The sequence below is a fragment of the Quercus suber genome, unplaced genomic scaffold (genome assembly GCF_002906115.3).
Source record: "Quercus suber isolate HL8 unplaced genomic scaffold, Cork oak 2.0 scaffold_486, whole genome shotgun sequence".
In the NCBI taxonomy this organism is placed as follows: domain Eukaryota; kingdom Viridiplantae; phylum Streptophyta; class Magnoliopsida; order Fagales; family Fagaceae; genus Quercus; species Quercus suber.
The window spans coordinates 164,632-236,720 of NW_027069936.1; the positions used below are offsets into that span (position 1 = coordinate 164,632).

The 72,089-nt window shown below is 33.0% G+C and overlaps 3 protein-coding genes, 2 long non-coding RNA genes and 2 pseudogenes across 8 annotated transcripts; 3 read left to right on the forward strand and 4 right to left on the reverse strand.

Moving 5' to 3' along the window:
• The first annotated feature begins 11,213 nt into the window (after positions 1–11,213).
• LOC112002901 (UDP-glycosyltransferase 92A1) lies at positions 11,214–13,517 on the forward strand. The gene has a single exon (XM_024035056.2). It carries the CDS (start codon positions 11,417–11,419, stop codon positions 12,899–12,901), a length of 1,485 nt encoding a protein of 494 aa, XP_023890824.1. The 5' UTR covers positions 11,214–11,416; the 3' UTR covers positions 12,902–13,517.
• A 3,539-nt stretch (positions 13,518–17,056) lies between these two features.
• LOC136063104 (uncharacterized) lies at positions 17,057–18,171 on the forward strand. Of its 3 annotated transcripts, none has more exons than XR_010624815.1 (2): positions 17,057–17,346; positions 17,631–18,171. It is a non-coding gene; the product is annotated as an uncharacterized LOC136063104 (long non-coding RNA). The 3 variants fall into 3 exon arrangements; XR_010624814.1 differs by lacking the exon at positions 17,057–17,346 and adding an exon at positions 17,363–17,451; XR_010624816.1 differs by lacking the exon at positions 17,057–17,346 and adding an exon at positions 17,363–17,451 and having other exon boundaries at positions 17,634–18,171.
• On the reverse strand, positions 17,357–18,030 carry LOC136063105 (uncharacterized). The gene is made up of 2 exons (XR_010624817.1): positions 17,816–18,030; positions 17,357–17,720 (listed from the first exon to the last, which is right to left on the reverse strand). It is a non-coding gene; the product is annotated as an uncharacterized LOC136063105 (long non-coding RNA).
• A 4,662-nt stretch (positions 18,172–22,833) lies between the features above and the next one.
• LOC112002897 (UDP-glycosyltransferase 92A1-like) lies at positions 22,834–24,865 on the forward strand. Its single transcript, XM_065763013.1, has one exon. It carries the CDS (start codon positions 23,151–23,153, stop codon positions 24,633–24,635), a length of 1,485 nt encoding a protein of 494 aa, XP_065619085.1. The 5' UTR covers positions 22,834–23,150; the 3' UTR covers positions 24,636–24,865.
• A 26,879-nt stretch (positions 24,866–51,744) lies between these two features.
• LOC112002882 (UDP-glycosyltransferase 92A1-like) lies at positions 51,745–54,714 on the reverse strand (annotated as a pseudogene).
• Positions 54,610–56,340, reverse strand: LOC112002881 (UDP-glycosyltransferase 92A1-like; annotated as a pseudogene).
• A 3,050-nt stretch (positions 56,341–59,390) lies between these two features.
• On the reverse strand, positions 59,391–66,821 carry LOC112002893 (lysine-specific demethylase JMJ30). 2 transcript variants are annotated; one of them, XM_065763016.1, is made up of 7 exons: positions 66,248–66,821; positions 63,731–63,940; positions 63,172–63,303; positions 62,923–63,066; positions 61,644–61,736; positions 60,951–61,029; positions 59,391–59,705 (listed from the first exon to the last, which is right to left on the reverse strand). In XM_065763016.1, the coding sequence occupies exons 1-7, from the start codon at positions 66,680–66,682 to the stop codon at positions 59,665–59,667; spliced, it is 1,134 nt and encodes a 377-aa protein (XP_065619088.1). In that variant the 5' UTR covers positions 66,683–66,821; the 3' UTR covers positions 59,391–59,664. The 2 variants fall into 2 exon arrangements, with proteins under 2 accessions (XP_065619088.1, XP_023890817.1); XM_024035049.2 differs by lacking the exon at positions 59,391–59,705 and having other exon boundaries at positions 60,648–61,029; positions 66,248–66,819.
• Between the last annotated feature and the right edge of the window lie 5,268 nt (positions 66,822–72,089).

A 72,089-nucleotide genomic window follows, 5' to 3' on the forward strand; every position in this document is an offset into this window, starting at 1 on the left:
ATAGCAAGAAAAATAGATATTCTTATTCAAGTTGTTCCTCGGGTTGGTCGAGGAGCAAACAATTCTTAGAATATACACTTCTTAGTTACACAGTTCTCAATTTCACTCTCTTTTTCTATTTCTTCCTCCTTTGATTCTCTTGATCCCCCTTCTAGGAGGATCTTCCTTCCTATATATAGCTGCTTGAATTGCATCCAAGCCCTCCACTTGGATGGTTGTTGATTCCTCCTTGGATACTTGTCCCATCGCTGCTTTATTGGTGGTGGTAGAGTAGGCTACAGGCTATGGAGGCACTGTTTAGGGGTCATTCTGCCATTAATGCGATAAGCTGAGTTAATATAGTGCATCAAATGGGGAGGTGATGGATGCTTTATCTAGAAGCTTCCTCCTTCCCTTGTTTGCATGCCACTACTTCCTCGACCTTCAACCTTATGGCCTTGGTGGTTTATCTCCAGTTTCTCGAGGAGTATCTATTCCTCAGGCTCCTTAGGTGGGTTGCCTTCTTTGGTTTCACTAATTGGACTATTCGGATAATGCTAGGCCTGACTTGATGAATAGTTGGGCTTGGCTATTTCTTGGTTTGAACCCATTTGACGATCTTCCTTCTTTGGACTTCCCCTCCCACAATATTAAATATTATGTATGTTAACTTTCTTAGGCCTCAGGAGTGCTCTCAAATTTTAATTTTTTTTAAAGGTTTTTATTAACCTATATTCTTACGCATACATTAATAAACAATTTGATAAAAAAAAATTATAAAAAAAGAAAAAGAAAAAATGAATAACTTTTTTACCATTTTTTCTAAAAAATTTCCAAAAATAAATAATTAAAAGGCATACATTTACTGACCATTTTTTTAACCCAAGAATATATACCATGCGCACATATTTTTCATAAATATATATATATATATATATTTTAAAAGTCATACAATACAAGCCTATATAAAGTAAATAATCCAAGCCAACTTTAATAAATTAATAAGATAAAGATAAGATGTAAATTTATAATAGCTTTAACTCGTCAAATCTATTATAACTTGTAAGGAGTAGATTAGCAACGTTACTTCAAAAAGCTTAGAAAACATTAGCTGCATTTGATTCAATGTAAATCGAATTCCGAGTGTAAAATAAATGCAGGGGAAAGTGAATTCCTGTAAGGAAAATGAAATTCAGGTGTTTGGTTATGCAATGGAAAATAGTCTAGAAAACAATTTCCAGTGTTTGGTAACATTCTGAAAATGTTATTTTCCTACAAATTTTACACATTTTCTCAACTCCCAAACAAATTTTATAATAGAAAAATTCAAAATATACAATTAACACAACCAAAAATCAAAACCAAAACATTTTTTATTCACAAACTCGGTGAGAGGAGGAAGAAACACCGACCAAAACATCTTTTATTCACAAAATCAAAATCAACGAGATCGGTCTTCAGTGGCGGCAATGAGATTCGTCTTGGGTGGATCAATTATTTTAGAGGGTGGGTTTGACAGAAGTGTTTCGCTGGCATGAGGGAGCAACGGATCGGAGAGGTTGGAGGTGAGATGGGCTTCGCCAGCGTGAGGGAGAGTTTTGCCTTGGTGGATCGGGTACATGCAGAGCTCAAAGTGGGCGGAGGTGAGGTTGAGTGGATCGGGTATAGTGGCGCTGCTCGTCAGAGTGTGGGGGACCTTGGACCGACGTTTGCTTGTCGAAGCTGTGTCTCTCTCTCGTTGGTGCGTGGGGTGGAGCTGAAGGGAGATGGGTTTCGGACCCTTATGCCCTTTCTTCTCAACTGAACCCTCTCTCTCTCTCTCTCTCTCTCTCTAAGTCCTAGAATTCATTTGAAGGTAAAATGAGAGAGAAATTTATTTTACAGCTGAAGTGGGTATATTTTACAGTCAACGAAAATGATTTTCCGTTTGACCAAAATTTTCATGCGCAACCAAACACACAGTTGGGTGTAAAATGATTTCCTGAAATGCATTTCAAGCGAAACAAACGCATCCTAAAAGAAAATATTTAATAAAAAAAGATATCAGGTGCCACCAACGTTTGAAAAACTAATTAATTAGCATTAATTTAGCCAGCTCATAAGATGTATCTTATGTATCTTTGAGATAGTATGCATATATGCATTTAAGATATTTGCAAATAAAGAATTAAAAATTTCACTTAAATAACTATTTGATCAATAATTAAAATAGATAATAATTTTACAAAAATAATCCAACAACTTTTAGAGCAGTGTTTATTACACAAGGTATGCAAACAAATACTACCCAAAGCAATTCAATTTTCTTATTGATTTATATATTTATATTGATATTTGTAATTCAATCTGTAAGAGTTTTTATCAAAATTAAATGTCCACATTCTCCTAAAATTTAATGGCAAGCCTTGAATCTTAACCCTTGGTATCGTTAACTAGTTAATTGTCTATATCAAAAGTAAATCCTCTCAAACGAAAAACTTTCATATACGCTGGGTGCATGAGACATGTGTCTCACTGACACATGGATCCCATAAAATACCATCTCCCTCCCAAACATGGAAACTTTTCATGAAAAATAATAAAATGTACATAAAATTTTAGCAAAATAAAATAGAATAATTTTTATGTACTCTGAAATTACGAAAAATTATGCTCCCTATATTTGTGATACCGAGACCTGTCTCTATTCAAACCTATTTACACGTACCGACCAAAGAAAATGGTCACTGTTTGACAATTTGAGAGTGATGATGAGGTCAGGACTCAAGCGCACAAAAAGTCCAAGACTAGGCTCCTTCTTTTCCTTCGATCCTTTTTCCATTTTTTTGACTCGGCAGATCGCCATCTAATGAACAAATATATGTAAAGCATTTGTAATGTTAATAGTGTCACAAATACAACAAAATAAATAGTGGTACAAAATGATTATAATGTATAATGTGAGTATGCCAAAACTCATTCAAAATGTTATTAGAGTATTCACAATAGCCTCAACAAATTTTTAGATAAATTAACTCAAAAAATTCACTTTTATAATTTTAATAAACAACTACTTACATTAGAATCAATATTTATTTCTCTATTTAATTTTAATAATATTTTTTCTCTCTCATTGAATAAATAATTATTTTATTGTTTTATGTCTTGCCTACCCCCAACTGTTCCTTCCACGTTATCTTCTTCACGTTTCTCAAAAAAAAAATAAAAGTAAAAAAAATAAAAATAAAATAAAAGCCCTTCTCTTTCACCTTCACATGTACCAGAAGACCTCCTTTAGCAACAAGCAGCCTCTAAGCTCTTAGAGTTTTATTTTTTTTTTTTTTGGTAAAGATTAATAATTTACATCTATTATAATTTAGAACTACTATATTTTTCAATCACAAAAATGCCTAAGGTGTTATGAAAAAAATTATTTTATCCACAAACACAAAACACTCATTACACCCCTAGGTATTTTTTGTAATTGAAAATATGGTAATTCAAAATTATAATAGATGCAAATTATTAACTTTTGCAAAAAAAAATAATAATAATAAAATAAAAATAGAACAACCTCAGAGAGCTCAGAGGCTAGTTTTCTTAATTAACTTGAACCAATGTTTTTTTTTTTTTTTTTTTGGTGCATTACTAAAATTAATATATAGCTTTAAGTCTTTAATCCATGCAATCTTGATACAATTCATTATCAATATTTATTTTGCATAGTTGTGCTGGACAATGAATATATACCATGCGCACATATTTTTCATAAATATATATATATATATATATATATTTTAAAAGTCATACAATACAAGCCTATATAAAGTAAATAATCCAAGCCAACTTTAATAAATTAATAAGATAAAGATAAGATGTAAATTTATAATAGCTTTAACTCGTCAAATCTATTGTAACTTGTAAGGAGTAGATTAGCAACGTTACTTCAAAAAGCTTAGAAAACATTAGCTGCATTTGATTCAATGTAAATCGAATTCCGAGTGTAAAATAAATGCAGGGGAAAGTGAATTCCTGTAAGGAAAATGAAATTCAGGTGTTTGGTTATGCAATGGAAAATAGTCTAGAAAACAATTTCCAGTGTTTGGTAACATTCTGAAAATGTTATTTTCCTACAAATTTTACACATTTTCTCAACTCCCAAACAAATTTTATAATAGAAAAATTCAAAATATACAATTAACACAACCAAAAATCAAAACCAAAACATTTTTTATTCACAAACTCGGTGAGAGGAGGAAGAAACACCGACCAAAACATCTTTTATTCACAAAATCAAAATCAACGAGATCGGTCTTCAGTGGCGGCAATGAGATTCGTCTTGGGTGGATCAATTATTTTAGAGGGTGGGTTTGACAGAAGTGTTTCGCTGGCATGAGGGAGCAACGGATCGGAGAGGTTGGAGGTGAGATGGGCTTCGCCAGCGTGAGGGAGAGTTTTGCCTTGGTGGATCGGGTACATGCAGAGCTCAAAGTGGGCGGAGGTGAGGTTGAGTGGATCGGGTATAGTGGCGCTGCTCGTCAGAGTGTGGGGGACCTTGGACCGACGTTTGCTTGTCGAAGCTGTGTCTCTCTCTCGTTGGTGCGTGGGGTGGAGCTGAAGGGAGATGGGTTTCGGACCCTTATGCCCTTTCTTCTCAACTGAACCCTCTCTCTCTCTCTCTCTCTCTCTCTAAGTCCTAGAATTCATTTGAAGGTAAAATGAGAGAGAAATTTATTTTACAGCTGAAGTGGGTATATTTTACAGTCAACGAAAATGATTTTCCGTTTGACCAAAATTTTCATGCGCAACCAAACACACAGTTGGGTGTAAAATGATTTCCTGAAATGCATTTCAAGCGAAACAAACGCATCCTAAAAGAAAATATTTAATAAAAAAAGATATCAGGTGCCACCAACGTTTGAAAAACTAATTAATTAGCATTAATTTAGCCAGCTCATAAGATGTATCTTATGTATCTTTGAGATAGTATGCATATATGCATTTAAGATATTTGCAAATAAAGAATTAAAAATTTCACTTAAATAACTATTTGATCAATAATTAAAATAGATAATAATTTTACAAAAATAATCCAACAACTTTTAGAGCAGTGTTTATTACACAAGGTATGCAAACAAATACTACCCAAAGCAATTCAATTTTCTTATTGATTTATATATTTATATTGATATTTGTAATTCAATCTGTAAGAGTTTTTATCAAAATTAAATGTCCACATTCTCCTAAAATTTAATGGCAAGCCTTGAATCTTAACCCTTGGTATCGTTAACTAGTTAATTGTCTATATCAAAAGTAAATCCTCTCAAACGAAAAACTTTCATATACACTGGGTGCATGAGACATGTGTCTCACTGACACATGGATCCCATAAAATACCATCTCCCTCCCAAACATGGAAACTTTTCATGAAAAATAATAAAATGTACATAAAATTTTAGCAAAATAAAATAGAATAATTTTTATGTACTCTCAAATTACGAAAAATTATGCTCCCTATATTTGTGATACCGAGACCTGTCTCTATTCAAACCTATTTACACGTACCGACCAAAGAAAATGGTCACTGTTTGACAATTTGAGAGTGATGATGAGGTCAGGACTCAAGCGCACAAAAAGTCCAAGACTAGGCTCCTTCTTTTCCATCGATCCTTTTTCCATTTTTTTGACTCGGCAGATCGCCATCTAATGAACAAATATATGTAAAGCATTTGTAATGTTAATAGTGTCACAAATACAACAAAATAAATAGTGGTACAAAATGATTATAATGTATAATGTGAGTATGCCAAAACTCATTCAAAATGTTATTAGAGTATTCACAATAGCCTCAACAAATTTTTAGATAAATTAACTCAAAAAATTCACTTTTATAATTTTAATAAACAACTACTTACATTAGAATCAATATTTATTTCTCTATTTAATTTTAATAATATTTTTTCTCTCTCATTGAATAAATAATTATTTTATTGTTTTATGTCTTGCCTACCCCCAACTGTTCCTTCCACGTTATCTTCTTCACGTTTCTCAAAAAAAAAATAAAAGTAAAAAAAATAAAAATAAAATAAAAGCCCTTCTCTTTCACCTTCACATGTACCAGAAGACCTCCTTTAGCAACAAGCAGCCTCTAAGCTCTTAGAGTTTTATTTTTTTTTTTTTTGGTAAAGATTAATAATTTACATCTATTATAATTTAGAACTACTATATTTTTCAATCACAAAAATGCCTAAGGTGTTATGAAAAAAATTATTTTATCCACAAACACAAAACACTCATTACACCCCTAGGTATTTTTTGTAATTGAAAATATGGTAATTCAAAATTATAATAGATGCAAATTATTAACTTTTGCAAAAAAAAATAATAATAATAAAATAAAAATAGAACAACCTCAGAGAGCTCAGAGGCTAGTTTTCTTAATTAACTTGAACCAATGTTTTTTTTTTTTTTTTTTGGTGCATTACTAAAATTAATATATAGCTTTAAGTCTTTAATCCATGCAATCTTGATACAATTCATTATCAATATTTATTTTGCATAGTTGTGCTGGACAAATTTCAATATTTCATTGATAAAATTTTATATTCAATACAATTTCGTTAATCAAAGTGTTGCGAAATACTATTACATCTCTTGACTTAGCTATTGAAATAATCTCCTCTCATACATAACATTGATATTTTTACCCCAAAAAAAAAATCACTTGGATCATTGCTTTAAAAATTAATTTGCTAGTTTTCAAATAAGTTATTTTTCCTTAATAATTAATCTGTTCCCAAATTTAGATATTATTTTAGGAAACAATGTTGTTCCAAATCAATTTGGAGGAATTTTTATTAAATTCACTGTGGCAATTGAAAAAATTATCCATGTCTAATTTTTGTTATATGACTATTTTAATGAATCGTGTGATTTGTTTAAATAATATGTATGGATAGGCTTTTCACTTATTTTAGTCCCTACCTCCCCAGTCCCAAGATGAGCTTGAAATTTCTACAAAGGGTAATTGAAGTTACTTTGATAGTTTGGAAGTAATCACAACTCAAAAGTGCTTAAATTACTTTGAAAACAATGCTAAAAAATGACATTTGTTCACTATTTTGATCATAACTTTTGATCCACAAATACATTTTGTGTGTTAGGTTTATTTTATCGGAAACTAGACATCCTGAGCTTCAATTTTAACATAAATTTTGCCTAATTTAGATTTATATTGAGTGAGTTATGGACGTTTGAAGTTAGGTCATTAGAACTGTCAAGAATTAAGGTTTTGAAAGTATGCGTACGCATGTATCAATGTGTGTATGCACCCTTGAAATATCCATACACACACCGGTTTTCTAGGTTTCAAAACTTCAATTTTAGGTCCCCAAAACTTCATCCTTTGATGTGGACTGGCCTCTAGACCCTTGGGAACATCTAAAACCCTTTAAATGAGTCTAAAAATCCTAGTTTAAGCATATAAATACAATCTTATGGCTCCAAACTCAAACCCTAGATAAAGAGAGACTCTTTTTCACTAAAACTCATCCAAGAACACTCTCATCTCTAAATCTTCTGCACGCATAGGCACTATGCACGTTTTTGGTTTTTCAAAACCTCTCTCTCTATTACTCATTAAGGTAGAAACTATCAATCTCATTCCAAAGAAACCTTTTTCAAACATTCTTTCTAAAGCTTTTCAAGAATATCTTTTTACTTTGAGTTGTGATTACTAATGGACTATTGATATATTTGATTCCCTTGATTATCATTCGATCTTGTTGTGTAGGCACTGAAGAGCCAATTAAATATCTACCAAGTTGTGTTCCATAGGCAAAGTGAGTCTCTCTCCATGGCTCCTCCTTAATTTGGATTTTTATAACTTGTGTTTTTTTAATTCTTAATTTGATTTATATGTTGTGCATACTTAGAAATATGATTTGTTTTGTTTTATTTTGATTTGTTGTGTCTCACTATGTTTTGAATGAAAAGTTGAATTAATATAATAGAAGTATGCTAGGTTTTGTTTGATTGTCATATTGTTGCTTGCTTTAAAATTGTGTTTCTAGGCGTGTATGCGTGCACAATCTTTATGCATGCGTACGTATACTCGAGGCCTAGAAATACAGATTTAGGGTTCTTCTTGATTTCATTTGTTTTGCTTTGTTGTATTACTCTATTTAGGTCTTGTTGAGTCTAGTTTTCACACGTTTAGGTCTAGGGTTAGTAGAATAACATGTTTCACATGCTTGGATTGATAGATTAATGATTAGGATTTATGCTTTGATGAATCACATGAAAATTCATGAAAACTTGAAAATGCATTAATGCACAGGCGCTGAGGTGTTATGGTGCAACGAAGTAAATGAAGGTAAGTCATGCATATGAATATGAAAATGCTTCTGAACATGATGATTGGCCTCTTTGATTGATGAATGCCATGACACTATGCTTGAATGATTGAATATGCTTGATTAAATGCCTTGTTGATGCTACTGCCATGGATATACTTGTTGCCCTTGGATATATATGTGTTAGATGAATGATAGGGTTTTATGCTGTGGATGAGTGTGGGACATATGTCATGTTTGGATTTTAGATGCATGATAATGTGTGCGAGTATAGAATAACATATTAGAAGACCATTTGATGGGATTAGGATTCGAAACACAATGAGTGGGGAACAACCTACGGGTCGGGTGAGGTTGGGTGCCTAACACCTTCCCATCCCCATACCTAAACTCCGAACACATGCTTTGGTAAAGATCACTCCTTCCACAAGAGTACTATACTTAAGGTTCCTAGACCTAATCTAGGTGGAGACTCCATTTACACTCTCCATTCGGTCCACCCTAGGCCGAAGCGTACTTCCTACGAGGAAACCATTCGTTGCAGATGCTTGCACCCACAATACCTGAAATAAATAATTCCCAAACAGGCACTATAAAATAATTTTTTTTTTTTTTTAAACTACTATACATTTCATGATTAACTTCCTAACTCTCTATACGTGAAGCCATATCCTGTGCAATAGTGCATTACCACCCAAATCCAAGTTTTCAACAATAATCCCCAATGAATAAAAAATAAATAAATAAATAAAACACTCAGTGTCGTAGTTCAGCTCATGATGTGGTGGATGACAACCCCAACGCTATTAATAGACTCAAACACAACTACTTTATTATTGCTAATATTGCATTTTCACAAGACATCAAAGCATATGCTTTAGTTGTGGTTCCTCCATAGTCCATGCTCCTTTTGTTTCTCTCTCTCTCTCTCTCTTATCGCTTTTCGCTGAAGTCCTCCCTTCATCCCTATTGCCACATCATTATTGCTAGACTGAAACAAATTTTCAATCTTAACTCACGGGTGAAAAAATAAAAGACAGAATGTGAGAGACTAAAAGCCAAAGCAAGATAGAACATAAAAGACATGAAGACTTGTCTAAAGCAAGATTAAATTTTGACCTTATTTTTAATTTGAAAAAATAAATCTGAAACTTTAAAGAGATCTGATAGTTGAGATCCCAACACAATCTGTAAGGCAAAAATCTTAACCAAGAAATTCATCTACACAAAAGATTAAAAATAAGTAAATAACAACATAATGCATTAGCGGTGAACCTAAAATCAGGAATATGACTTTCAAAACAACATTAATGATTAAACACATAAAAAAAAATTCACATTAAACCTCTTGGATTCAAGGCTTCCAACCTATAGAGATAGAATTATGAACAATGAAGGATTTGGTGTTGTTAATTTTTGTTGAGTGCGTGTGAATAAATAAGGATAAGTTTAAGAATTTAAGAGCAATTATATTTTTTAGAAAGAAGTTAAAAGTAGTTTAAATTGTAATCAAATGTATGTATATCTATTTTTTTTTTTTTTTAAAGGTGTTCTTTGAAAAAAATTTTATTGGAAAAAAAAAAAAGCAACGTGGGGTTGTTTAACCCTTTTTTTTTTTTTTACTTTTTTTTTTGTTAGGTGTTCTTTGAAAAAAATTTTATTGGAAAAAAAAAAAAGCAACGTGGGGTTGTTTAACCCTTTTTTTTTTTTTTACTTTTTTTTCTGTTTAAAAAATAATAATAAATAAACTTATAGTTGTTTTGAATAAGTGGGTTAGTGGGAGAGTGATCTTATTTTGTAGAAAATGTTTTAGGTGAGAGTTAGAAATGTATTTTTACAGTATCTATACTACTATTTAAGGGGTTTCTCCTATTTGGACCAAACATTTTTTTAGTTCCAAAATACCCCAACACTCCTAAGTTTAAGTAGAGACAAAATTAAAGGACAAATTAGTAAAAATGCATTTTCAACTCCCACTAAAACATTGCTTACAAAACATGACAACTTTCCTATTAGTTTTCAAATTTTTTTATTCACTTAAAGAAAAATTTGATAAATCAACCACAACTAAGCCTTAACCAAAAACACAACACTTATTACCCAACTTCCATATTATATTCATTTTTTATTTTGACAATTGTGGAAAACTTTGTAGTGTGGAAAACTTAGTGTAAAATTTAAATATTAGTTAAGTTCATTGAAAATACATACCTCCTATCCTGAGCAATACCCCTTTCCACACTTCAAAGTTTTCCACAATTGTCAAAATCAAAAATGAATTTAATATGGAAGTTGGGTAATAAGTGTTGTGTTTTTGGTTAATGCTTTGTTGTGGTTGATTTATCAAATTTTCTTTTAAGTGAATAAAGTAATTTGAAAATTAAAAGAAAAGTTGTCTTGTTTTGTAGGCAATGTTTTAGTGAGAGTTGGAAATGTATTTTTACTAATTTGTCCTTCAATTTTGTCTCTACTTAAACTTAGGAGTATTGGGGTATTTTGGAACCAAAAAAATGCCTGGTCCAAATAGGAGAAGCTTCTTAAATAATAGTATAGATATAGGGGGGAAAAAAAAAAAGCAATGTGGGTTTGTTTAACTTGTTTTTCTATTTTTAAAAAAAGAAACAATAAATGTATAGTTGTTTTGAATAAGTTAGTGGAAGAATGATCCTATTTTGTAGGAAATATTTTACGTGAGAGATAGAGGTAGTGGTATTTTTGAACTATTAAGAAGTCTTTTCCAAATAAAGAAAACCCTTAAATAGTAGTATAGGAGATAAAACAGCTGCAATGCAGGGTTGTGGTGAGGTAACGTTGAATGTTAAATATTTTTGGTAGATTGGTGAGACTAATGCGTGAATTTTTTTTTTGAATCCTATATATTTGCTGAATGCTCTAATTACCTTACCAAATTGCAAAAAATGTGAAAGAGTCCATCTCCATTGTACTAACATTACACCCTAGAAAAAGTGTCTACCACATACTATTCAATTTCAACCCTAGTCCCTTTCACCTTTGATGTCAAAAAACCTTTAGGACCCTTTGCAACGACTCCCATATTTTGGTTCAAAAGCACACAACTCCAAGCCAAATACACTGTTAGAGCAATGGCAGAGAGAGAGGAAAACATAGTGCTTTTTCCATTCATGGCACAAGGCCATATTATACCATTCCTGGCCTTAGCCCTCCACATAGAAGAAAGCAAAAACTACAAAGTAACTTTGGTCAATACCCCCTTAAACATCAAGACGCTAAGGCCCTCTCTCCCTCCAAACTCCTCCATTAACCTCGTAGAAATCCCTTTCTCAAGCTCTGACCATGGCCTCCCTCCCAACACTGAGAACACAGACACTCTTCCTTACCACCAAGTCATCCAACTTGTGGAAGCCGGCATTTCTCTCAAGCCATCATTCAAGAAGCTCATTGAAAACCTCACCGAACAACAAGGCAACCCTCCACTTTGTATCATTGCTGACATTTTCTTTGGATGGACTGCAAGTATTGCTGAAGAGCTCAATGTGTTTCATGCAATCTTTAGTGGTAATTGCGGGTTCGGCTTGGCTTGTTACTATTCTCTCTGGATACACCTGCCTCACAGGAATGTGGATTCTGGTGAGTTTTCTTTGCCTGATTTTGCTGAAGCTTCAAGCATTCATGTTTCACAGTTGGCAAAAAATATAAAAGAGGCTGATGGTACTGATCCTTGGTCTATCTTTCACCAAAAGAAGAATCTTCCAGAGTGGGTGAAATCTGATGGGATTTTGTTTAACACTGTGGAAGAGTTTGACCTTGTTGGATTATTGTACTTTAGGCGCAAACTTGGTCGGCCTGTCTGGCCTATTGGGCCGGTTCTTTTATCCACAGAAAGGCAAGCTCGTGCTGGCAAAGAAGGTGGTATTAGTTCTGAGCTTTGTCTTGAATGGCTTAACACAAAGCCTTTTAATTCTGTTCTTTATGTGTCTTTTGGCTCAATGAACACCATCTCTGCCTCACAGATGATGCAATTGGCTATGGGATTGGAGGCTAGTGGAAAGAATTTTATTTGGGTAGTTAGGCCACCAATTGGCTTTGACTTGAACTCAGAATTCAAATCAAATGAATGGTTGCCGGAAGGATTTGAAGAGAGAATAAAGGGATCAAAAAGAGGGTTACTAGTGCATAATTGGGCACCCCAGGTGGACATTTTGTCTCACAAGTCTGTTTCTACATTTTTGAGTCATTGTGGGTGGAATTCAGTGCTTGAATCGCTTAGTCATGGTGTGCCTATTATTGGGTGGCCTATGGCAGCAGAGCAATTTTTCAATGTGAAGTTGCTGGAGGAAGAGTTGGGAGTTTGTGTGGAGTTAGCTAGAGGGAAGAGCTGTGAGATTAGACATAAAGATATAGTTGAGAAGATTGAGTTGGTGATGAATGAGACAAAGAAAGGCAATGAAATGAGAAGTAGAACTTGTGAAGTGATGGAGATGATTAAGAATACCAAGATAGATGAAGAAGGTTTCAAAGGGTCTTCTGTCAAAGCCTTGGATGACTTTTTCAGTGCTGCATTGTCAATGAGGAAGAAGACGAAGAAGGAACAGGATATTGTGGCCTGATTGATGGAGAAAGAATTTTGGAAGAATGGATTTTGGGTAAACATGGAAACTTTTTTCCATGTTATTTCAATCTTTGTCTAGATTTAGTGACTTTTTATCTCCATTTTAGACAGAGTGATAATTATAATTGTGAACTGTATTCATTTCATAATTATATTTGAAATTTAGCTGAAGTGTGTACCTCAATATATATGCAAAAATAACTTGTGTTTTAATCCGAGAGGTACCACAATATATGTGCAAAAATAACTCGTGTTTTAATCTGGTGGTGCTCGAGAGGTATGAAAGACAAACTCCCCTTGATGATTTAAAATTTGACAAGGTGACCTTTTGGGTTCAAGTACACAACATCCCAATTGGTTATAGGAATAAATCAGTCGCTGAAGACATCTGTGAGGCGATTGGTCGGGTGGATAGATCAACGAGGGTCTCAGATAGCGAGAGTTTGTCTTTCATACCTCTCGAGCATCATCAAGGGGAGTTTGTCTTTCATACCTCTGGCAAACGAAACCAAGTTCCTCTTCCCAAGGCTCTGCCTATTTCCTTCATGTTGCAGGTTTATCTTGTGGTTTTAAAACTAGTCTTGTTTGGACAATATAAGATTGAAGCAAATGCATATGTACCGTGCAAATTTCCAAGCGATAGTATTGTAAATATATGTCACTCCCTGTCCCGTCCTATGCTACACCACATAAAAACTTTAGTCTAAAAGGTAACCAATTTTTTTTTTTTTTGGTTGGATATTGAGTAAAGAAAAAGAGAGGAAGGAAATCTTATTCTGAAGGCATTTATTCTTCGATTATACATACAGCACTTGTGTACGTTTAAATTAACCTTTACTAAAAGGCTTATTTGTTTAATAATTTGTTACTGAAATTGATACTAGTGTAGAGTGGTATATAATTAAATAATTAAAAAAAAAGAATAACTAAATAAGCTATAATAACTATAAATGGAGCATTAAACTCCAACAACGAATAGGCAGGGCTGGCCCAAGGTAGTTTGAGGCTTAAAGCAATTTTTTTTTTTTTTTTTTTTTTTGAACGGAAGGTAGAAAAAGGCAAAAATTTTAAATTGGCCTTTTTATATCCAAATATCATTTAAAAAATATTTAGTTTATTTTTATATTATAATATTTTTTATTTCAAATCTATTATTAATTCTTACTAATTAATAAGACTAATTCACACCAAGTGAGCTAGTGATACTTACTATGTTGGTTTTACAAACTAACGTGTCACCAATCATATTCCTACCACATTAGTTGTACATTTTTTGTCATAAAATTTGTATTAGTTTTAGCATTTTTCATTCACTTAATGGTTAATTGGTGATTGTGTTGTATTTCTATTAATTCATAATTTTTTTTTTTTGTGAAAAATATGTTAAAGTTACTACAAATTTTATTATATAAAACTTACAAATTGATGTGACATTTCAATAAAAGAATAAATAAGTATTGAATTACTTATTGTGGTCATTGACATTTTATAAGACCTATGAGATTTAAAAAAAAAAAAAATTGTGCAAGTAACTCCCTCTTTTTTTTTAATTAGAAAAAAACAAAAAAAACAAAAAAAAAAAAAAAAAAAAAAAACAAACAAACAAAACTTATTGCCCCATATTAATTCAGGGGCCTTTTTATGTTAGGGGGCCTTAGGCCATGGCCTAAATGACCTAGGCTTAGGGCCAGCCTGTCAATAGGATGATTACCTTAGTTCTTGTTATGTACATTGCACATAAGAAAACACATGTCATCTTTTTATTGATAATTGAAACCTAAGACTCCAAATATGTTTAGAGTTAAACCTTTTTTTTCAAATCAAAAGCTAATCTGAACTATATATTTTAATGTTGAAAACAACACAGTAGAAATGAGTTTATATATCTTGTGTAACAACTGCATCGAAAGAGGTGTTTATTTATTATCCATTGTCAATTTGTCACATACCATGACCCAACCCAACCCGACTTTTTTGCAGGTCAACCCGACCCGACCCGGATAACTCGTGACCAAACCTGTTAAAAAAAATTCGCTAAAAAAATATTTAGACTACGTCCTGATACTAGGTGCATAAAGCACAAAGCACCCGAACCAATAGTCAATAGATTATAGATATAGACAACAGACAAGACAAGACAATACCTTCACATTTAATTTGACTATTTGAGCTTCACAACCAATAAAAGCTTTATAGACATGAGAGTATGAGAGAAGACAAGACAAGACAACCATTAAAAACAAAAAAAAAAAAAAAAATCTCATTCAATTTGACTAGTTGACTAGCTGTAGTCCAATTCCAAAGGCACAAATGTGAAACGTGACAAACCACAAATGCCAAAGCTTCCTCAATTCCTCTATTCTTGCGCCTCTGCCCTTCTTTTCACACTTTTTCAATTTCACACAATGCTAGCGCCTCTATCATTTCAGCTTTTCTCCGCCTCTACTCTTTTCTCTCTATGCGACTGTGCCTCTACTCTTTTCTTTTATCTTCTCTTCTTGGTTCTTTTAGTCCTTAAATCTTCAGACCAATCTTCCCCTTTCTCGGCATATATGCTCCACACTCCATTAATTAAGATGGTTTGCTGGCTTACTTGTTTTGTTTGTTTTAAGATCTATCTCTTTTTGAAGTTGTAAACTTGTAATTATATGCATTTTGACAGTGAATTATTAACATTGAAGACTTTTTCCATCATGAATTTTTGACAATAAATAATTTTTGTCATGCTTAAAATTTTTAGAATTGAAAAGATATTAACAAGTGGCATTAAGTGCAATTCATTTCCTTAATTGATTTTATTCATTCTCTCTAAATAGATTGGCATTGATAGGTGTTTATTTTTGTTTGGGTCCAACGGTGGATGGGTTTTTTTCCTTTTTTTTTTTCTTGCTATGGTTGGTGGTGATTTGTTCCGATTACTTTTTTTTTTTTTTTTGGTCCGATGATGGATGCGATGGCCAGCGGTGCTAAGAATAATTGGGTTGAGAAAGAGAGAGACAAATGAGATGGGAATGTTCTTAGGCAATGGCTTAATTGGCCTAAATATTTTATTACGTTGTTCTAGTAATGTTTTTTATATTTTTTTAAAAAACGTGTGGATGAAAAAGTGTATGAAAATACGTGTAATATTATTTAAAAATTGAAAAATGTTGTTTAAACTACCATACCAAACAGCCGCTTAATTTCCAAAGTATTTTGTTACTTAATGAGGGACCTGGTTTCGAATCTCTAAGAAAAACACATGCATAATCCCAGCTGATGCTGAGAGCACAAACTCTCTTCCCTTCCACCTTATCCTCAATCTCTTTATGGCTTCTTTTTCCCTCAAACCCCATTTCAGAAAACTCATCTACTACACCACTTTGCCTTATTACTTGACTTAGGGTCCGTTTGGATATAACTGAAAACTGAAACTAAAAATTGAAAAACACTGTAGTAAAATAATTTTTAAATATGTAAATAGTATCATAAGACCCACTTTTAATGAAAATTTTGTTAAAAAGTTAAATTTATAAGTCCGTAAATAGTGCACATTGTGCATTATTCATGAGGAAAGTCAAATATTTTAGCTCAAAAGGATTAAAAAAAAAAAAAAAGGCAAATCGTGCGTGCTTCCCAAATGCACACTTAGGGTGAGTTTGGTTCAGCTTTTTGTAAAAGTGCATAATGAAAAAGTGGTGTTTTCAAAAAGTGCATAATGAAAAAGTGCATTTTCAAAAAACTGAGTGTTTGGTAAAAATTGTTAAAAAGTGCTTTTTGAAAAAGCTGAGTGTTTGGCTAGCACTTATAAAAGTGGCAGTTTGAAGAATAAATTACTAAAAAGGATAATGTATATAGAAGGGAGTTTATTTCATACTTTTTTTTTTTTAATGTGAGTTTATTTCATACTTAAATCAACTACTTCTTATACTTAAATCAATTTTTTTCTTTCCAAATTTTTTTTTTTCTCACCAATATTAGCTAATAATAACCTACCCTTTAAGATTTATTGTGAAAGTATTGTAAAAATATTGTGATAAAAATTGATACTAATTTTAATTTTAACGTACTATTAAAATAATTTTTTTCTCTTTCTAAAAAAATTATTTTTTCTCGCCAATATTAACTAATAATAACCTACCTCTTAAAATTTATTGTGAAAATATCACGGTAACATTTCCTTCTTTCTTTCTTTATTTCTTTTCAGTTTTTTCCCTCTTTTTTTCTCCTCCACACACGTATCCTTTTTTTTTTTTTTTCCTACCACTCCAGAACATTCCACTTCTCATTTTTTGTCTTCATTCTTTCCCTTTTTCCCTTTCATTTACTCCACAACGTTCCGGTCAATTGAGCTCTTGATTTTTTTTTTTTTTGACAATTCGAAAGCCGAGAGGAATAGAGCAAAAGATGATGATGATGAAGATGAAGATGATTGAAACCTTTCACTTCCTCCAGAACGTTCTGGTCTGCTGAGCTCTTTTTTTTTTTTTTTTTTTTTTTTGACAATTCGAAAGCCGAGAGGAAGAGAGATGATGATGATGAAGAAGATGAAGATGATTGAAACATTGGGTTTGTATTTGATTTTGATTTTGGGTTTGGGTTATGGATTTTCAGTTAATGGTTTAATTTTGAGTTGATTTTCTGTTCGATTTTGATTTTGGGTTTCGGTTTGATTTTGAGTTAATTTTGTTTTGGGTTGATTTTGAGTTGGGTTTGGTTTGATTTTGTTGATTTTGTGCGCGTTGAAGAAGACGAAAGAAAGAAGAAGAAGAGGAAGAAGGTTCACGGATGGCTTACCACGGAGAAGGCAGAGCAGAGAAGAGATGAGCGTGAGTGAGCTTCAGGGCTTTACGGCAGAGCAGAGAGATGAGATGAGAGGAATTTACGGCAGAGCAGAGAGGGAGGGACAACGTGAGAACTGATGTTTATGGACCTTCAGGGTAATTTGGTAATTTGTGGAAGAGCCAACGGATATATCACAGAACGCGCATTCAGCTTTTTGTTTATGGACCTCCTCAGCTCCATATTCCTTGCGCATTCCCAGAGCATTTTTTGCCTTGGCCCAAAACGCAGCTTTTTTCAAAAAGTTGCGTTTTGGGCTGAACCAAACGCAAATAATGCTTCAGCTTTTTGCTGAACGCGCATATTGGGCTCAAAACGTGGAAACAAACGGGCACTTACTGCTTTATCCATGGTGTACTGATATTGCTCATGATCGAGTTTGGTACTATATTTCATGCCTTGTTTTCTGTAGTTGGAGCTTTTGGCTACGCATGTTACTTCTCGATTTGTCTGATGAAAATTCACACTGCCTGATTTCCCAGAAGCAAATACAAATTCAAGTATAAAACCCAAAAATCTTAGAGTTTATTAGAAGGATAAAATCCAATATTGCTGGAACTGGAAGGGTTGCTATGGCCCAAATTTGCTGGTCTCAAAGCATTCGTTGTTTTGTGGGCTCTAGATGCAACTCACTTGAAACCGTCTTATCTAGGACCAACCTCAGCTTAAACTTCCTCAAGCCCTAATGTCCATCTCGAATCTTGAACTCCCCAACGTCAAAAATAAATAAATAAATCTTGGACTATCCAAGTGATGCTATATCAATTACCACTAGGCCCGCACGACTTTTTTTTTTTTTAATTTTTTATTTTTAGGGTTTGCATGGCTTTGAATGAGAATCAAAAATAATTTTTTGGTTTTTGTTTTGGGCCTTTTTTTTATTTTAAGAAAAAAAAATCAAAATTATCATTTTGAAAATAAGCTCTCTTTTAATTTTTTATATCACACATTTAGGTTGCATTTAGCATTGGCTTAAAAAACTAGCTTTTTTTATTATTTAACTTATTTTTTCTACTATTCAGCTTATTTTTACTACCATTTATGAGTCTCATCTATCTTTTTTATACTATTCATAAGTCTCACTATACTATTTCAATTACCTTTTAGCTTTATCTATAGTATTTTTAGCAAAAAGTTTTTATTTTCAATTAAATAAGGTGTTCTCAAACAGACTCTTAATATAAATAAAATAAAATAAAATAAACTATATCTTTTAATAAATACTATACAAATAAACTACTGGAAACTATAAAATACTCTAATAAACATTTAAAACAATAAGATAATCAAATAAAGATAGAGTAATGTTACAGACACAAACTATTTTATAACATTTTTACAAACTGCTGAGGTACTGATGTGGTTTTAGTGTTTTTCAAATAGCTATTATAAGTAAAAATATGATGTTAATGATAGGCTCATATTAAAATTAGTAAGAATTTATCATATCAACAGTTTGTAAAAAAATTATAAAATAGTTTGTGTATGTAGCATTATTCAATAAAGATATTAAATAAGATAAGGTGCGGAGGTGGAAATTGGTTCGGTAAACTTTTTTTTTGAGAAGATGGTTTGGTCAACTGAAATGAAAGGGACTAATTAAAACTACACACATACAAAAATATATCATATAGAATCTAAGAAAGGGTTGGATCATCATAAAGTTGAGAAAAATATAGTATTATATGAAATATATTAAATATTACATTGGGTTGATTCTAATGCATGATCATGTTGGGAAAACAAATTAAATAAATTAAGGGGCATGATCGTTATATACTCCCAATGTTCACAGACCATTCACAAAGTGTAGACATTAGTGGGAATTATTTATATATTTCCCGTGTATTCAAGTTCAAGACAATTATTATTATATATACTATTATTTAAAGGGTTTTTTTTCTTTGGGTTCCTCATTTTTTTTAGTTCAAAAATACCCCATACACCCCTATGTTTAAGTAAAGACAAAACTAATGGACAATTCGGTAAAAATCTAACTCTTAACTCCTACTAAAACATTGCCTAAAAAATAGAATCGCTCTGCTATTAATTTTCAAATTGTTTTATCCACTTATAAATTAGATTTTTAAAATAAAAACTCAGAATTTTTTTTTTTTTTTGGGTAAAAAAAGCCTCAATGCACTTTTTACACGCGCGAAATGCGTGTCACAAGGCTAGTTATTATTATACTTCTTTGAGATGCTCTCTCACAGTACTTCGGATCCAAGCCATTTTGTTTCATTCTTTTATTCATCTCAATTTGAAACCAGCTACAACCCAACCAAGTCCCAAAGAGTCAAAGACTTTCCAACAACCCAAACATTAGAGTAGCTACCTACCAAAACTAGCATATCCCATCAGCAAGACCTGAGCTGAAAGTTGGATTTTTTTATAAAATAACTATAAAAGCCAAACTATATTATTAGTTAGCCAAAATTTGAAACTATTTTGGTTTTTAACAATTCGACTGTTTGAAAGTCGATTTCACTGTAGCAAATCGAGTATAATAGACTCGATTTCTGTGTATCTTCTTCCTTCGTTCTTTTTTCTCCATTTAAGGTCTTGTTCACCATCTTATTCCCTTCTTTTTCCATTTCAAGTCCTGTTCACCATCTTCTTCCTTTCTTCCAAGCCCCTAAAAATCCATTTCATTTAATCCCTTCTTCATTCTTCATCTATATCCATTTCTCAAAATCCCAAACCCAAATCACGATCTCAATTAGAGCAAAAATCCAAAACCAAAAATGACGATTTCTTCTTGCATTGGTGTTTTCTGGGCTGCGTTGCTGTGATTTCTGGGTTTCTGCCTTGCTAGGTTTCTGCGTTGCTATGATATGGGTTTATTGCTGGAGGGAAATCGAGTCTTAAAGAGTCGAGTTCCAATGGAAATCGTCTCCTTCAGACTCGATTTGCTATAGTAAAATCGAGTCTCACATACTCGAATCGTTAGATCCTAAAATAGTTTCAAACCTTGGCTAACTAATAATATAGTTTGGCTTTTATAGTTATTTTATAAAAAAAATCCCTGAAAGTTAAAGGAAGAGTTGTGGAATTTTATGTATGTTTACTTTCTTTATGTCTCAAAGTAGCTCTCAAACTGTTTTTTTTTAAAAAAAAAAAAAATTACAACTTACTCACATAGTTTCAAGTAGTTTGTCTAAAATTTAAATGGGCTATATATGGTTACTTTATCCACCTTAAGTTAATTCAATTAGATTCCCTCAATCCACATCTATTAAAAACATGGTTAAATATGTGATTTTGCTTCATTTATATGTTTCTCTCTTCCAACAAAAAAAAAAAAACATAAAAATACCAGATTAAATAAAATAAAAAAGAATCTAGTGAAACACTTGTATCATGGGATTTCAAACCATAAATAGGCAACTTAAATTTCAGTAAAACCTTAAGTGGGTAAAGTGTCAAATTTAAAACCACAGGTATGCAACTTAAATTTCGATCAAATCACAGGTGGGTAAGTTGTAATTTACCTATTTTTTAAAGGGTTTTACTAACTATATCCTTAGGAATTAATAAACTAATTTATAAAAAATTTTATAGAAAAATGAAAAAATGAAAACTTTTTTTTACAACTTTTTTAATTTTTCATAAAAAATTTTCTAAAATAGATTATTAAAAGGCATACATTAACCCAAGAATATATACCATAACACATACTTTTCATTAAAAAAAAAAAAAATACTTTAAAAAAAGCCATACAATACAAGCCTATATAAAGTAAATAATCCAAGCCAACTTTAATAAATTAATAAGATAAAGATAGGATGTAAATTATCTTTATAATTGCTTTGACTCACCAAATCTATTGTAATTTGTAAGAAAGAAGCCTAGCAGATTAGGAGTCCAAATCCTCTGTCTCATCAATTGTACTCCACTTCATGCTCCACCAATAAAATTTAGACAGCTAACATTTTTCATTAAATGAGATATCTCATTAAATGAGATAACTAGCCTCTCTCATTAAAGTCAGATTTATTTCATTTAATGAGAGAGACTAGTTGTCCAAGTTTTATTGGTGAAGCATGAAGTGGAGCACAATTGATGAGACAGAAAATTTGAACTCAGCAGATTAGCAACGTTACTCACTTCAAAGCTTAGAAAACGTTTAATAAGGAAAGGTATCAGGTGGAGAAATTATTTGGTGCCACCAACGTCTGAAAAACTAATTAATTAGCATTCATTTAGCCAGCTCCTGAAATGTATCTTATGTATCTTTGAGATATTATGTATATATGCATTTAAAATATTTGCAAATATAGAATTAAAGATTTCATTTAAATATCTTTTAGATCAATTATTAAAATAGATACTAATAATTTTATAAAAATAATCCAGCAACTTTTAGAACAGTGTTTATTACACAATGTATGCAAACGCATGCTACCCAAAAAAAATCAATTTCATTTAATATTCATATTTGTAATTCACTCTGTAAGAGTTTTTAAACAAATTAATTGTCCACATTCTCCCAAAATTTTAAATTTTTAATGGCAAGCCTTGACCCTAGGTATCATCAACTAATTAATTGTCTACATCAGTAATACATTACATCCTCCCAGACATGGAAGCTTTTCATGAAAAATAATATGAAATACATATAAAATTTTAACAAAATAAAATAGAGTAATTCTCAGACAATTTCAAATCACGAAATCTAATACTTCTTTCAATAAAATATTCGTCGGTGCGTCTCAATTTGAGCCTGTTTACACGTACCGACCTGACCTCCGCAAAGAAAATGGTCAATATTTTACAATTTGAGAGTAGTGATGAGGTCAGCACTCACGAGCACAAAAGTCATTTACTGCGTTTCTTCTTTTCCATCAGCCCTTTCTCCTTTTTTTGACTCGGCAGAACGCCATTCCAGGAACAAACATATGTAAAGCATTTGTAATAATAATGGTGTCACAAATACAACAATATAAAATTATAAATAGTGGTACAAAATCTTTTTATAATTTTTTTTACACATTTGGACCAGGATATTGTAAGTGGGTTATTTATTCCACATCGCCCAATTGTGTGTACCTCTTTGAGTTTAAAGCCTTCTCAGAGCATTTAAGAGCAATTAAAAGTTACCGGCACTTTTATAATGTGAATTGTGTGATATTAAGTCTTGTGAGTCATCCAAAACATTATTACCTTACCAAATTGCAATAAATGTGAAAGAGTCCATGTCCATTTTACTAACATTACTCCCCATAATCTGATCAAAAAAAAAAAAAACGCTACTCCCCATAGAAAGTGTCTTACTATTCAATTTCAACCCAGTCCCACAAATCACTAAATCAGACAAACTATTTTCTTTTCACTTTTGATGTCAAAAAACCTTTAGGACCACTTCAACAACCCCCATAATTTGGTTCAAAAGCACACAACTCCGAACCAAATACACTGTTAGAGCAATGGCAGAGAGAGAGGAAAACATAGTGCTATTCCCATTCATGGCACAAGGCCATATCATACCTTTCCTAGCCTTAGCCCTCCACATAGAACAAAGCAAAAACTACACTGTAACTTTGGTCAATACCCCCTTAAACATCAAGAAGCTACGGTCCTCTCTCCCTCCAAATTCCTCCATTAACCTCCTTGAAATCCCTTTCTCAAGCTCTGACTATGGCCTCCCTCCCAACACTGAGAACACAGACGCTCTTCCTTACTACCAAGTCATCCAACTCGTGGAAGCCGGCGTTTCTCTCGAGCCATCATTCAAGAAGCTCATTGAAAATCTCACCGAACAACAAGGCAACCCTCCAGTTTGTATCATTGCTGACATTTTCTTTGGATGGACTGCAAGTGTTGCTAAAGAGCTCAATGTGTTTCATGCAATATTTAGTGGTGCAGGTGGGTTCGGCTTGGCTTGTTACCATTCTCTCTGGATGAACCTGCCTCACAGGTATGTGGATTCTGATGAGTTTTATTTGCCTGATTTTGCTGAAGCTTCAAGCATTCATGTTTCACAGTTAGCAATAACTATAAAAGAGGCTGATGGTACTGATCCTTGGTCTATCTTTCACCAAAAGAAGAATCTTCCAGAGTGGGTGAAATCTGATGGGATTTTGTTTAACACTGTGGAAGAGTTTGACCATGTTGGATTGTTGTACTTTAGGCGCAAACTTGGTCGGCCTGTTTGGCCTATTGGGCCGGTTCTTTTATCCACAAAAAGGCAAGCTCGTGCTGGCAAAGAAGGTGGTATTAGTTCTGAGCTTTGTCTTGAATGGCTTAATACAAAGCCTTTGAATTCTGTTCTTTATGTGTCTTTTGGCTCAATGAACACCATCTCTGCCTCACAGATGATGCAATTGGCTATGGGGTTGGAGGCTAGTGGCAAGAATTTCATTTGGGTTGTTAGGCCACCAATTGGGTTTGACTTGAACTCAGAATTCAAAGCAAACGAATGGTTGCCAGAAGGATTTGAAGAGAGAATAAAGGGATCAAAAAGAGGGTTACTAGTGCATAATTGGGCACCCCAGGTGGACATTTTGTCTCACAAGTCTGTTTCTACATTTTTGAGTCATTGTGGGTGGAATTCAGTGCTTGAATCGCTTAGTCATGGTGTGCCTATTATTGGGTGGCCTATGGCAGCAGAGCAATTTTTCAATGTGAAGTTGCTGGAGGAAGAGTTGGGAGTTTGTGTGGAGTTAGCCAGAGGGAAGAGCTGTGAGATTAGACATGAAAATATAGTTGAGAAAATTGAGTTGGTGATGAATGAGACAAAGAAAGGCAATGAAATGAGAAGGAGAGCTTGTGAAGTGATGGAGATGATTAAGAATGCCATGAAAGATGAGGAAGGTTTCAAAGGGTCTTCTGTCAAAGCCTTGGATGATTTTTTCAGTGCTGCATTGTCAATGAGGAAGAAGACTAAGAAGGAACAGAATATTGTGGCTTGATTGATGGAAAAGGAATTTTAGAAGAATGGCTTTTGGGTAAGCATTGGAACTTTTTTCCATGTTATTTCAATCTTTGTCTAGATTAGTGACTTTTTATCTCCATTTCAGCCACAGTGATCATTACAAACTATGTGTCTGGGACATTGTTAAAATCATGCCCATGTTTTAAAAAATAAAAGTTTTAGTCCGAGTTTAATTCTAAAATAACAGTATATTTTATTCTTTTTGTACTTTATTTTTATTTTTTTTCTTAAAATTACTCTTACAATAAGTCAGAAGAGCAATTGAAAATAGGGGGTCCCACTAATGGTTATGTTGTTTGGCACCCGTTTAAAAAAATTATTCATGTTGTTCATAAATATTAAAAAAAAAAAAAAAAAAAACAGGTTTTAAAATTTTTTTCTAAAAAATTATTGTGCAAAATAGTTTTTTTTTTTTAATTAACACACTTTTTTTCATTTTCTCTTTTCAATTGCTTTTTTGAAATAAAAAGAAACTACTTTTTTATATAAAAAAAAATTTATAAGATCTCTCTCTCTCTCTCTCTCTCTCTCTCTCAACAAAGACCGCTGTGAGACTGTCACCCTCAACTTGGAGTTGTGAGATCACGTCCGCAACACTGCAACCAAGACTACCATTATCAGGTTAATATCTAAGTGCTTTTTTTTCTTTATTTTTTTTTCCCTGAAGGAATAAGTATTAAAATAAGTCTGAAAATTGAATGGTGTGTCTGTGAACTGTGATATCCAAGATTCAAATTATTGTGCGCTTATCTTGATTCCCCCGTAGATAAGGACATTTGTGAGATCAGTGGAGGATAAATCCAAGTTCCTCTTCCCAATTCTCTGCCTATTCCCTTCATGTTGCAGGTTTTTTATTTTTTTTATGGATATCTTGTAGGTTTTAAAACTAGGCTTGTTTGGACAAGATTAAGCACATGCATATGTACGGTACGAAGCAAATTTGAGAGTTGTTATGTCTATAATATTTTTATAATAAGTTATAGATTATTAGTTGTTATAGGTTTAAATTTGAACTTAACACTAAAATTATTTTTTTGCTCTAACAATAACAACTAGTAATAACCTGTTATTTAGAATTTGTTATAAAAATATTGTGGAGATATCATTTTTCAGCAAATTTTCAGGTACGGTCAATATATGTTTAAAAATAACTAATTTTTTTTTTTTGGGATATTGAACAAGGAAAAAGAGAGGAAGGGAATCTTATATATATATAGCACTTATGTGCGTTTAGATTAAGCTTCACTAAAAATTTTAAAAAAAATTAAAAAATTAACCTTTATTAAAAGGTTTATTTGTTTAATTATTTACTAAAATTGACAATAGTGTGAAATGGTATATAAATAAATTATTTTTTAAGAAAAATAATAACTAAATAAGCATTAATATATATATATATATATGTGTGTGTGTGTGTGTGTGTGTGAAGTTCCATTCTAGAGACTTGAATCTCGATTCTTCTTCTCACACTTCACAAGTACTTATATTTATGGAGTGATTATCACACCTAGGGTGTGCGGTGGTCAGTAAGATGATTAAATTAGTTCTTGTCATGTATAATGCATATAACTCACTTAACTCAACTAACTAAGTAAATAATGGGTCTGTTTGGATACAGCTTATTGTTGCTAAAAACTTATTGTTGCTAAAAATACTATAACAAAATAATTTTTAAATATATGAATAGTATTGTAGGACTCATTTTTAATATTTTTAATATGTGAACAGTGCGCACTGTTCACGCACAGTACTTTTTGTCCCTCAAAAGTCAATAACTCCTGCTAAAAAAAACCTAAAAACGCAACGCCACTTTAAGTGAAACAAAGTGCTATCCAAATCGGCACAATGTACATTACACATAATAAGACACATGTTATCTTCTTATTGATAATTAAAATCTAAAATTATAAATTTGTTTAAAACTAAATCTTTTTTTCCAAATCCAAAGCTAATCTAAATTGGTGTATGATGCCAATGCAGACACCAGTTGCCACCTATGTAATACTGGGCAAGAGTCAACTATCCATCTTTTTATTAATTTCCCTCTAGCTAGAGCATTATGGTTCAATAGTCACTAGGAAATAAGGATTGATAATTGCGAGCTGTCCACCTCGGCCCAATTCATCCATTTTCTACTTGATCCTCCTTTCCAAGAGGCTCGTGAGGACTTGCTTCTTTTTGGGGCCTTAATTACTTTGTGATTTGATTTGGAGACTAAGGAATGAGGCTCTATTTGAGGGTAGAGTAGCCAGTTATGAAGATTTAAGAGCCAAAATTATTAGACTATTTGCAGAACATCGTAAAGTTAGATCCTCTCCACAGATTCAAGGCATTAGAGTTCCAGCTAAATGGTTGAAGTTTGGGAATGGCTCTTTTAAAATAAATGTCGACACTGCTGTAGGCGCCCATCATTCTGCTGTTGCAGTCAGAGCTAGGGATTGGAGAGGAGAGTTGATATTTGCTTGCTCCAAAAAAGTGAAGATCACCCTCCCTCTCTAGGGAGAAGCAAAGGCTCCTTTATGAGTTTTGCATCTTGCTGAGCCTTTAAATTTAGGCCCAATCATGTTAGAAGGCGACTCTCAAGTTTGCTACAAATCAATCACAGTGCAAGGTATGGACAACCCATGGATTATTGAGAATGTCATTCAAAGTTTAAAGTATCTGGCCTCCAAATTCCCTTTTTTGTCTTTTAGGTGGGTCCCTAGAGAAGCCAATGAGGCCGCCTACTCTCTTGCTAAATGGAGTTTGATGCATAGTTTGTATGGTTCTTTTGACTTTGGTAACAGCCCTTTCTGTTTTGTTAAGGTTATCAGGCTGGGTGCCTTATTGGTTAGTAGTTGCTTTCTATTTGAATAAAATTATTCATTCATCCAAAACAAAAAACAAAAACAAAAAACGAGTTTTATATCTTGTGTAACAGCTGCATTGAAAGGAGTGTTTATTTATTTTGCATTGTCAATTAGTCAAAAAATTGGTCACCTACCATGTACGACTCGGCCTTCGGTAGACCCAAGAAAGTTGGAGACTTTAGCCGACATCCATTTTATTAATTGGTTAAAAAAAGTCTAAGAAACAGAAATTGTGAGAGACGTCTGAAGTGGCAGCTTGACTCATAGAAAAGTTCTCAGCAAAAAAATTTTAAAAAAAGACTTAAAGAAAAGTTGAACTGTAGACTTATTTTACTGGACATTGTCCATATATATTACGATGTATTGAACAGAAGTTTAACTCCTAGAGAAATTGTAGCACATTTAAAAGATAAAAAGTAATATATTATAACTTTTACCTCAACTTGCTAAAATGATTGAAAAAAAGAGAAGAAAAAAGAGAACAATGTATCAATTGGGTATATGTAAAAATGATTGTCTAACACTTTCAATTTATTACTTTAAAAAGTTAATTTAAAATTTGTGTCTATAAGACAAAAACCTTGTAACTTCCTTAGTTGGCGCTTTTTGATATTTTCAAAAAACAATTATAAAAAATTAAGTTTCAAATTCTTCATCCCAACTATCGTATTATAAAAAATAAAAATGGTACATAGAAAAACGGTATATGGTGCCCCAATCCCAATCAAAACATAAACAACATAAAGTCCAACTAAAAGTACCTATAAATTTATGTGAAGGCCACGGCTGAGTTGTAGTTCAAATGGTGTACAAGATTAAGGTGGAGGGTGAGATACAGGACTAGCGACTCATTAAATGTGTATGCAAAGTTGTAAAAAAATTGTGTCCATAACAAAGTTGTTTAATGGTTCACGTATGTTTAAAACTTCTCGTTAACTAACTATATATACTTATAAAGAAAATGTGAGTTTAATCATATAAAATGTAACAATCTTTTATAAATATGGTAGTTTGAATTTATAACATCCATTTCATAATGTTTATTCTTTATTATTATGTTAAGAGTTAAAACACTAATGAATTTCTTTTTTTGTGTAGATTGAGTAGGATTTGATGTTAGGCATTTTATTTAATAACAATAATTTTTATCAATTGAGCTAGCTAAGGCTTGCAAAGTTTAAGATTAAAACATTTAAAATAAACTATTTTGATCATAATTCATATTACACACCTTGCAAAAACACAAAAATATTGTGAAATAGTTGCGGCGGTCTTGCATTTTTATTCTCCTATCCTCATACCGGACAAAAGCAAAAAGTTGAAGAGCATGAGAAAAGTGAAGAAGTGGGTGGTAGCAAAAAAAGAAAGCAAAAAAATTAAAGTGAGTAGGTGGGGTGGCTGCGAATAAAGAAAGCAAAAAAACTAAAGTGGAGAAGTGGGCAGGTTGATTTATCACAGCTTAAGTGTGAATTTGTATCGTAAGGATGTCTTTAACGCAAATGTATTGATAATAATGATATTACTGGATAGATATAGTATTTCTTTTGAGGTATTGTGTAAATGCGATTAATGCTTTTACTAATTATAATAAATTAGTGTATAATTTGTGCATATACATGGTATAATTAAAAAAAAAATACAATTACATACTTATATGAATTCAAATTACTCTCTTTCTCTCATTTCTTTTGGACATAAACATGAGTTTACTCTTTCTTTCTTTTTTCTTTTTTTGTTTATTGATTTTTTGATGATTTATTTATATTGAACTCTTCGTCTTTTGCACCTCATTAACTCACCTAGAACAAAAAATAAAATAAAAAAACTTAAATAGGACACGTGACGCAAAATTAGACAACAATTAGAATCCAATTTAAAACCTAATTGAATTTTCTCTCATCTTTACCTATGAATATATATATATATACATTAATAATGTTAGAACTAATTTGGTAATGTCATGTCCCTCGAAGATATTGTAGCATAACACATATTTTTCTGTTTTCTTTTCCTTGCTACTCTCTTTGAGGTATCCATTAGATTATTAATTTCGTTGTACAATATCAAAGGTTAAAGACTATAATTTTTGTGACAATTCTTGGAAAAAAAATACCATTTTAAATGGTATATTGATATTGAAAGTGACAATTCATGACCCATGATCAATTTTCATGTGCTTTCTGGACCAGGAAATTTCATGGAGTGAGCTTTGTTATGAAATCTTCTTCGATTAATGCTTTTATATAATTTGGGCTTGTTTGAGCTGATCCAATATTTAATTTTGGTGGCCGTATGGTATCTTTCCAGCTTCTTTTGGGCTTTCAAGCCTAGTTCTTCTTGTTGGTGACTTTGGGTTGTGAACTTGTGAGGGATGGGGTGTGTGGGCAATCACTGTTGTCAAAGATTGCAGCAGCAGCAGCAGCAGCAGCAGAGTATGCAGCAGCAGCATCAATTGCAGCAGAAGGCAGACTTAGAGATAGAAGACAACGACATGTAGTTTTGTGTAATTAATTGTATAAACTGAATGTAGTTTAGCTATACTGTATATAATGTTTTAGTATTACACGTGAGAGAGCACGTGAGTTTCAGTTTTAGTGTTAAGTGAGTTAGTTAGAAATTTGTTAATCTGTTATGTTAGTAACCGTTCCTCTGTTTTGTATATAAAGGGGAGAACTGATGTAATCAATTCGTTAAGTGAATAAGAGTTTCATTAGCAACAAAATCTTATATGGTATCAGAGCAAAGGCTCTCTCAAGTTCTAGTCTCGTTCTAGAAAATTCCCAAATTCTAGGGTTTCATTCTTGAGAGCTTTGAGTTGCTTCAATGGCGTCCACAACCTCTACACCAGATTCTCCTTCTACTTCGATTGAACGTGATCCAGCATTGGTAGAGGATATTCGTAATCCTCTATATCTTCATCATGCTGAAAGCCCTGGAGCTATGCTCGTATCAGAGGTCTTGATTGGTGAAAATTATCATGCCTGGGTTCGATCTATGAAGAAGGCTCTGATTGTGAAGAATAAGTTTGGCTTCGTTGATGGCTCAATCACTTTATCTTCTCCATTGGTCAAAACACCAGCGGCAGTCGATGCTTGGATTCGATGCGATAATATGGTTGGTTCATGGTTGATGAAAGCTGTCTCACCTCAGATCAGAGTAAGCATCACTTATAGAGACACGGCATTGGAAATATGGAATGATCTAAGAGATACACACTCCCAAGGTAATGGACCTAGGGTTTTTGAGTTGCAGAAGGATATTGCATCAGTGAATCAAGGTGATTCTTCAATTACTTCTTATTTCACTCAATTGAAACTGTATTGGGATCAACTCAAGAATTTCAGACCTGCCCTAACTTGTTCTTGTGGGAAGTGCACTTGCAATCTTTCACAAAGAATTGAGAATGTTCATCTTCAAGATTCTGTGATGCAATTTTTAATGGGACTCAACGATTCATATTCTCAAATTAAAGGGCAAATTTTGTTAATGGAACCACTTCCATCCATTAACAAAGCATATTCTCTGTTGATTCAAGAAGAAAGGCAGAGACGTGTGGGAAGCTCAAATGCTCACGTTGAGTCAACTGCTCTTGCTGTGAAAGGTTACAATGCTATTTCTTTTCCTGTGGGTAAGAATTCTAAGGGCAAGGATAGGCCTATCTGTAATCATTGTGGGAAACTTGGTCACACTGCGGAGAAGTGTTTCAAACTACATGGATTTCCTCCTGGTTTCAAACCTAAAGGAAAGAATCCAATTGTGAATCAAGTTGGTGTTCAAGAAGATTTTACAGAGAGAGCTCAGTCAGTTATTGATGATAATCAATTTCCCTTCACTAAGGAGCAATGTCAGCAGTTTCTGGCTATGTTAGGCAATCAAATGCAAGCTGCTCAGCTTAACATGGGAAATAAGGAGGTCCATATGGCTGGTAATGTGATCAAGACCCATCCAGAATCTCAAGCATCACGCCAAGAAACTGTTTCTCAGTCTAGCAATGTTCTCAATATGTCAGGTATGACTTTCTTTGAAGGCATCAATTTGAAGCATTCCATATTTTCTGCTCAAATAGTACATAAGACAGTTTTTAATAGAGATACTTGGGTTATTGATACTGGAGCAACAGACCACATTGTGCATTCTGTTCATTTGTTTACAAATTTTACTGCCATTAGCACTAATGTTCAACTTCCAAATGGTGAAACAGCTATAGTAACCCATATAGGTTCTATTTCCCTTTCAACTGATCTAGTTCTTCATAATGTGCTTTGTGTCCCTTCTTTCTCTTTCAACCTTTTGTCAGTCAGTCAAATTACAAAATCTTCTTCCTGTTGCCTTATTTTCTTAGCCAATCTTTGCTTCATACAGGACCTTATTTGCTGGAGGACGATTGGTGTGGGTGAAGTTCATGATGGGTTATATTTGCTGCAGCAAAACCCCTCAGATGCTTGTACCTCTCCAATCAACTCTGGTTCATCCTTTCAATCCCTTTTCAATTCTGTTTTCAAGTCTTTTTTTAATAAATCACAATCCCCTGTAATCAATAATGTTGTTGTACCTTCTTCCTTATGGCATCTCAGATTAGGACATCCCTCTGATGCTAAACTTTCCTCTTTAAAGAATGTACTTCCTGATGTTGTTTGTACTTTTAATAAAGATTGTGAGATTTGCCCACTTGCAAAACACAAAAGACTGCCGTTTCCTTTCCTTAATCACATTTCTAAAATACCTTTTGATATTGTACACTGTGATATTTGGGGTCCATATTCAGTTCCTACTGTTGAAGGCCACAAATACTTCCTTACTATTGTTGATGATTGTACTAGGTCAACTTGGGTCTATCTCATGAAGTCTAAGTCTGATACTAGGCCTCTTTTACAATCATTTTATTTCATGATCAACACTCAGTTCAATAAATCTATTAAGGTTTTTAGAACAGACAATGGCCTTGAGTTTCAAATGACTGATTTCTTCAAGAGTCATGGTATTATACACCAACATAGTTGTGTTGCCACTCCACAACAAAATTCTGTTGTGGAGAGGAAACATCAACATATTTTATGTGTTGCAAGGGCTTTGAGGATTCAGTCCAAAGTTCCTATTGCCTATTGGGGTGACTGTATTCTTACAGCAGTGCATCTCATTAATAGGCTTCCCTCCCCTCTTCTTCATCATAAGACCCCTTTTGAGTTACTTTATGGAAAAGTCCCTGATTATCATTCTCTTAGGGTGTTTGGTTGTCTCTGTTTTGCATCCACATTGGCTCATCACAGGTCTAAATTTGATCCTAGAGCCATCAAATGTATTTTCTTGGGTTACCCTTTTGCTGTTAAAGGTTACAAATTACTTGATTTACATTCTAAAAGAATTTTTGTTTCAAGGGATGTTACTTTTCATGAGGCTATTTTTCCTTTTCACTCTATTCCATCTTCAACTTTGTCTTCACCATCTGATCCTTTTTCTCACATTTGTACTCCTGATGCCCCTCCTTTACCTATTGATGATCCTAAGGTCCAATCTCATACTGTTAGTCCAGATTCTCAAATCCTTGAAGCTCATTTTTCTGATCTTCCAGAGGATTTGTCCATCTACTTACCTAATGACATTGTTGATGATGCTATTTTACAACCTGAACATACTCCTTCAACATCCCCTGATGCTTCTATTCCCTTTCTTCGAAGGTCTACTAGGGTGTCTAAACCTCCTCCATATCTCCAATCCTACCAGTGCAATACAATTTCTACTCGGTACCCCATTTCTAATTTTGTTTCTTCTCAAAAATTGTCTCCTAGCTATTCTCACTTCTGTAATAACATTTCTACCCTTAAGGAACCTCAATTTTACCATCAAGCTGTTGGTGATCCTAACTGGGAAGCTGCTATGGCAGCTGAGATTGATGCATTAGAACAGAATCACACTTGGTCTGTCGTTCCCTTGCCATCAAATAAGAGGGTTGTTGGCTGTAAATGGGTTTTTAAAATCAAATACAAGGCTGATGGTAGCATAGAGAGGTATAAGGCACGGTTGGTTGCCAAGGGTTATACCCAACAAGAGGGTTTAGACTACACTGAGACTTTCTCCCCTGTGGCTAAAATGGTCACTGTCAAAATGTTTTTGGCATTGGCTGCTGTGCAAGGTTGGAGTCTTCACCAATTAGATGTTAATAATGCTTTTCTAAATGGTGATCTCCTTGAAGATGTCTACATGTCTCTTCCTCCTGGTTTGCACAGCAAGGGGGAGTTGGATAGAAAGGGGGAGTCCAAGGAGTTAAAAAGGGAATTGGTTTGCAAATTGCATAAGTCATTGTATGGCCTTAAGCAAGCTTCAAGGCAATGGTTTTCAAAGTTTTCAAACACCTTATTGCAGCATGGTTTTGTTCAATCCAAAGCAGATTACTCTTTATTCATTAAGAAGGATGGTAGATTGTTCATTGCTCTTCTAGTTTATGTTGATGATATCCTAATTGGTAGCAATGATCCTAAAGCTGTAGAAGACCTTAAAGTGTATCTAAACAAGCATTTCAAACTTAAGGATTTGGGTAGTTTGAAGTATTTTCTGGGTTTGGAGGTTGCAAGATCACAAAAGGGCATTTCTTTGTGTCAAAGAAAATATGCTCTTGAAATTGTTCATGATGTTGGAATGCTTGGTTGTAAACCAGCTAGAACTCCCATGGAAGCTACTTTAAAGTTGAGCAAAGATGATGGTGAGTTACTACATGATGCTGGAATGTATAGAAGGCTGATAGGTAGACTGCTGTTCTTGACAATCACTAGGCCGGATATTACTTACTCTGTGCACAGGTTAAGTCAGTACATGTCTAAGCCTAGAAAACCTCATTTAAAGGCAGCATATAGAATCATCCAGTACATTAAAGGCACGGCAGGTCAAGGATTGTTTTTTCCATCAAACACTTCACTGCACATAAAAGCCTTTGCAGATGCAGATTGGGCTGCTTGTCTAGATTCCAGAAGGTCCATTACAGGTTTCTGTGTTTTCCTAGGTGACTCATTGGTCTCTTGGAAGTCTAAGAAACAGAATATAGTATCTAGATCTACTGCAGAAGCTGAGTACAGGTCAATGGCTGTGGCTGTGTGTGAAGTGACCTGGATTTTGTACTTGTTGAAGGATCTAAATATAGAACATGACAAAGCAGCGTTGTTGTTCAGTGATAGTGAGGCAGCAATCCACATAGGATCTAACCCTGTGTTTCATGAACGCACAAAACACATTGAAATTGACTGTCATATTGTGAGAGACAAAGTAGAGGATGGAGTTATAAGGTTGATGAATATTAGGAGCCATTCTCAATTGGCAGATTTATTGACAAAGGCCTTGAATCTAAGTCAGTTTACTGTCTTAATTGGCAAGATGGGAATCCTAAATATTCACTCCAGTGGTGTCCATCTTGAGGGGGAGTGTCAAAGATTGCAGCAGCAGCAGCAGAGTATGCAGCAGCAGCATCAGTCGCAGCAGAAGTCAGACTTAGAAATAGAAGGCAACGACATGTAGCTTTGCATAATTCTTTGTATAAACTGAATGTAGTTTAGCTCTATTGTATATAATGTTTTAGTATTACACGTGAGAGAGCACGTGAGTTTTTAGTTTTAGTGTTAAGTGAGTTAGTTAGAAGTTTGTTAATCTGTTAAGTTAGTAACCGTTCCTCTATTTTGTATATAAAGGGCAGAGCTGATGTAAACATTTCATTAAGTGAATAAGAGTTCCATTATCAACAAAATCTTATAATATATGTAGTATTGTGTGTGTGTGTGAGAGAGAGAGAGAGAGAGAGCATTATTCCCAGCTCATAGTCCTCCATGTCCTGAGAGTGATTTTAGTAATTGCTCACTGACTACTGTCCAGAGTGACTTTAGCTGACAAAATGCTTGTAATCAAAGCAATCTGAACAAGCACATATATATTTAGACACATTAAACTCTTTCACCAAATTGCACATTGACTACATTCCAAATAATTAATTTTTTTTAGTGGAGTGGAAGGCCTGACAAAAGAAATTCACACAAACACCGTTACAGCCGATTTCTTTGCCTGCTTGGTTATACCCTCCTTCAGAAGTTGGATTTCAATAAATCAAGCACAAATAAACTAACTATAAGAAAAGAAGATTCTAGAAAGCAATGTGAAAACCTCTCTAAATCTGAGAGTATTCTGTATATTGAATCAAAAAAAATGAAAAAGATGTGTACAAATAATGTAACTGCTCTGTTTATATACAACAAGAGAAGAAAGAAAAAGGCGGGAAAGTAAAACCAAGCTTGTAACTAACTCCTAACAAACTCCACTGTGAAACGGCTTCTGAGCTTGACCAACCAGATCATGACATCTGGTTTTGCACGTGCTTCTCTTAAGTTTACAACTTCTCACGCGTTTGCTGTTTCTTCATTGAACAAAATGCTGCCGTTTTCTTAGCTTCTTTACTTATTTCATCAAAGCAACCTGGTGTCGTTTCCTTCTTGTTCTGCTGTCATTTAGTTGCTGTAGATCCATCTTCAACATTAACTTTTAGACTGAAAATTGTGGGTTCTACAACATCAGATTTTGGATGACAAAAACTGAGATAGCGCAACTGAGATTTTAACTTTCTAGGTACCATACTTATGCTTTAATTTTACATTGCAATATCATGGAAGTGTGTGTTAAAAGTTCGACCTTATATTCATGTGTTGAGAATAGTAAGTAGTAAATAGCTAACTTCTTATCAGTAATTTTTTTTTTTTTTTTGAACTATAAAATTTTATTAAAAAACAGAAAAAATTACAAAGGAGAAAACAAAAGAGCTTCCTCCTTGAGAACATCGCTCAGACGGGGGAAGGGCAATTGAAGGTGAGTTGTAACATTTTTTTTTAGATAGTTACAATAATCGAACTCTAGACCCCTAAGTACTTTGTGCATAAAGAAGTGTCAATTAAACTATAAAGCTCTTGATAAGTGAGTTGTAACATCTATTGAAGGTGAACATGCATTTATCCATAAGAAAACAACTTATTTTTTGGTAAACCATAGAACCCAACTCTTTTTTTTTTTAAGAAGGACCATTGAACCCAACTTATACGATGGCGAGAGTAATCAGTAATGTTAGGGAGGGGTAAAATTAACCACAAACCTAACCAAGTCAATCAAAAAAAAAAAAGGAAAAAAGTAATTTATGCTTCATTTATTATGTTATTTAATTGGCATTAATCAAATTCTTGTCATATCTGACTATAAGCATTTTTTTAATAAAATTTGTTATAACTTTGATACAAATTTTATAATAAAAAAATTACAAATTAATATGATAAAAAATATAATTAGTATTTTATTTCAACAAAATAATATATAAATGTTTGAACTATTTTTCATTGTCAGTAATAGATTTATGTATTAAAATATCTAATATTACTAGCACCATTTTTTGCTCAAGAGCAAACAAAAGTGGATGGTGCCAACTACCAAGGATACCCTCTTTCGCGCAATCCTACAAAGTTCAAAGAGCGTCCCACATGTTTTTGACTTTTGTGAAAACAGAAGGGAAAAAAATATATTTATTCGTGTGATTAGACGTAGAGGGAAAGAAAAAGGTAAGAAAGATAGTAATAAAAAAAATAAATTTACTACTTTATCCTTATAAATTCTAAGTTAATATTTAATTATGAAAATATAAATGTAATTTCACAAATATTTGAAAATTTTCATGTGTATAAATGTAAGAATAATTTTGTGGATTTGGAGGGAATGAAAAAAATATAAAATTGGTGAGACCCATAAAAACCAATTATTTCCATATTTTATTTCTCTCATCTCTTTCCTTATAAACAAAGGAAAAAAGAATTCTTGACAGATGATTTTCTCTTTCCTTAAGATTCACAAAATCACTTTTGCTAAAAAAAGGAACAAGTGAAAAGCCATTTCAAAGATTGGTCCTTGTGGATCTATAGTATATCAATATGTCAGCTAAAAAGCAAAAAAAAAAAAAAAAAAACTTTGATTTTTTTTCCCTGACAAATAAATAAAAAAAAAAAAAAACCCAACTATGTTACTCAGTGGGCTGAGCTGGGTGGATGATGGAGTATATTTTTAGTCTTACATTGTGTAAAGCGAACTAAATAGTAGGGAGTGTGCTAGACTACTAGTGGTCAGTAAAAAAATATAATGAAATAATTAAATAAAAATAATTTTATTAATATTTTAAATGAACTTATAGTTTATTATTTATTCTTTTACTAGTTATTATGGACAAATATTTAATAAGGAAATCACGTACTCAAGATTTATCTCTTGTGTCTTCCTCAAAAAAAAGATTTATCTCTTGTGCAAGATTCATTTCTTGTGCAAAATTTATTTTCATTTTCTAAGTGAATTCGTATTGACTTTAACATAGAAAGTCTTTGTTTAGATATAAATTTGTGTGTTTTTGGTTGTTGTTGGAGTCAATATATTAATATCTCTTTTTATTAGATAGTGTAATTTCTGCTTCTTAAGAACCACCCTAAAAAAAAATAATTAAAAAAAATCTAGAGCCACCACTGATATAGATGATATTGTAGACAAACATTTGTGGGATGATGCTGTTCTAAAGGCCACTTGTACAAAAGAAAAGCAACAAAAAAAGAATTCCATTTCCCGGGTGAGATGAATGCTTTATTAGCAAGGATCAAAAACCTTTGATTATATACAACACTAGTTGCAGACCCGCGCATTGCACATGATAATTTTTTAGGTAAAATACTATTTTGGTCCCTAAACTTTGTAAAGAGTTTTTTTTTTTTTTAATTAGTTTTATCATAATTTTCATGATCTCATCTATAACGTTTCTTACCATTATCATATATTTACTAGTTGATGATTTTCAACTTTGTTTCTTATATGATTTCTATTATTATTAATTGGAGAACATCTTATTTTTAGTTATGATAGGAATTATAATTTCCCTAGTTAGAGATTGATTAGTTTTAAATTTGAATTTTGTATTATTATGTTTAATTGCTGATTATTGATTTAATTAAGTGAATGTAATGGTTGATTTTATTGCACTGTAAGGTTTTTAATGTCCTCTATATGGTCATCTTTATTTTATTTTTTTACTCCTCTTGACCACTTCTTTATTTTCCATTTTTTCTAGAGAATACTTTATTTTCCATTTAACAAATACTAATTGACATTTGATTTCACTTCTTTTTTTCTTCCTTCGTTTATTCTTTATTACTTTGTATGTTCTCTTGGTAGCTGTAATTTTTATGATTATTAGTTATAGATGTAGTTATGTTAGTGGTAGGTCAAAGGTTTTTTTTTTTTTTTCCCTACTAAATTTTCAAGGAAATATAAAAGACATTTCTCTAGTTTGGTCTCAATCAATTAAGACACCTATAATTAATATCTTAACGGAACTAATAATGAGCCTTAATTTTTTTTAATGATTTTCCAAGGAAATGTAAAAGGCCTTTTTAAAATAAAAAAAAAAAAAAATTGGTGACTTTTTCAAGAGTAGAAATATGATTGTTTTAATTACCTTGTTCATAGATTTCATTATTTAGTTATAAACATCTAAAGTAAAGTAGATGAATATATAAATGCAAAATTATATATAACGTTACAACCGCACAGGATGAATATGTATAGATAATATATATATATATATATTTTTTTTTTGATTCTTCATGAATCATTATTTCATTGTTTACTTATAAATATCTATATTAAAAAAAATTTATAGAAAAGTATAAATTAAAATAAATGAATATGTGAAGGTGAATTATATGAAAAGTTAAAACTACCCAAAATGAACGTTTAGCCACTCGTAGATATGTGTTCTTTGAAGGCTAAAAGTATGCTTGATTGCTTTAGCTGAAGCTATATAACTATGCAAATATCATTTTTTTTTTCTCAATATTTTATGTAACTTTTTCCATAAGATCAATATTGTTGGCATCCTTTAAAGATGATACATAATAAAACTTGGAGGATGCTTAAAGTCAACACTATCTTTATAAGCCACGCCTCCAAGCCTAAGCCCCTTTTTCTTTTTCAGTTTGGGTTAGGTATTTTGTTGAACACTTTGAGGATGAAGGGTTGGCCCCTCTTCTCTTCTAATGCATGAAGAACTATCAAAGCCTATTGATTTCCATTATTTATTTCAAGCATTCCACCATAAGAAAACTTATCTTGTAAAAAAAAAAAAAAAAAAAATTAGAGAACAGAGAGTCTTTGTTTTTAGACTTCTCAACCTAGTCTAAAACAAAGACATCAAAAATAGATATCATAGAACATATAAGTGTTGCAACCAAATAGATAGCCAAACTAATTCTCCGCGTGCATAATTATGTTGCCTGACTAGATTTTAACTTGAGCATTTAGTCAAACACATATACTAATATCTATGTGCATAAGTAGCTACTTCCTCAAAGGGGATGGTAAAGTTTATCAAAATATAAATTCTAGGTTTGGATTTTGAAGATAACATGTAGTGTATTTATATAATCTAATACCTAGTGATTATTTTTAGGGAAAAAAATAGGTTTCAAGAGTTTGATCTTCCCAAATGAAGGCTTACATAGCGCCTTTTGTGTTGACCACAAATTAATTCAAATTCCTCAATAAAAACCAATCTAACCACAATACTAAAGAGTCCAAATTTTTAAAAGTGGAATAAAAAACCTTACTGGTGGTCTGATGGTGGTTGTGCCCCTCAATTTTTTACCAATATGTTTATTTTTCTCTCTACTTATAGCTTTGCCGGTACCAAAGATAATAATAGTGATAAAGAAGGGTCAAAGCGAGCTAAAGAGGCGAAGGGGTTTAACCCACCAAATTTTTTAAAATGTTTTTCTAGGGCAAAAACCATAATAAGTAAATAAAAACTAACAATAATATGGGCAATGGCAGAAAACATAACATTTAGGGAGTGGCTCCATCAATTTGATCCAACCCCTGCACCAGAGCCAACAACCCATTCCACCAAATAATATAACACTAACAATTTCATCACCTCTAGAGTCTCAAATTCTAAGGAAAAATAAAACTGCATTTGATGAAGCTAAATCATAAACAATCAAATGCATATTATATAAAAACAATCAAATGAAAATAGGGTTTGAAAAGAAAACTCTAAAAAATGTATTACCTTTCCCAATACTACCCATTGCAAAGGACAAAAGCCTTTTTCTACACTTGCACCTCTTGGCTTCGCTCTATGATCTAAAATAAAGTTGGTCCAATAAGAGAGAATTAGAGAGAAAATTAAAATTTTCTTTCAAAGATTGAAACATGGCTCAATAACTTGAATCAAAACACTAAATGTTTAGGAGAAGGGGCTTGGATGGTGGAAAGTTGCTTAAGAGGAGGGAGCGTTGCAAGAATTTCTCGGATGTCCTCCGGGAAGTAAATGTTCTCAGCTCTCCTCAGCTTGGAGTTTGCAGGGACTCCTACCCGGTTGAGTGCTTCTGCCCATACCTCAGTGCAGTAGTCCCTACACATCCTTGCCATCTCCACTGCTAGCTGCGTCTCTGTTTCCAGTACACCGCGCTCATAGGCTGCCATCTCCGTAGCCTTAGAAGCCTTATTGGCCATCTGAGATGCCTCTTTAGCCTTTTGCAGATCGCCCTTAAGCTCCAAGACTAGCTACCTCTGAGTGGCCAGCTTTATCTCTGTGATATGGAGTTTTTGACGCTGGTCCTCAGCCTGTTTCTCAATAGTTTTTAAATCGGCCTCGACACTCAGATGCGCCCTCTCCTATTCAATTAGCTTTCTGGCCAGCTCTTTGTTCTTCTGACTAAAGGCGCCCAAGGCCTTGTTAGCCTTGGCACGGAGGTTGGCCTCAACCCTGGCTTTATTCTGAGCATTATTGACCCATTCCTTGGCCACAAAAACTTCCTAGATAGCTTGCGCATAAACAACAAAGGAATATGTTGGAAACAAAATAGAAAAGAGGGGCAAGAAAGGAAACAAATAAAGCGATCTTAGGGGCTTACCAGGGCTAGGTCCCTCTTCAGGGACAGGAAAAGCTCTTGCTACCTTATTTTCCTCAAGGCATCCATGTCCTTGGGAAGCAAAATGGGGCATTTCAGAGCCTCGGCAATGAGGCAAGCATGGCCCTTCTGGAATTCCCTAATGGTGGAATTCCAAGGCAATGCTGCGCCATCCAACTTCAGTTTGGGGTTCCAGGTCAGATGGCGTACATTGGCTGAGTGCTCAACCTCCTTGCTCTTCACCGAAGTCTCCTTTAGTCTATCTTTGCTTGTTTTTTACTGTTTCAGGCCCTTCAGCTTCTTCCTCGATCTCCTTCTCCTTCCTCTTTTTCTTTTGCAAGTTTAGATCAGGGTGCAGGCCGAGAGGGGAAGGGAGAAGGGGAAGGGGAGGATTGGGAGGAAGTTGGGTCTTTAGGGCATCCTTGGATGACGACCCCTTATTTCTCCCAGCCACTAAATCTTTAAGGCCTCTCCTCAAGTTCAAGGCCATCTCTTCCTCTTCCTCAGAGCTAGTATCAACCCGAGCAACAACAAGTCTAGGAGAATGGGCCACAGAAAATTTTGTCAAATTCAGCTTTGGAATCCGAGAGCTCCACAGGTCTTTCTGGTGCCTCTCCTTCTTTTCCAAGGTGGAATTGGTCGATCTCAGCCTCCAAAGACAGGCGAGAAGAGACTGTTTCTTCCCTCGAAACTACTACCTCACGAGGGATACGTTGGGAGGGCAACTTAACAGGGGGCAAATCTCCTCGAGCCAAGAAGCCAAGCACTGAAACGTCTATTCAGGCTAGTTTGGGATCACTGGCTCTTATCGCTTAGCCCACATCCTAGAACTGATTTGACAAAGGCTCAAAGTTAAGTATCAAGTGGACAGCTTGCAGTTGCCCATCTTCACTTATGAATATCTCCAACCTCAATACTTTGTTAAGACCTTGAATGTTAACAAAGTTGAGTCTCGGAGCGAAGTGCTTTTTATCTGTAAAAACATTCAAGGAGCAAATCATGGTCAGATCAATAAAACCCATCATTAAAGGAAAACAAAGTGTTAAAGGGAAGAGGTAGTAAAGCTAAAAGAGTTAAATCCTATGCCAAGGGACCTAAACCTAGGGTACCCCACCTGGTTCTCTCTCTTGAGTTGGGCAGTGAAAACCGTCGTGCCATTCCCCAGAGGTGATCAAGTAGTCATCCTTCATGCCTTTGTTGGACTTAGGAAGACACGACACCAATTTAACAATGTTGGATGGGGATTTGAGGTAATATCCCGCGTTGGCAAGTTTGTGGCACTCGTACATGTGAACAATGTCATGCCTCATGAGTCCCAAGCCCATTTGCTTGTTAAGAGCATCTACGCTATCCAGAACCCTAAATAGGTTAGGCGCGCACTAGTGGGGGCTCAACCTATGGTTGATAAGATAGTACCGGGTTACCCCACCCATGGGAAGTGTCATTCCTCCTTTTATGAAAGTGATCATAAGGATAACAACCTCCCCCTCATTTCTATCTATGAGAGACTGCGCCCCCGACCCCCCTTTTTAGAGTGTTGGGCCAAACCCACGTGAATGGGTGGAGTCGTGTTATTACCTCTCAAAATGGAGGTTCGACTAATTATATTTTCCCCTTTAGATTAAGGGTTTTACAATGGAGTCGCCACTTATTTAATTGTTGGAATTAATAAGAAAACCATAATTGAAAAATTTATCATTTTATTAATTTGAAATTGAATTTACATTGAACATGAGAAATTACATGGCTTTGGTCCTAAATACAATATAAGATAAAGTACATGGCTTTATTTTCTAGTTACAATCTAGAAATCGAAAATTACATAGATAAGTATTTGATCTACTAACCCTTGATCTAAATTCGGAGGCTATGTTACAAGGTGGGAAGGTATTAGGCACCTACCTTGCCCGGTGAAACCGGTTTTCTAGATTATGGTGGCTAATATTCATATCATATTATCCAATATGTTATCAATCAATTTGCATGTTGAATTTAAAATGTGTGCATGTAATAAACCCTAATTCAATTTAGTAAGCACTTCATTTGGATTGAAAAATAAATTCTTGTGAATATGTGTGGATGATGATATCCTAAATTCAAGGATTTGAAAGAATTATGAAACAAACATATTTTTCATATTTTTGATGTGGATTTAAGATTAAAACTAGTGTTTATGCATGAACATGTGATGAACAACCAAGAACATGTGAAGAACACATAAGAACATTTAAAAACATTCAAACATATTCAAGAGAATTTAAATAATTACTGTCATGCTTTAATCTTAAATTCTCATCATGACAACATAAAAAACAAGTTAGGGAAAGAGATTATACTTTCATGCAAGATCCATACAGTGGAGGAGGAGACTCTTGGTGGAGGTCCTAAGGGTGGAGGAGAAAAGAAGAACTAGGAGAGGGAGAGTAAGTCTCACTTAATACCTTGAGTCTCAGGAAGACCAGGATATAACAAGACTACTCAACTTTACTACAACTCAAGAGAGGAGAAGAGAAGAGATTTTTTGTGTGCTTTGAAATGAAGGGGAGGGAGGGTTTATATAGTAGTTGTGGAGAGAATATAAATGGAAGACCATTAATGAGGGTTGACAAAGAATCATGAACCTAGACCTCATTTTAGCCTTGTGAAAAATCTGGTGCATTAAATGGAAAGATTGATGGGAGTGAGGAGCAAGCCAAAATTCGGTTTTCTCGTAGCTGCTGTAACAACCCGTAGAGCCAACTTCAAAAAATCATATCTGACTCGATTCTAATCGGAATTGTCTCGTTCTTGTGCTCAAATTGAATCCCTGGATGTCTAGTTTCTGGAAAAATTAACTTCATTCACAGATTCCAAATATTCTGAGAGATATCGATGAAATTGTGAGCAAAGGTCATTTATTAGGAAATGGTTTCAGCACAATTAACATTAATAGGTCCCAAATTAGCTCCCAATTTACATTAAATGGCTCCAATCACTCCCATTTCAGACTTAATTGATTCCAAATTTACTCTAATTAAAAGATAATTGCACAAATTACTCATTGAATAATTAATGTTTAACTATCTAATTAATTAAGTATATGCAAGCTCACCATAAAATGTAGTTCTAACCAATCAAATTATGACACGTTATTGATCTCAAATTGATTACACTTATAACCAATTGAAATCAATTGTTCATAATCACATATAGTAGGATTAAATTTGTGATAGTGCATCTCAGTCATTAAAACTTGATTTGATGATAACTTTCAATCCGATGGTCCGATTAAGGCTTATGACCAGTCAATTTGATCGTTACAACATCAAGATCATTTTAGTGAAATGAGATTAAAGATCTAATGGCCAGAATCAAGATGCATATTTTCAATACAAAATTACCCTTTTACCCTCCATGTGAGGTTAAATACGGGTTGCAAAATGGGGTGTCAACATTATCTGTGACTATTTGGTCTAAAGCACAATACTACAGGGCTACTCTCTGCGAAATGTGGTACTTAGCCCTGAAACCCTCCATACCAGCAGGAGAGTCTATGAGGTGCTTGAACCTACCCATTTGGTTAAGCTAAAAGGAAAGGGATGAAGTTTTTAAAGAATGAACACGAAGAATAGAAGGCCGAGGAGATTGGCCAAGAAGAAAAAAGCTTAAGGAGATAGAAACTTACAAGAATAAGCACATATATTGATCCTTGAACCTTTAAAAGATTCAAAGATTTTTTTAAGAAAAGGACTCAGAAAATTTGGGAACTTAGAAAGCCTTGAGGGTCTAAGTGTTTGGGATCTCTGGAGAGCTTGAAGACTTGTGAAATGAGGAAAAATGATTTCCCCGAGTGCCTTATATAGGAGATGGAATTGAGTGGGAGTTATCCCGCTCAAAATTCAAGGAAAAATGTCAACCATAAGATCTGCGTCTCACCATTGGATGTGGGGAACAAAGCGCCGCTTAGAGCAGTTAATGACACAACGCAGGCTCCGAAGCGTCAGTCACGTTTATGGGGTGCACAAAACGGTACTCCCATATGTGTAAACCAAAGAAATGAATGGTCTTAACTTTTAAAAATCAAAACCCCACTTTTTCTCCTTGGATGAAAGGGAAAAACCAGATTTTTGAAGGGCTATTGTAGAGATAAGAGCCCAAAATTATATATTGGGCCTTGGGCCTTGGCCGAGGGCGTTGATTGGTCCGATGACGAATAAACAGTAGTGAGGGTGTTAAGCTCAGAGTCCCATAAGTAACATGCAACTAGAAAGGTTGGGAAAGGTGGTCCGAGGAGGAGTGTCTCCTCGGATAAATGAAGCATAGATCAAATGTATATCCTATCACTCAAAGTGTCATTCCAGGAAATTCCACTGATAGGGATGTGCATTATGAACGTACTAAAAGAATGGGAACTAGGAAATATCTAAAGAAAAGTTGCTGCTACCATATTGAATGCTCTGCAGCTAAATTTCTAGTCACATTTATGTGGAGAAGACCCTTGAACAGTGTTGCCTTGGCTATCCCAACTCACAGAGGGTCAGAAGGGGTGTTTGATGGGACAAGCACTCAAGGAGTGGCCTGCTTGATTAACAAATGGAGGGTCAAGATTGTTGAAAGGGAGATATATAATATAAGAAACCCCTAAGGAAAAGCGGATGGGAAAAGAGAGAGAAAGACATTGTAGCAATCTAGAACAAGACTTGTAATCCAACTTGAGAATCAATATAAAAGAACCAATCTCCTTGGACTTTGCCAAGGACGATTTTCTTAAGCTTAAACTTGTCCATCATCTTTCTACTATTATCAAGATTTACGTTATTTGTTGACTAATTCACTAAAGCCCAGTTTTTCAACCTATTCTCTACAAATTATTGTTTTGGGCTTTTTGGTCCTAAGTCTATCCATCTTTTGGACTAAGGAATCAAATCAGGTCCTTACAAATATAATCAAACTTATTCATAATTTAAAATTAAGAAATTAACACAAATTATAAATTAAGATATAAATTTAGAAAAAGAACAAAAAATAAACCTGTTTGTTTTCTCTATCACTTTGAGAGATGAAAGTGTGAGTATGTAACTAAAACCTTAACCAATTATTGTAGAAGAGAATAAATGAGTACAAAAGTTTAATATTATGAATTTGGTTAAAATGTATGTGAGAAGTTTTTATTATTATTTTTTTTTGAAGTTAAAGAAAAATAGCTTAAACAAAATGAAAAAATAATAACAAAGAAAGAAAGCATACCTATCATGAGATTTAGGCATTCACATATTGGAATAAACTTCACTTCAAAAAGGATATATATATGTGTGTGTGTGTGTGTGTGTGTGTGTGTGTATTAATATATAGGTAGAGTTTCATTCGATATAGAATTTAAATCCTATTGGAATTAAGATTTCTAATCAATTTGTTTGTTGCTATCTCATAAATCCCATAAAAGGTGGATTAAAAAAAAGGTCATATGAATAGAAAGAAAAAAAGAAAACAAGAAACTTTTCTTTTATAACCAAAAAAAAAAAGAAAAAAAAGAAAAAGAAAAAAAAAAAGGCAAATGTTTTTTTTTTTTTTAATAGAATAACAATGGTTTATTATATATAGATACTTTTTTTTGGAGAAGAAAGAGAAGGTGTTTACTTTAAAATCAAATACTTATTACCTTATTTACAATTTTTTTTAAACTTTATCCAAAAACATTTTTGGATTGGTATGAACAATAATTATCTTAAAAAAAAGTCACATGTGAAGAGGAAGATTTTGTTGTTAAATACATTGCTTTTTTTTTTTTTTTTTTAACGGGTATTATGTTTTTTTTTTTTTTTTTACATAAAGTAATATAATTTAAATTAAAAAAAAAAGAGGTATAGATGAAGATTGTCGCTATTTTTTTGTTTTTTATGTGTACTATGTTGTTGTTGTTGTTTTTTTTTTTTTTTAATTATTTTTTTTTTCATACACGTAGTAATATAATTTAAATATTAAAAAAAAAGGATTAGATGTAGAGTTTGAATTGTAATTAAATTAAAAAATTTTATCAATATATAAAATATAATAATAAAAGGATTAGACGAAGAGTTTAGATTGTAATCAAGTTAATATTTTTATCAATTTAGAAATTATAGGAGAAGAAGATAAGTAAAAAATATATATTTATATTTTTAAAATTCTAAAAAAAAATTTACAATTTAGTGTAGCCACTTGGTGCAACCACAGCTTCGAAGCCCAACTTTTATTACTCCCTCCGTCCCATTTTTTTTTTTTTTTTTGTCCTGTTTGAAAAGTCAAACTTTTTAAGGGAACATAATTTATTATTTTGTCTACCTTTTAAAAATGTATAAATTTCCAAAACTACCCTTAAAAAAATTTATAAAAAAATTGACTTAGTAAATTAATAGGGGTATAATAGGAACATTAGTAAATTAATGACTTTTATATTTAGAAACATGATACTCCAATAGAAAGGGATTTCTTACTTTAATAAAAATAAAAACAACAACATTATATACGAAAATAATTGGTTTTGTCTAAGGTTATATGCAATAATTGATCGAAAAGTTATGGAGTAAAATAATATCACCCGTATCTCTTCATTTGCAGTCAATATCTCTTAATTAAAGTTCGACATCATGGTTTCATGGATGAGCATTAGCTGTGTGTGACTGTGTGTTTATTTTTTAATGAGCAATTATCACATGTGTTTTTGTTTTCTTAATGAGTAATTATCATGTATTTTTTTTTTTGAGGCTTTTTTTGTTTGGTGTGTCCGATAATATTACTCATGCATGCCTTAAAAAGGAATTTAAAGTTTGAAAATCCACTCAACCACCAATTGGAGGTAGTCAGTTCCAAACTTCCATTTATGTTTAATTAGTAAAATCTCTTATTTTCGAATAAGAAATTTACGATTTGAATTCTATCTACACAAAATGTCAATTGACGTCTTAACTTGATGCTAAAAAACAATTATCATTGAGTAAATGTTTAGGCCGAGTAGATTATGATTGTTTACCTTGGAATCTTCAATAATTTGTTTCCATTATTGTGGAACAATAAGCCTGATATCAAATCCAAACTCTGAGAAGGAGTTTAAAGGGAAATGGGAGGACTACGTGGAACTCTAATGGGATTTCTACTAACCAATCTCTATAGAGTTATGATCTATTTGAAACTTTTAGTTAAAAGGTAATTATCAAAAAATAGTTGAAGGTAGGTTTCTTTTTTCTTTTTCTTTTTTTTGGTCACAAATCTCGATGTACTAATACAAGCCTTGCAATTTTTTGTGGTTTTTATTAATAACTATTATATTTATTTTTTAAGAATGATTAGTATTTAAATATCCTCTCTAAATATATTAATACCATTAAATTGTATTCTTTGCTAAATTTATTTGTCATTTAAGAATTATGCTTTTATATGCGAATGACCTATTTATAATTTATTTTGAAAATGGTTTTAGAGAGCCGCCCTTAACTAAAAGTAAAGAAAATCAAGTGATTTACTCCCAAGATTTAGCAAGGAACTTAAAATTTAGATACACATAAATGATATCCTGTGCAAATCTTATTAGATACGTATTCCATGTTGACGCAATACATGAATCTTCTTCCTAAGAGACTGGCTTTTCTCTCTCACACAGTTATGTTTTTTTGTTTTTTTGAAAGGACTGACACAGTTATGTTAAGTTGACAGGATACCTTAACCTTATCTTGTCTCACAAAGTACCAAATCTTGCCTCAATTATTTTCTGCTAAGCTTGACCAAATGAATTACATATTTCCAAGGTTATGACACCTAATAACCCCCTCTTGGGTTTTGCTTTTTGTCTTCCAAGTCACTAAAACCAAAACAACCAGTTAAACACAATTCAGAGCTCAGGTTCATTAAAAAGTTGTATGTTCGGCAAAAAATTAAAAAGTCAATTTATTTTATTATTTAGTTTATTTTTACAATTATTTATAGGCTTTATTGTACTTTTTGGTACTATTTATGGATCTTACTATACTATTTTAATTAACTTTTACTAGATAAAGTACTTTTAGCAAAAAGTTTTTAGTTTCAGTAAAATAAGCAGATTCCAAACAAACCATAAATTATATATTTAGATTCAATTTATTTTCTTGTTGAAAAATTCAAACATGTTCAATGTTTATGACTACTTGATTTACTTATTCGTATCTAGTATAAAATTAAGATTACAAGTAAAAAAATTTATCCATTCACAAATCAATGTTAATAATTAAATAACTAAAATTACATCATTTGAATTAATTAGATAAATGATTTTCATTTACAAGCTAATAAAACTAGTTAAAAGTTATGTATAAATTTTATTAAGAAATTGACTTTTATAAAATCACTAAATTATAAATAACAATTTGATATCTTATTAATAAATTTACAATTTTACAAATTCAATATTAAGTCTATATAGGTATATTTTTATAAATATATACATAATAACATTTAATATTATAAATCGAGTTTCATGCTCACAAAGTAGTTCAAAATATTTTATTATGTTTAAATTTAGCTCATTTAATAGTCAAGCTAAACATAAACCTGAGTTTTGACTCATCTTCTAAATAAACAAATATAAACAATTTTTTTTCCTAAATCAAGTTTGAACTATTCATAAGCAACTTGATTTATCTATAGCCCTATGTCCTACTTTAAAAAAAAGGGTAGAGAACACAAGTGTTAAAAGAACATATATTTCAACTATATAGCTAAGAGATGAACAATGAATAATCTATATAATAAGAAATTTTATTAAGTAACCATGCTAAAAACTATCAAAAGTCAGTTTTATATGTTTCAGATATAATAAAAAATGTCAACAATTCTATTATTTGGAATACTACAGTCTAACAAAATGGTTATATACATAATTATAGTTCTAGTAATAATATCAATCAATGTTTTCTTTTTTCTTTTGAAGTATTGTGTAAATGTGGTTAATTCCTTTTCTAATTATAGCCAATTAATGGTTTTAGAACTAATTTGTTAATGTCATGTCCCTTGAAGATATTGTAGTATAAGTGTATAACACATCTTTTTCTGTTATCCTGTCCTCACTACACTCTTTGAGGTATCCATTAGATTAAAAAATTTGTTGTACGATATCAAAGGTTGTAAGACTAAAATTTTTGTGACAATTCTTGAAAAAAAAAAAAAAAAAAAAAAAAACCTTTTTAAATGGTATACTGATTTGTTAGCCAATAGCTTTTTCAATGACGTTAAGACCAGCAAGCCATGAGTTATGATCACTTTTCCTGTGCTTTTGGGCCAGGAAATATCTTGGAGTGAGCTTTGTTATCAAGTCTTCTTCGATTAAAGCTTTTATATAATATGGGCTTGTTTGAGTTGATCCAATATTTTGGTTGCTATATGGTAACTTTTCAGCTTCTTTTGGGCTTTCAAGTTTCAAGCCGAGTTCTTCTTGTGTCCAACTTGCAGGGATCATATTAGGTTGATTTTATTTTATTTATTTATTTTTTTTGTTTGTTTTGTTTTGTTTTTTGAGAGAGATATATTAGGTTGAATTAGATTGTTAGGTTTGGGTTATTTTTGTTAGGTCTGATATAAAGAGGGGGGAGGGGGGGGGGGGGGAATTTATTCTCCTATTTAAGTTTATCATTCAATAAATTATTTCAATTAACAGAATCGGACAATCAGCCTAATGGTTTAATTTTTCAAATCTAAGCCTCAAAATAGTGAAAATACCAAAACAAATGAAACTTACAAGAACAAGTTCTAGGTTACTCTAGTATAATGGTAGGATTTTTTTTTCGTTCACTAAAATATCATTGGCCTTCACGTAGTTTACTTGATTTTTCATTACTTTTATTTAATTCTCTAAGGAGCCGCACTAAAACAATTTTAAAATTTTAAGTATTTAATTGAACAGTTTTAAATGTAGAATTTAATTTAAAATCACCTCCAGAGTGTTGGAAGAATTTTGTAAGTCTTAGAAGACATTCTGGAACATAAATGAAATAACTTTGGGTGGAATTTGGATACATAAAATGTAGTAACTTTTACTGATAGGAAGCCAGATGAGTGAAAGGCTGAAAGCCTTGTAACATACACGCAAAATTGAACTTCTGCAAGAGCTGGGATTACATATTAAACCTGAAATTGCAGTTTGCCAAATGGCTTCTTTTTTTTCTTTTTTCTTTTTAAAAATATCAAACCCGTATTTTTAGAGAAAGATGCAATTTAAAATTTGATCTACTAAATAGAAATCACAAATTAGCACGACTTATACTCACTTGGTTATTCTTCCAGATACTTTTTTCTTCAATCAAGCAGCAACATTCTGATCCCTCATAGTCTTCTCCCTCATTGACATTGCTGCACTAAAAAAGTCATCCATTGCTTTGACAGATGACCCTTTAAAACCTCCCTCATCTTTCATAGCATTCCTGATCATCTCCCCAGCCTCAAAAGCTTTCCTTCTTATTTCCTTCCCTTTCTGTTGTGTTTCATTCATCACCAACTCAATTTTTGCAGCTATATCTTCATGTCTAACCTCACAACTTTTCCCCCTAGCTACCTCCACACAAACTCCCATCTGTTCCTCCAACAACTTAGCATTGAAGAACTGCTCCACCGCCATTGGCCAACCAATCGGCAACACCCCATGATTAAGCGCTTCCAGCACAGAATTCCATCCATAGTGTGTTAAAAATGCAGAGACGGCTTTGTGAGACAAATTTTCCACTTGGGGTGCCCAGTTATACACTAGTAACCCTCTTCTTGATTCTTTTACCCTTTCTTTAAATCATTTTGGTAGCCATTCTTTTGCTTTGAATTCTGAATTTATATCAAACCCAATTGGTGGCCTAATCACCCAGATAAAATTCTTGTCACTAGCTTCTAACCCCATAGCCAACTGCATCATTTTTGAGGCAGAGATAGTATTCTGTGACCCAAAAGATACATATAGAACTGACTTCAAAGGTTTAGTATTGAGCCACTCAATGCAAGGCTCTTGTTTCATACCACCTTCTCTGCTTTCCCTGGATAAAAGAATTGGCCCAATCGGCCATGCAGGGCGACCAAATTTACGTTTAAAACACAACAATCCCATCTGATCAATCTCCTCTACAGTGTTAAACAAAATCCCATCAGAGTTCACCCACTCAGAAAGGTTCTTGCTTTGAAAAACCGAGACATAGAACAGAGACGAACATCTTTAATATTAAAAGACGTAGAACGTAATTAATTGTGAATTTGTATATTGTGTATGTCTTTAACGCACATGTATTGATAATGATATTCAATACTTATTAGGTTCATCTAACTGGATTGATATATTTCTTTTGAGGCATTACGTAAATGTGATTGATGCCTTTTCTAATTATAACAAATTAATAGTTTTCGAACTAATTTAATAATATGATTTCCCTTAATATTGTAGCATAGCACATCTTTTTCTGTTTTCCTATCCTCACTGCTCTCTTTCACGTATCCATTAGATTTTTTATTTTTTTACAATATCAAAGGTTAAAGACTCTAGAATTTTTGTGACAATTCTTGGAAAAAAAAAAAAAAGAGAAAAAAAAAAACACTTTTTAAATGGTATACTGATATTGAAAGTGACAACTAATGGCCCGTGATCAATTTTCATGTGATTTTGGGCCAGGAAAGATCTTGGAGTGAGCTTTGTTATCGAGCCTTCTTCGATTAAAGCTTTTATATAATTTGGGCTTGTTTGAGCTGATTCATTATTTTGGGGCCGTATGGTATCTTTTCAGCTTCTTTTGGGCTTTCAAGCTCAGTTCTTCTTGTTGGTCACTTTAGGTTGTGAACTTGTGATTGTGCGGGATGGGGTGTGTGGGCAATCACTGTTTCATTGTTCCATGTGCTTTTAGCCTCTCGAGTCTCAAGTTGTTTTGAGTATTTTATTTAGTAGGTTAGGTGTCCTCTATAATGAAGTTAATGATTTCATCTCTTTGCCCAATCTAGGGTATTGCATGTGTGAGGTCCATCTATTGTGAGAGTTCTGCTATATGTAACTGAAATATAAGATAATTATTGCTAGTCTAGGGTATGTATGTCCTCTCTCTCTCTCCCTCTATATATATATATATATATCTTAAAGCATGTCTTAGAACTTTTATTTTTATTTTTAATAATTCGATAGTTACAATTTACAAAATAAAAAAAAGGAGGATTTGAACTCTAATTTTTCTAATAAAATAAAGCAACCAATGTTACTAAGTTACAAAACTCTTTGCCAAAGTTTTAGACTTCACTTTATATCTTTGTGTTTGTCATTATAATGTAACTAATCATAAAAATAAGCAGTGAAAATGGTTTCTAGATAATCTAAAGAAAATAAAATGGGTTGACATGATCACTCAGGAGTTAAATTTTACAAATATACAACTATCAAACTTTGACAAGCATTCACTTTAGTTTGTCATATATTCTTGTGGTAAGATTTTATTTAGACTTGTTTATTGATGTGGTTCTAGACCAATTTTGTGACATCTTGGTTATGGATAAAGATGTGTATGAGTTGATTTGGGTGGAGTTCAGAGTGTTTTTCCACCTACCTAACTTTATGATAGCTCTAAAGGCCAATTCAACTTGCACGGAACATATTTAGTTGAAATAGATCATTAGGTTGTGTTTACTTTGTTAGGTTTAATATATATAAAAAGTGGGTGTTCATTTAACTATTTAAGCTTTTCGTTCAATAAATTATTGCAATTAACACAATCAGGTACAATGGTATAATTTCATCAAATTTAAGCCTCAATAGACCAAAATAAAATAAACTTACAACAAAAAGTTCTAAGTACAGCAACCCAAACTATTAATATTGTGAATCGGATCAGGTTACTCTAGTATTATTTTTTTTTTTTTTCCACTAAAATATCATTGGCGTTCATGTAGTTTATCTGATTTTTCAGTACTTTTATTTAATTCTCCAAGGAGCCGAACAAAAAAATTTTAAAAATTTAAGTATTTAATTGAACTTTTTTAAAATGTAGAATTTAATTTGAAATCACCTCCAAAGTGTTGGAAGAATTTTGTAAGTCTTAGAAGACATTCTAGAACATAAAAAAATTCGTTCAATTCTAGGCCTAATTGAAATAACTTTGGGTGGAATTTGGATAATATAAAATGTAGTAACATTTACTATTAGGCAGCCAAATGAGTGAGAGGCTGAAAGCCTTGAAACATACCCACATATTTGAACTTGTGCAAGAGCCAGATAAAAATTAAAACTCAAATTGCAGTAAGCCAAAGCAAATGGCATTGACTTTTTAGAGAAAGATGCAATTTGATCTACTAAATAGAAAACGCAAATTAGGACAAGTTTTATTCACTTGATTATTCTTCTAAATTCTTTTTCCTTCAATCAAACAACAACATTCTGTTCCCTCATAGTCTTCTCCCTCATTGATAATGCAGCACTAAAAAATTCATCCATTGCTTTGACAGATGACCCTTTGAAACCTCCCTCATCTTTAATGGCATTCCTGATCATCTCCCTAGCCTCAAAAGCTTTCCTTCTCATTTCCTTCCCTTTCTGTTGTGTCTCATTCATCACCAACTCAATTTTTGCAGCTATATCTTCATGTCTAACCTCACAGCTTTTCCCCCTAGCTACCTCCACACAAACTCCCATCTCTTCCTCCAACAACTTAGCATTGAAGGACTGCTCCGCGGCCATTGGCCAACCAATCAGCAACACACTATGATTAAGCGCTTCTAGCACAGAATTCCATCCACACTGTGTTAAAAATGCAGACACAGCCTTATGGGACAAAATTTCAACCTGGGGTGCCCAGTTATACACTAGTAACCCTCTTCTTGATTCTTTGATCCTTTCTTCAAATCCTTTTGGTAGCCATTCTTTTGCTTTGAATTCTGTATTCAATTCAAATCCAATTGGTGGCCTAATCACCCAGATAAAATTCTTGTCACTAGCTTCCAACCCCATAGCCAATTGCATCATTTGTGAGGCAGAGATGGTATTCTGTGACCCAAAAGATACATATAGAACTGACTTCAAGGGTTTAGTATTAAGCCACTCAATGCAAGGCTCTAGACTCATACCACCTTCTCTGTTTTCCCTGGATAATAGAATTGGTCCAATCGGCCATGCAGGGCTTCCAAGTTTACGTTTAAAATACAACAATCCCACCTGATCAAACTCCTCCACAGTGTTGACCAAAATCCCATCAGAGTTCACCCACTCAGGAAGATTCTTGCTTTGAAAAACCGACCAAGCATCAGTACCATCAGCCTCCAATATATTTGTTGGTAGCTGTGTAATATGAACATTTGAAGCTTCTGCAAAGTCAGGCAAAGAAAACTCATCTGAATTCTCCTTCCTGTGAGGCAGGTTCATCCAGAGAGAATAATAACATGCCAATCCATACGCACTACTAACAGTAAAGATTGCATGGAAAACGTTGAGCTCTTTAGCAATGCTTGCAGTCCATCCAAAGAATATGTCAGCAATAATGCAAAGTGGAGGGTTGCCTTGTTCAATGAAGTTTTCAATGAGTTTCTTGAATGATGGTTTGAGAGAAGTGGAGGCTTCAATGAGGTGGATGAAGAGATGATAGGGAAGGATGTTGGTGTTCTCAGTGTCCGGAGGCAAGCCATGGTCGGAGCTAGAGAAAGGATTTCAAGGAGGCGAATGGAGGAGTTTGGAGGGAGAGAGGACCTGAGGTTCTTGATGTTGAGGGGGTGTTAACAAAGGTTATTGTGTAGTTCTTTCTTTGTTCTATTTGGAGGGCTAAGGCAAGGTAAGGTATTATATGGCCTTGTGCCATGAATGGGAACATTACTATGTGCTCTTTAGTATTTGCCATTGATCTTGAGGAGTAGGAGAATGACTAAGAGTTGTATGCTCTTTGAAGCAAAGTACTAGTTGTGATGAAACTTTAAGTCCTTAGTGAAAACATTAAGCCGACTTATATAAGATTTATTGACCTTTAGGTTGAGAGGGCAGGTGTTAATATCTTTCAGAATAATCAATAATGCTATTTCCTGTTTGTCATGTTGATTTTTAATTCATAATTGTACCGCATTGTTTCAAATTTTCTGTCGTTAGTACTCACTTTCACTTGAAAAATCAAGTTGCTGCTCCATCCAACAAATAATTTCCAACTTCAAAATTTAAACAAATGATTTGGTGTTGGAAAGCATTATATGGATGATATTATATTGCAGACAAACATTTGTGAGATGATGCTATTCTAAAGGCTACTTGTAAAAAGGAAAAGCAAAGAAAAAAGAATTCCATTTCCCTTTTACGGACCATTCCCGGGTGAGATGAATACTTTATCAGCGAAGATCAAAAACTTTTGATTATATAAAACATTTCCAATAGAATGAGACTTCTTAGCAAGGTTTTCAGACCCAGACCATTCAAAGAACCGTTAAAGGAAGAGGGTCAAGATTTTTAAGGTTCAACTGAGGCTCGACTGAGGTTGAACCGTGATGATATCATAATTAATTCAATAATTAAATAAAAATAAAAATAAAGATATTAAATTTATAAATATTAGCAAATTTGACAAAAATATCTTTAAAAATTGAAATAAACTTTCAAATAAAAGATTATTACTTATTCTTATTATACCTAAATGATATAAGTTAATGAATTACCTATAATTTTTTTTTAAAAATCCAAATAAGAGTAGAGATGATGAGATTTAAAAATAAATAAAAAAGAAGGAAAAAAAAAAGAAAGTAAAAACTCAGGATTTTTAGTAAATAAAGTAACACTACTAGTGTACTAGTACAATGGGTATTTGACCATTCTGGCTCCCACCTACCCATCCACCCACCCACCCACGTCATTTCAAATTTTTCTCTTCACATTATTACACTGATGCTTTACTTCCTTCATAGTTCACATAGTTTCCTAGCACATCTTCTTCTTCCTCCTCATGTCTACAACTCATCTCATCTCCTTCTTCTTCTTCTTCTTTCTTCTTCTTCTTCTTTTTTTTTTTTTTTAAAAATCTTACCATACCATCAGTGCTTCTTATATATTTTGCTTCATTTTCGGATCTTCTTCATCATTTTCTCTTTTTATTTTTCTCACTTGAGATCCATGCCAGAATTCAGATCAGAAAGCAAATTTCTTCAGACATGCGGTTGAACCGGCTTACAGTTTGAACGGTTTTTCAGGTTAGACCTCGGTTTAAGCGGTTCTCTCATATTGTTTAAATGCCCGGTTCTTGTACATAAAAAACTGTTTTCATCAACGGTTCACGGTTAACCCGGTCGGATTGTACGGTCTGGTTCGGATTTAAAAACCATGTTTCTTAGAGCATCCATAGCAGTGGATCTATAATTTTAGCTATTTAGTACCACCAAAACTTACTTTATCTATTTTACCTACACACATGCTGCAGCAGTAAATCTATTTTAGCTTTCAACACAATAAAATAATATAAATATCACAATAAAATAATATATCCACTACAATAAAATAATATATCCACTCAAAAAAAAAAAAATACATACTACTACAAAAAAAAAACACCACAAACGGCACAATCCACTTTTCCACTACCAAAGAACAACCACCCACCAACAACTATACAAACCTAGACCACCATCAAACCCACCATCTGAGCTAGATCGAGAGAGAGAAGACCAGCCATCACCATCGCCATTGCCATCGCCATCGCCATCGCTGTCGCCGACCCACTAACCCATGCCATCCACGAAACCCACCAACCCACACCATCGCCAATCACGCCATCCACGAAACCCACCGACCCAATCACCAATCATGCAAAAAGAAGAGAGAAAAGATAGCGAAGAGGTAGAGAAGGAAGAGAGAGGTTGAGACTCTTGAGAGAGAGAGAGAGAGAGAGAGAGAGAGAGAGAGAGAGTATATATTTTAATGAAAAAGAGGGAGAGAAGTTAAATAAAAAAAAAAAATATATATATATATATTTTTTTTTTTAGTTTTGCGCTACAGTGCACATCTATCTATAGATAGATGTGCACTGTAGTTGAACATCTAAATTTTTTACTTACGCCTCCACTGCTGCAGCATGATTTTTGTGATCAATGATGCTAAAAAATTGCAATATAACTATTTAGCATCATTGCTGTGAATGCTCTTACCTATAATAATAATAATAACAACGTTATATAGGGTAATAATTGACTTTTTCTAAGGTTATTAGCAATAATTGATCTAAAAGTTATGGAATAAAATAATATTACCCTGTATCTCTTGATTTTCTATCAATATCTCTTAATTTGTTGTTATAATGTAAGGTTTGACATCATGGTTTCGTGCATAAACATCAAGGGTATGTTTATTTTGTTGAGACCTTTTTTTTTTTTTTTTTTTTTTTTTTTTTTTTTTTTTTTTGGGCGCGCTAATCTTACTCATTCATGTACAAAAGGGATTTCAAGTTTGGAATCCCACTCAACCACCATCCAATACTTATAGAAATAGTGGGTTTTAATTAACTCAACTAGTAAAGTTTTTTATCGTCAAATAAGAAATTGAGGATTGAAATCTTGTTTACAAAAAAAAAAAAAAAAAGTATATTATTATGGAGAAATAAACCTTATTATCAATTTCAAACTCTGAGAAGGAGTTTAAAGGGAAATGAGAGGATTACGTGTAAGTTCAATGGGACTCCAAACTCCTGGCAAAATTTGCTTTTCTACTAACTACTCCAAGCTTTCTTTTTCTTTTCTTTTGTCGCAAATCTAGATGTACTTGTCCAAGCCTTGCAATTTATTGTGGTTTATATTAATAACCATTATATTTATTTTTTAAAGAATGATTAATAGTTAAATATCCTCTCTAAATATATTAATACCATTGAATTGTATTCTTTGCTAAATTTATTTGTCATTTAAGAATTATGCTTTTATATGCGAATGAGCTATTTATAATTTATTTTGAAAATGGTTTTAGAGAGTAGCCTCTAACTAAAAGTAAAGAAAATCAAGTGATTTACTCCCAGGACTTATCAAGGACCTTAAAATTTAGATACATATAAATGATATCTTGTGCAAATCTTAGATACATATTTCAACTTTCAAGTTGACACAATACATAAATCTTTCTCTCTCACAGTTCTCATGTTGACACGATACCTTAATTTATCCAGTTTTGGTTAGAACAAACTCACAAATAACCATATCTTGTCTCAATTCTTTTCTGCTTAAGTTTGACCAAATGAATCATATATTCCCAAGTTTATGACACCTAATAACCCCCTCTTGGGTTTTGCCTCGACTTCCAAGTCACTAAAACCAAAACAACTAGTTAAACACAATTTGGAGCTCAAGTTCATTAACAAGTTAAATTATGTATTTACATTCAGTTTATTACTGAATTATTTTGTTGCACAAATTCAAACATGTTCATAAACTACTTGATTAACTTATTCTTTTTAAGTATAAAATAAACATTATGAATAACAAATTTTATCCATTCACAAATCTATGTTAGTAATTAAATAACTAAAATTATATCATTTGAATTAATTAGATAAATGGTTTTCATTTACAAGCTAAAAAAAATAGATTTATCAATCATGTATAGTTAAAAGTTATGTAGAAGTTTTATTAAGAAATAGACTTTTATATTATCACTAAATTATAAATAACAATTTGACATCTGATATCTTATTAACGTATTTACAATTTTACAAATTCAATCTTAAGTCTATATAAGTATATTTTTATAATTGTATACATAATAACATTTAATATTATAACAAAGTAGTTCAAAACATTTTACTATCCTTAAACTTAGTTCATTAAATAACATTTAATATTATAACAAAGTAGTTCAAAACATTTTATTATAGTTAAACTTAGTTCATTTAATAGTTCGAGCTAAACATGAACTAGAGTTTTGACTCGTCTTCTAAATAAACGAATATAAACAAGTTTATTCCTTAAATCAAGTCAAAATCATTCACAAGCAACTTGATTCATTTATAACACTATGTCCTAAGTAGTAAAAAAAAAATGGATAGGGAACACAAGTGTAAAAAAAACATATATTTCAACTATGTAGCTGAGAGATGAATAATGAATAATCTATATAATAAGAAATTTTATTAGCTTCTCAAAAAAAAAAAAAAAAAAATTATTAAGTAACCATGCTAAAAATTATCAAAATTCAGTTTTACATGTCTCACATATAATAAAAAATGTCAACAATTCTATTATTTGGAATACTACAGTCGAACAAAATTTTTATATACATAAATATATTTCTAGTAATAATATCAATCAATGTTTTTTTATTTTTTATAAGTAATAATATCAATCAATGTTACAGCTACCCCTGTCTATTAAAAAAACATAGCAGCTACAATTATCCAAAATGCTCAGTTCTATATCAAGAAAATATACGGGAAACAATAACATTTCATGCCATGCTTCAATTTTGAATGTCACTCCACCAAAAGCTAACTGACAAACTTGGTGTTAAAGATCGCACGTAGTGCCACCATTTGGGCGGGATATAAAGCATCTCACCTTCCTCTAAAATGCAGTCCTGAAATTCTAAGTCATGCACCTTTGGAAACTGCGTCTCGTCTATGTTGTCTAGATCAACCTTCATTCAAAATTATCATCAATCAAACTGGAGAGGGATTTTAAGTTCATACAATGCAGATCTATATGACATGAAAGTAAAAGCATGAATATGCTGCACTCTGAAGACTGACACCACAAAAACAGGATGGAAGAAAAGAGCAAGAAATGCCCACAAGTTTTCTTCAGTGTAAATTTGTCTTTTTGGGCCAAAAGTTACATTCAATATGAAACTCAATTTATAAATTAAGTGCGGTATGCATTCAAGTTATAAATGTAAGGTAGGAAAAGAGAAGGAAGATAACAAATATGGGATTCAAACATAGAACAGCTTTGGAGGTTTGATAGGAGATAATGTCCAGGCCAAACAAGAAAATGTGGCCGCCAGATATATGTGCTGGATTAACAAAGTTCTAAACAGGAAACTGGTATTATTATCCAGTGGGGTGTTAAGGAGCCCCAAAAGGGTTCCAAGGAATTTGCTTGATTGCAGTTTAAAGAGACTCTGGCACAGAATGACTTAGCCACTAGCATTGCAAGTGTACACATAGTCCCACATTTGTGTGTGAGAAAGAGAATGTGTATATTCATCAAAATGAGAAAGCAAGCTTATGCAGAGTTAAAAATTGCAGCTACCTGGCTTGAATTTTTAAGCATGGTTTCAGTGTAAGGGTAAAGTTCCTCCGACACTGAAGCAGAATAAAGCCTTATATACTTTTTGCCAACGACCTGAAAATAAAGAGGCAGAGCTAGTTCAATATATATATATATATATATATTTGGATAATGTAAAAGACAATAGACCAATGCGCACACACACACATTGCAGGTTTAAATCAAACCAAAGAATGAAGCCTGCATGATAAGCTTATACAATAAAAGTGCATCAAAATGGTTGTATAGAGAAATTAGCTAGTTCAACCATTATTAGCTATCTGAATCAATATATTTTATTCAGAGTTATGGCTTACATAAATTTAAGTTGATTGCATCACTGCATGTAGGACAGCTGCAATAGTGTATTTTTCTTTGCAATTACATGTACTTTCATGGCTCTAAAACAAGCTTTACTACACTCGTGGTCAAGTCTCGGTTGGCACTTTTGCTTTAAAAGAGCTTTTGCTTATGTGCACTTGAGACCCTAATAACACCAAGACAACTTTAATGCACCACAACTGTCATACACTTTTTCCTTTTAATAGATGGAACTGCTTAGAAGTTAGAATACAACATAACTTTTATTGCAGATTTTTTGCTCATCAGTAAAGCAGAATATAACACTTACTAATTTCAGCATTAAAACTTTGCAAGGGATTAAGTTCATTAAAATGCAATGCCTCAAAATAAAAGTACAAAAATGCTCGAGTCTAAAGGTCAAGATCCAATTGAATTGTCTTGCCAGGACTCTATAATTCGTCACAACTTAATGACATGTGTAGCTGTGTACAATTTGTTTTTTCACCTTCCCAAGAGTGAATGATAAATGCCTGGCATTGAAATACATGAATGTCTGGGCACTGCCCATTTTGACATATTTTAAGTCTATCACAAAGTCATACAAAGAAGTATGAAATGCTCACTTAAAATCAAACCATAGAGACTGAAATTTCTGTTATCTCATAGAATGGAGTTATGCATTCAAAGCGGTAAACCAATTTTACATAATTTAATTATATAGCAAATATCCAGAAGTGAGTAGCTTTAACTAATATATCACTTCTAAGGAGAACAGGAGAAGCTTGAAACCCTAGCAGAATGACCATGGTAAACAATAGGAGACTGAAGCTAAATTCCATAAACAAAAACAAATAACAAGAGGTAAAAGCAACAGCCACTTGAAGATAAATATAGATGAACAAACCCCATAAGACACCTTCATTTTACAATTAATCAATGCATTATATGTCTATAATACCTGAGCAAGTATATTATGATGTGGATCATGGTGCAACGGTGTTACTGTCCCAGCTGGACCAAACCAGGCATTAAGAGGCCTCAGCTCCCCACCCCCAGTAAAACAATAGTCAGGAACACAAATGTCCTTCCGTAACTCACTTATCTGCCATTGAAGTATGATATCACCATTTGAAAGGCAGCAAAGTGTAGTTTGACTGTCATGTATCATGATACCACAACACAGCATCCACAAAGAAGACTTAAATACCTGATCAAACAACGGATGTTGGGCGAGATATGTAGGGTTGTCAGAACAGTTGTTGGCCTCAATCCTTGCAAGAAACTGTGAAAATGTGATAAGCTCTTGCTTCCACTGTGAGCATAAATAGTTTTTGCCAACCTGCAAAAAAGTTTAAACTTTACCAATTTTCAATTATTAAATGAAAGTGGTTAGTATGGTAGGGTGGCAAGTAAATTGTGGCAATGATTTGATCATCTGACGCTCAGACACTGACCCTGCCTAATAGGTGTATTATGCATTAAACAACCCCTGAATCATCGAACTTCATCAAAATCAAATGATATGGTCACAGTGGACTGGGATGACTTTATTTGCGATAGTAAAAATAAAAGGAATACAAGTCATTCAAGAATAATGCATAAGCAGTCTTAAAAATAATCTGGAGCAGACAAAGGCATTTGTAGTGGACAATATATTTGGCTATTGTTGCTATATATGGGAAAAGGAATGGACCAAAATAGAGCCTTCATATTGACTTAGTAGACTATATTCAAAACTTATCACAACAATGGTAAAAACTAATTACCTCAACTGGAACTGTGCGGCCTCCAGCAACCCTTTTTAGATAATCCAAGTCATTCCACTTTGTCCTGGCTGGCCAATGAGCCATACAGTCACTAATAATAACTGGAGAACCTGATAGAAAATATTCACGAAGGAACCCCTCCAAAGATAGAGCTGGCCTCTTTACCACAATTTTACAAGACAGAGACTTAATGGGTAAAGACCGAAGCACCTGCAATATTAAAAGAGCTGATGAATCTCTCTTCACTTGTGATATGCAGCATGCTAATAACCAACTCATAACCAGATACAACCATCTAATACAAGAAGGATTGCTCAAAAGAGCAAAACAATGGAAGGAAAAGAAAACAGAACATACACTAAGATCTTATCCCTTATTTCAGGCTGATCCACCTCTTCATTGCCCATCACCCAAAAAAAAAAAAAAAAAAAAAACCCTCATATAGGCTCCATCTGTTTCAGCTTAAACCATTCTTTATTTCAGGCTGATCCACCTCTTCATTGCCCATCACCCAAAAAAAAAAAAAAAAAAAAAACCCTCATATAGGCTCCATCTGTTTCAGCTTAAACCATTCTCAACAAAAGGTTTTGTACATGTTCAAGTGTTCAGTAGAACAGGAAAAGTTGGAAATGTTTTCAGTTCACTACAAGATTAATTCCAATATTCATAAATGATCCATGAAATCTTTTTAACCCTGTAAGCCATTTTCTGGAAACAGCCAATTACCCTTTACACTTAAGTTTAAGGCTTCTCAAAAGGAAACCCAACTCAAAATTATCTCACTAATATTAAAAAAAAAAAAAAAGTGAAATAATACTTTTTAAAGAATCTAAAATATTAAAAAATAAAGCTTAGCCAAAAGTCACTTCTTTCATTATTAAGTACAAGAAACCAACCAGGATTTAATCTTACATAATATAAAATACGTACTTCCTGGTAATCCTGGGTCTTTAACTAATGTGTAACCAGGTGCATTGGGGAATGTCATAGGTTCAAAGCTTACCAATCAACAGCAATAATTATTTGTCAGTGTTCCCAAAATTTTCAATCAAATAGTTGAAAAGAAAACTTGTGAATATTTTTGCAATAAAGCAAATGAATCACAGTTTCCTTAAATAATATACAACTTGCTGGGGGAGGAGGGGGGAAGCAAAATCTAAGGCCTTAAAGATGAAATGTCAAATTACTACTTTATACTGACTTTACCTATTATTAAGGCCTAAAATTACACATTATGATCTTTTATTTTTTAATCCATTTTAAAAGAAGAGATTATTTCCTTTCAATTTCTTCAACTTAGACTTACCAAAAAAGAGGAAAAAAAAAAGTCTTTAACTTGGACTTGGATTATACAACTAACAAGAAAAAAGTCATGAATTTGCAAAAAGGCTTACTTAGTCATGGGAGATATAGTAAAACAAATTATAACCAAACTAATCCTATCTAATGCTATGACACCCCCATCTTTTATAATTAGATAGTCTCAAAATTCGGGAGAGAAAGATAGGGTGGTTTTTTTCCTTGAACATCTATGCATATATCTACTAGATACAATTAGGCCAATGATTGTTCTTGGTTAGATGACCAACCTTAAAGATCTCAGCTCACCCATATTGAACAGTGTTCAGAAAAAGAGAGAAGTTCCAATAAGCAACACCATTTTGCTGAAAATAATATGAAATTGTTAGTGAGCTCATGGGAGCTCTGCCCCCACAAATATAACTAATTCACTTAACCATAGTTCAAAAAATTTTCCCCTCCTTTTTGGTGAATATTTTCAATGTTGTTTTTTTTTTTTTTAAGCATTCAATGTTGTTAACTTTTTATATTATATTAGTAAAAACTAAATATTTCATCGATTTCATAGCATAATATCATGATTCATGAACAACAACAACAAATTTCACAACTTTTGTGATAAGTGCAACATACTGAAGCACTAGTAAATACTCCGGCACTCAATTTTACAACAATTACAGTCAACTGTGAGTGTTCGGCCAAAAGTGTTGGGTCCCATGTAAATAAGAGTGGCCACTACATAGAAAGTGTCAACCACTCTCAGTCGACCACGTTAACATATTACATATATTTAGCATCTCTATCACATAGACCATTAGTGACGTCATTTTTATGTTACATCAATCATAACAAGTGCAATTTAATAACAACTTATTTAACTGAAATTAAACAATATTATAGTATTTTTACTGAAAATATTATAAATAAAAATGTAAAATAAAAAAATAAAAAGTAAAAAGTTAAATATACAAACCAAGCATAATAAAATTGCTATAAATTTTCAAAAACAGTAAAAAAAAAAAAAATATATATATATATATAATACTTAATTAATTTAAACTTAGAAATAAATTAAACAAAAAAGACGAACCTCACCTCCTCTTGATCTAATTGCTATAAATTTTCAAAAACAGTAAAAAAAAAAAATATATATATATATATATAATACTTAATTAATTTAAACTTAGAAATAAATTAAACAAAAAAGACGAACCTCACCTCCTCTTGATCGAGTTCATGGCGAACTAATCGACGATCAGAGCTTTGATCGGAGACCGTGGAGTCCCTTGCTACGGCGGAGACCTTTTCGACGGCGGAGTCAAGGTCCTTACGGAGGAGCGAGCCGCCCATGATGAGGCCCATATCCAAAACCCTAAGCGCCTCACTGAGCTCACCGTTGGAGAAGTGGAGCCTCGCCACGTGGAGGCACGCCATTGAGTACGCGTCACGCCACACCGGCAGCACAGAATGCCAGGGACCAGAGTGGAGCTGCTCCCACGCCATCTCAAGCGCCGCCTCAGCCGCGCGTGGGTCTCCTGCCTCCGCAGCCAGCGTCGCCATGCTCACGAACGCGTAGCCTCCGTGCTCCGAGATCGCGTGGAGGAGCGTGGCGCTCTCCGCGTCTAGCGTTGGAGTCTCCAGCTTGTCCGCCATTTGAAAAAAAAAAAAGAAAAAAGAAAAAAAGCTCCGGTAACAGGTCGTGTGAGAGAACAGAAATCACAGTCACGGACACAGAAAGATGTAGAAATAAGCAAAGCTCTCAAATATATATATATAGTGAGAGAGTTTTTTTTTTTAAAAAGATATTTTCTTTTTCCTTTATTGCGTGGATGCACTTTTTGAAGAGATATTTTTTGCATGTGCACTTTTTCAGATTTTTTTTTTTTTTTTTACTGTTACAAGGAACTTTCTCGAATTTTACTAACGCACAAGATATTTTTAGGGTCGGTTTAAACTTTAAATGCTGTTTATTATTGAAAATTAAAAAAACAGTACTAAAATAATTTTTAAATATGTAAATAGTGCTATAGATCTAATTTTAATAAAAATTTTGCTAAAAAAAGTATTTATGAATCTTATGAATAGTGCACAGATCCATTATCCAAAAATGCACCACTAAAAAACGTGCAAAATGCACTTCCCAAACAGGCACTTATTATTATTTATATTTATTAGTGCCTCTAGAAGTTCTAGAATTTTGACAATTAATTAAAGCATCCAATTGAAGATGGATGGTAGTCAATATCAACATATAATGTGATGTCAAAAATTAGTTGATTGGGTGCTTCTTCTTTTTAATTAAAAGATAGTTAGGAATATTTATTTTTGCTGCTAATTTTATAGCTCGAACACACGCATCCTGCACATAAAGATATATTAATCCGCTTATAAGGGTGGTGTTAAAAAAATATTAAAACATGCCTTTTATAAAGGTGTAAAATGGAGTGTGGAATGGAGGAGAAACATCTAACTAACAAGAGAATGGGCAAAAGAGTTTGTAGGTCTCAACTCTCCACACATATTTGGTGCTCTAGAAAAGAAAATGGAATGTAAAAAAAAAAAACAAAACAAAACAAAACAAAATATTTACAATAATCAAGACTATTGATTAAAGAGAGAGAAAAAGTTAGCAACAAAGGAAATAACAAAATATATGCATTATTTATGAAAATTTGGGTGCTTAAAGAATCCTAAATACTATATCCCCTTTAACATAAAGGCAACTCTTAATCAACTTTTATTATTGTTAATGTTGTTGTTATTGTTGCGTGAGTAGGAGAATATATATGAAATATAATGTTATTACACACTGCAAAAAATTTCACATGCCCTCTCATATAGTAATAGTATCACCTCATTTGGATCCACCACAAAATAAAGGGAGGACGAAGGGTGTGAAAATTTGGGTAACGTTCTCAGTAATTCTAAGATATTTTAAAGATGATTCATTGAAAGAAACTAAGGAACTAGGAGAAACTACATTAATTACATAATCTAATGTATGCATGCCTAGTGGGACTCGAACCCACAATTGCCTGATTAGAAGTCAGACGCCTTATCCATTAGGTCACAGGAGCTCTTGGTTGTAATTCTAAGATTTTTCCTTTGAAATGTAGTGTACCGTACGACCAAATTTAAGACCAACAAAGAAAATTTCTATGAGGCTTCCAATGCAATAGTTAATATACTAGCCTCATCACACGTGCATTGCTAGTATTATAAGACTTTTTTTTTAGGAAAAAAAATTCTGTGTTTTTATTTTATATATATATATATATATAAAATTTTTATTTTGCAAATCTAATTTATAAGTGGATAAAAAAATTTGAAAATTATCAAGAAAGTGGTCTTTTTTTTTAGACAATATTTTAGTAAAAGTTAGAGTTGCATTTTTACAGAATTGTCATTTAATTTTGTCTCTACTTAAAAGATAGAAGTGTAGGGATATTTTTGAACTAAAAAAATGAAAAATCCAAACTGGGAGGAGAGAGAGAGAGAGTTGGTGATAAAGAAGGGTGAGACGTGTACATTCTCTAGACATATAGAAACAAATGTCTCTACTTTTTGCCTAGTATTATTGAAAACAAACAAAACAAGAGACATATAATTTGATAACAACCGTTGAAACAGCGGCTTTTGTCCAAAACTTTTAGTGAATGAAAACGATTTCAGGGTCAACATTTTGATCATCTATCAAAAAAAAAAAACATTTTGATCAGTTTGGAACAAATTCCTCTGAAACAACGTAACCTTTACATCATTCTTGGCTTTTGTGATTTTTTTTTTTTTTTGGTTTTTTTTGGGGGTTATGAATAAGTGTTTCATTATTACTAACCGCTAACCACTAAGGAGAAATAATATCTAGAACGACTTTGTAGACCACATACCTAATCTGCATCGGGTCACACTATTTGGTTACGATATTTTCAATGTTCAAAGCATGTGACCAAGTGTACATCCTAATATTGATGGACTTTTAAAGAAACTTTAATGTATAAAATGACTTCAAGCTTCACATCTAAATCAATCAATCTCATATCAGATTCCTATACATTTATTTTATTTTCTTCTTTCCATTTCAATGAGAAATTTGCTGGGGTCACTTCAGGGTTGAAGGAGAAGAATTCATTATTAGACAGTCCAGCACTACATATTTTCAATTTGTTATGAAGAACTTTGGTGATACATATGTAGACAACATTGCAATAAAAGATGGGCCAATAAACATGCTTTTAAGATGAAGTTACATTTTCTAAAGAAAGCCAACATGGTCGGTCCAAAAATAAAAAAAAAAAAAAAAAAAAAAAAAAGGCTTGGACCTAACCTGGGCTTGATATCCCGACTCGTCAAATGCCATATGTTGGTATATTTTAGCATCAAAACCCCAAAATGACCCATTATCCGGTCTTGTTATTGTAAAAAAATTTAAAATTGAGTTACGGAGCCATCATAAATTTATGATGGCACTATATCTCAATTGTAAAAATAAAATATACATTTTTATTTCTTCTCTCTCTCTCTCTCTCTCTCTCTCTCTCTCTCTCTCTCTCTCTCTCTCTCTCTCTTCTTCATCTTTTCTATTTTATCTCCATTTCTCCCTCTTCTATGTCTGTTGGTGTGGTGGGTTTGCTGCCATGGGTAATGGGTTTGCTGGTCAATGTGGTGGCATGGTTGTTGGCAAGATCAGCGTGGTGGGTTTGCTGCCATTGATAATGGCTTTGCTGATTAGTGTGGAACTATGGTTGTCAGCGAGATCGGAGTGATGAGTTTCAAGATCAACGTGGTGGCATGGTTGTTGGCAAGATCGGTGGTGGTTTTTTGTGGTTCTTGCAGTGGGTTTCTCTTGGTGGTTGTCGGTGTGGGTTTCTCTTGGTGATTCTTATGGTGGTTGCTTTTTTGTGGTCTTTTATTTTATTTTTATTTTTTTTGAGAAATTTTTGTGGTTGTTGTTGGTAGTGGGTTTGGTGTTTTTTTTTTTAATGGGTTTCGGTGATTGGCATGGTGGTGGCTACTGTGATTATGGTGGTGTTTGTTGGTCGATGCCGTGGTGGGTTTGCTTGGTGGTGGCTGGGTTTTTTTCTTGGTGTCGTGGCTGGGTTTGCCTGGTGCAATAGTGGGTTTGCTTGGTGATTGTGGTAGTGGAATTTAATGGTGGTGGCTTAGTTTTTTTAATTATTTTTTATGAAGAGAGAGAGAGAGAGATGGTGAAATTAATAAGTCCAAATCTTCTGTTTCACACTTCTTGTTCCACTATATGCTTCATAAATAAAAACATACTACATGTTCATCTAATTTATTAAATGCTAAATTTATGTCTTCTATTACTTCAATTACCTAAATATGATAGGTTATTTACTTATTTTAGGAAATTGAAATAATAGAAAGCATAAATTTAGCATTTAATAAATTAGATGGACATGTGACATATTTTTATTTGTGGAGTATATAGTGGAACAGGAAGTGTGAGATAGAAGGTTTGAACTCGAAATTAATATTTTAATGAATAAATGAGATAAATAATAAATGTAATGTTAAGTGTATTGTAAAATGGTATTGAATAATAGATAAAGTAATTTTTCAAAAGGAATGTGAATGCTCTAGGGGTNGGCTTGGACCTAACCTGGGCTTGAGTTAAAAAACATGCAGCGTGATCCAAAATGCCAAGAGGGAGAAATTCTATTTCTAGTTCTTGTACTGTGACAATCAAATTTTACAATATTTTTGCAATAAATTAAAATGTCAGCTCATCATAAATCAAAATAAAATAAATTATACCCAACTCCACAACATAGTCCAAAACTCAAAATAAGTTTTTTTTATTTATTTAATTTTTTATAAAAAATTTATAAGATTTTGTTGTGTTTATATGCTTTTTCATTGCAAAACAGCTTGAGGGAAGTTTTAAATAATGCAAAAAGGATTGACTAAATTCTATCCAACTTTCTAGCTAAAACTGCTAGATCCTCTCTCTTATTTGTCTAAGTATATAATCCCCAATATAAAGTCTCTCTCTCTCTCTCTCTCTCTCTCTCTCTCTCTCTCTCTCTCTCTCTCTCTCTCTTCTTCATCTTTTCTATTTTATCTCCATTTCTCCCTCTTCTATGTCTGTTGGTGTGGTGGGTTTGCTGCCATGGGTAATGGGTTTGCTGGTCAATGTGGTGGCATGGTTGTTGGCAAGATCAGCGTGGTGGGTTTGCTGCCATTGATAATGGCTTTGCTGATTAGTGTGGAACTATGGTTGTCAGCGAGATCGGAGTGATGAGTTTCAAGATCAACGTGGTGGCATGGTTGTTGGCAAGATCGGTGGTGGTTTTTTGTGGTTCTTGCAGTGGGTTTCTCTTGGTGGTTGTCGGTGTGGGTTTCTCTTGGTGATTCTTATGGTGGTTGCTTTTTTGTGGTCTTTTATTTTATTTTTATTTTTTTTGAGAAATTTTTGTGGTTGTTGTTGGTAGTGGGTTTGGTGTTTTTTTTTTTAATGGGTTTCGGTGATTGGCATGGTGGTGGCTACTGTGATTATGGTGGTGTTTGTTGGTCGATGCCGTGGTGGGTTTGCTTGGTGGTGGCTGGGTTTTTTTCTTGGTGTCGTGGCTGGGTTTGCCTGGTGCAATAGTGGGTTTGCTTGGTGATTGTGGTAGTGGAATTTAATGGTGGTGGCTTAGTTTTTTTAATTATTTTTTATGAAGAGAGAGAGAGAGAGATGGTGAAATTAATAAGTCCAAATCTTCTGTTTCACACTTCTTGTTCCACTATATGCTTCATAAATAAAAACATACTACATGTTCATCTAATTTATTAAATGCTAAATTTATGTCTTCTATTACTTCAATTACCTAAATATGATAGGTTATTTACTTATTTTAGGAAATTGAAATAATAGAAAGCATAAATTTAGCATTTAATAAATTAGATGGACATGTGACATATTTTTATTTGTGGAGTATATAGTGGAACAGGAAGTGTGAGATAGAAGGTTTGAACTCGAAATTAATATTTTAATGAATAAATGAGATAAATAATAAATGTAATGTTAAGTGTATTGTAAAATGGTATTGAATAATAG

Coding starts and splice junctions, on each gene's coding strand:
- LOC112002897 (XM_065763013.1), top strand. CDS start 23,151: ATGGCAGAGAGAGAGGAAAACATAGTGCTATTCCCATTCATGGCACAA.
- LOC112002893 (XM_024035049.2), bottom strand. CDS start 66,682: ATGGCGGACAAGCTGGAGACTCCAACGCTAGACGCGGAGAGCGCCACG. Junction 63,941..66,247: donor ATGAACTCGATCAAGAGGAG/GTGAGGTTCGTC, acceptor TTAATATTGCAG/GTGCTTCGGTCTTTACCCAT. Junction 63,304..63,730: donor GCCGCACAGTTCCAGTTGAG/GTAATTAGTTTT, acceptor ACTTTTTTGCAG/GTTGGCAAAAACTATTTATG.
- LOC112002901 (XM_024035056.2), top strand. CDS start 11,417: ATGGCAGAGAGAGAGGAAAACATAGTGCTTTTTCCATTCATGGCACAA.